This window comes from Triticum aestivum, chromosome 3D (assembly GCF_018294505.1).
Source record: "Triticum aestivum cultivar Chinese Spring chromosome 3D, IWGSC CS RefSeq v2.1, whole genome shotgun sequence".
In the NCBI taxonomy this organism is placed as follows: Eukaryota; Viridiplantae; Streptophyta; class Magnoliopsida; order Poales; family Poaceae; genus Triticum; species Triticum aestivum.
The window spans coordinates 571,072,140-571,144,228 of NC_057802.1; the positions used below are offsets into that span (position 1 = coordinate 571,072,140).

At 46.9% G+C, this 72,089-nt stretch overlaps 1 protein-coding gene and 1 pseudogene across 4 annotated transcripts; both read left to right on the forward strand.

Moving 5' to 3' along the window:
* The first annotated feature begins 24,251 nt into the window (after positions 1-24,251).
* On the forward strand, positions 24,252-34,688 carry LOC123080578 (E3 ubiquitin-protein ligase BRE1-like 2). Of its 4 annotated transcripts, none has more exons than XM_044503504.1 (19): positions 24,252-24,390; positions 25,535-25,696; positions 25,781-25,868; positions 25,947-26,177; positions 26,304-26,471; positions 27,907-28,100; positions 28,200-28,283; positions 28,390-28,509; positions 28,589-28,775; positions 28,875-29,035; positions 30,072-30,143; positions 30,976-31,052; positions 31,596-31,790; positions 32,639-32,711; positions 32,802-32,888; positions 33,357-33,494; positions 33,677-33,879; positions 33,976-34,138; positions 34,340-34,688. In XM_044503504.1, the coding sequence occupies exons 2-19, from the start codon at positions 25,535-25,537 to the stop codon at positions 34,469-34,471; spliced, it is 2,535 nt and encodes an 844-aa protein (XP_044359439.1). In that variant the 5' UTR covers positions 24,252-24,390; the 3' UTR covers positions 34,472-34,688. The 4 variants fall into 4 exon arrangements, with proteins under 4 accessions (XP_044359439.1, XP_044359440.1, XP_044359442.1 ...); XM_044503505.1 differs by having other exon boundaries at positions 24,273-24,525; XM_044503507.1 differs by lacking the exons at positions 24,252-24,390; positions 25,535-25,696; positions 25,781-25,868; positions 25,947-26,177; positions 26,304-26,471 and adding an exon at positions 27,124-27,380.
* A 1,641-nt stretch (positions 34,689-36,329) lies between these two features.
* Positions 36,330-37,144, forward strand: LOC123075522 (protein ASPARTIC PROTEASE IN GUARD CELL 1-like; annotated as a pseudogene).
* The last annotated feature ends 34,945 nt before the right edge of the window (positions 37,145-72,089 follow it).

Consider the following 72,089-nt stretch of genomic DNA (forward strand, 5'->3'; position numbering starts at 1 on the left):
AAACTGTGTGTACACAGCGTACCATGCGTCTCTGCATGCACCATACCCTGATATGTGCCGCCACGCTCTGCAGCCCAAAGTAGGAGAGAGGGTCGCAAGTATCAGACTTCGACCTGCTGGCTGGAGTTTCCCCCGTCAGGCACCCATCTGGTTCAAGCCGTCAGCCAATCTCCACAGCTTAATAAATAGTAACGTCTAACTGAGCCAGTTAGTTAGATGTGTACACTTGGTGTAGTAGGATCTTTATTTAGTTTGATGCATACACTTGTTCTTTTTTGGTAGCCCTTTTACAATGATGGTTGATGTTTGGTTTGGAAGAGAGAGCTGCGTCTTCACTCTTCTGGCCTACTTACTGCTTCTGTTACACCCCCAGCCCTGGTTGTTGCTGCTGTTGTTTTCAATGTACAATCAGTAGTATATTTCGTCTGTTGGTTGAATAAATGTGTTGTTAGAATGACAAACACAATGTTTTGGAAGTCGTTGCACGATTCGATCCTTTAGTGCCCCGTACCGTACGTAGCGCATACTATTTTTCGTACGGAACACATTTTCCACTTGTTGATAACATGCAGCCCACTGATGAAGGCCCAATAGAGAAGCCCATAATTAACTGGAAGGGAGGCTCTCACATGAATCCGGCCCAGGTACATGCTCATGGTCCCCTAAACATAAATAAGTAAATAAATAAATAAAGCTAAATGCTCATGCACCAGTTCTTTGGGAAAATAGGTAGCCCAGTATTTCTTTTTGAAGAATACCCAAGCTAGGCCTATTTGCTTTCTCCGAATCACTGGGCTGCAAATCTTTCAAGAAGAGGAGGGATGCATTCCGGCCTGGCTTAAGAGTATGGTCAATGTCTGTTAAAAGTAATATCAAAAGGTGTTGAAAATTCCAAAAAATTTATAGCAAATGGGATATAAGTTTCTTTTTTTGTTTTTGTTCTTCACTGATATCTTATACGCATTTCATTGGATTTAACATGACATAGTACTAATTTATTTTTAAATTTGTTTTAGTATGGCTATTAATTTTTGGATTAAGAATATTTCATTCCCCAGCAAAAATTTGCAAATTTTCAAAATTTCCCACATATTTAGTTAATTTTTGACCCTGGTACTGACCAGAAAATGGCGAGCAATTCTAAAAATGGAAAACGGGCTGCAATAAATTCCATATGAATTAGAAAATGAGTAAAAATTATAAAAATAATAGCAAATGGGTTGTACACGCCACAGATTTCGAGGCTGACTTGTTTACGCAAGGCTTTGTCAGTGAACACACGACGTGCTTCTTGAATCTCTGATCTTCCTGCTCCAGCCGCCTAAACTAGCGCCAGCGGGACTGCCTGCTCCCTCCTCTTGTGGCCCACTATGATGCCGCGCAGGCTTCCCCGGCCCACCCTACTCCCTCCGCTGGCCTGGCCGCACGCAATCAACTACCTCCTTATTACACGAAAAAAAATGATTCCTCCCACTGACATCTTGGGCGCACCTGTTGGGAGGCTGACCTGTGGGCCTACTAAGTTGACGCGTACGCAGGGCTTGTCAACTTAGTCAACAAACGATTCTAGCAGCAGTAACCGTTGGATTTGAATCGAACGGTCCTGCTGCTTCCTCAATCGCTGCTCTTCTTGCACCAGCCGCCCAAACCAGCACAGGGGAGACCGCCTGCTCCTGCCTCCAGTGGCCGGCTGTGCTGCCGTTGAGGCCTCATCGCCCCCTACAACTCCCACCGCTAGCCAGGCCATGCGGCGACGGCAGCCTCACACTGCAGCCGAACCAGTGAACCCTCGTACTCCTCTCCGCGTGGGCATCCACTGCCGCGTCTTCCCCGGCTCCGCGTCGTCCCCTTCCTAGGCCTCGCCGTCGTCCACCGCCTTGGTGCTCTCGGCACAGCGTGGTCAACGACATTCCATCGGAAGAGTATTGTACATGGAGGGGCTGACAGCTGGGTCCACGGCCACAGCCCAGTTTTTTTGTGATTTGCCAAGTAAGTCGCTTTGTCAGGCCTGTTGGGCTGCAAATCTTTCAAGACGAGGAGAGCTTTCATTCGGCTGGCCGAGAAAATGGCCCATCAGTAATGAGAAATGGGTTGTACATTTTTAAAACACATCAAACCGGCAATTAGTTTCAAATATCTTTTTTTTCATTTTGAGATTTTAAATTACATTAATTTTTATGCGTGGATAATTTGTTGGATTTTATATTGATATACATTTTTTTTAAATCAGTTTGAATGTGAGTCAAAATTTCAGGATTAAAAACAGTTCGGACCGCACCAAAATATGCAAAATTTCGTATAATTTTTTAACCGTGGCCACAATATGGCCTGTAATGCTAACAAAAAGAATATGGGCTCCAAAAAAACCTTAATAATTAGCAAATGGGCTGTAAATTATTAGAAATAATGGCAGATGGGTTGTATGCTGTTTTCCACAGATTTGAGGCTTTCCTAAAAAAAGGTTGACGCACAAGCACTGACTGTTGGATGTCCATCCAACGGCCGTCGTGCTTCTTCAATCTCTGCTCTTCCTGCTCCAGCCGCTCAAACAAGCGCCGGCGGGACTGCCTGCTCCCTCCTCCCCGCGGCCGGCTCTGCTGCCGCGCAGGCCTCACCGCCCCACCGTACTCCCATTACTGGCCTAGCCATCCCTCTACTCACCCACACCTGTTGTTATTCTCCGGCGACGGCAGACGAACCAGTAAACCCTCGTACAGTCGTACTCCCCTCCGCGTGGGAAACAACTGCTGAGTCTTCCCTGCCTCCGTGTCGTTCCCTTCCTAGGCCACGCCGTCATCCACCGCACTGGTGCTCTCGGCGCGGCCTGGTCAACGACCGACACGCATCTGAAGTGGACTGTATGTGGAGAGGCCGACAGCTGGGTCCACGGCCGCACACAAGGAAATGCCTCCTTATTACGCGCAAAATAATGATTCCTCCACCTGACATCAGGGACCCACCGAAAGGGCCTCTATATTTCGCGAAAAAAGTTACCGCCACTGACAGCTCGGACCCACCAGCTATATCTTCGCACGCAAGGAAGTGCCTCCTTATTACGCACAAAAAAAATGAATACTCCCCCTGTTAGCTGGGACCCAGTATAGTGGCAGGCTGACTTGTGGGCCTACTAAGTTGACGGGGACGGAGGGCTTTGTCAACTTAGTCAATATGCACGATTCTAGCTCCAGTGACCGTACGATGTCCATCCAACGGCCGTAGTGCTTCTTCAACCTCTGGTCTTCTTGCTCCAGCCGCCCAAAGCAGCACCGGTCGTGCCGCATGCTCTTGCCTCCCGTGGCCGGCTGTGCTGCCGCGGAGGCCTCACCGCCCCCTACTATTTCCACCGCTGGCCAGGCCCTGCGGCGACAGCAGCCTCACACCATAGCCGAACCAGTGAACCCTCGTACTCCTCTCCGCGCGGGCTTCCACTGCCGCGTCTTCCCCGGCTCCCCGTCGTCCCCTTCCTAGGCCTCGCCGTCGTCCACCGCCCTGGTGCTCTCGGCGCGGCGTGGTCAACGTGGTCAAGGAACGACTTCCAACAGACGTGTACTGTAAGTGGAGAGGCTGACAGCTGGGTCCACGGCCGCAGCAAGGAAGTGCCTCCTTATTACGCGGAAAATAATTATTTCTCCACCTGACAGTTGGGACCCACCTGATTCGCCCCCCTGATTGCTGGGACCCACCAGCTACATCTTCGTAGGCAAGGAAGTGCCTGACAGTCGGGACCCACCTGGTCGAAGCGTACGTAGCGTTGTCATTCTGGTCGCGAACGTGTACGTACATATATACTGGTGGATGTAGAGGCGCGCACGTGTCGTAGTAGAGGCACGTACGTGTCGTAGTAGAGGCGCGCACGTAGCATGTACATGTACGTACAGCGGCCAGGGTGCAAGAAAGAAAATACGGACACGTATGTGTACATACGGGCGGGGTCTCGAACGCCTACTCGCGCATACGTACGGCTAGGGCTCATGTACATGGCTGGGTCGGAACGGAGAAACAGTGTCGTCGTCGTGTTCATGGGGAGCCAACCGGCTGGGTCGAAACGGAATGCGTCGTCGTGTTCGTCGGGAGGGCTTGGACGGAACAGCCGATGGAAACGAGGCCTGGCGTACTACAGAACGGAGGAAACGGCCTTGTGTTCGACCGGCCACGTTTGAAACGGGATCCTGTTCATCGGGAGGGGTCTGGCGTACCGCAAAACGGAGGAAACGGACCTCCTACGGTCGAAACGGGGGTCCTGTTGATCGGGAGGGGTGTGGCGTACCGCAAAACGGAAGAAACGGACTTGTGTTGGAGCGCTACGGTCGAAACGGGGGTCCTGTTCATCAGGAGGGGTGTGGCGTACCGCAAAACGGGACTCCACGGGATACTGTTCATCTCCACCGTCGACCCCCTCCAGCCTCCACGGGCTACTATTCATCCACCGTCGACCTCCTCCAGCCTCCACCTGCGACTGTTCATCCACGGGCTGCTGTTCATCCAGCCTCCACCACGGGCTACTCCACCGGCTACTGTTCAACCAGCCCTCTCCACGGGCTCCTGTTCAACCACCCCTCCACGGGCTACTGTTCATCCAGCCCTCCACCGTCTACTGTTCATTCTGCCCTCCACGGGGTGGTCCTGTTCATCCTGCCCTCCACGGGGTCCTGTTCATCCAGCCCCAACCGGCTCGATCGATCGGGGTCCTGTTCATCCAGAGGCAACACCACGGGGTCCTGTTCATCCACCCCCACCGGGAACTGTTCATCCAAACCCCCCAGCAACGCTCACTGTTCATCCAGAGACAGCATTGATCGGCTTCAGTTAGCAGCAGTAGCGAAGGAATCGCTCGGTCGGGTTCAGTTAACAGCCATCGATCGATCGCTCAGGTTCAGTAATGCGTAGCCTGTAGTGCAATCGCTCGGGTTCAGTTAGAGCCCAACGCCTCGCTCGGGTTCAGTTAGAGCCAATGCCTCGCACACACGCGCGTACGTGTACGAGAGAAACGTGCATCGCTCGGCCCCCGACCTCCCACCATAACCGGGAACTCCCTGAAATTTTCCTCGCCCTCGCTTCTACCACGGTTTTTTCCGTCATGGACGGCCCAAAGAATGTCATGCAGCTGCGTCTCCGGCCCGCCCAGGACAAAAAGCCCATTTTCTGTCATGATTTTTTGTCATAGAAGTAGGAGCCCACCACATCTATGATGATACCGGGTTTTGTCACAATTATCGTCATAGAAGTGTCATACGTATGACAGAAAAAAATTCGTTTGGCCCAAAATGTCACGGATGTGTCTTTTTTTTGTAGTGCGTTAATTGTGCGTTTTGCCACCGCCTTGCGCTTTACTGACCAAAGCGCATGCTTATGCGCAGTTATGCACAGATTATGCGTAGTTATGCGCAATGCGTTTTGCCAACGCCTAGAGCCTAGGCGCGCTTAAGCGCTCGCTTAGGCGCGCCTTTTTTAACTATGATTGCTTTGCTCTTGTATCACTGTATTTACTCATACAAACTTATTTTTAAATTGAAGGATCCAATCAAAACTCCAATGGCATAGCAGGTATGTTCACGCATGTTTCTTTAATAGGTTTGCTCTTATCAATAGCTCTGTTGATTTCAATTTCAATTGTGTATACAATTGACTCTCATATCGTGCACATTACTAGCATCACAACAGAGCCAATAGTGTTGTTGTACATGTAGACCCGTGGTACCCATCTGAAATCTTGTTGTGCCGTGTAGTTTCCTACGCTTTGTATTCTTTCACTGCTGCTTTGTCTTGAACTAATATGATTTGAACCGTGTCTTTATTTTGATTTGGCAAGACAATGCAGTGACCATAGGACATAGATATATGTTTGTTTGATGCTTTTATTATGTACTAGTACTTGGCAATAGAAGACTTGGTAGTTTAATCCTGTCCACCTTACTAATGAACTGGTTCACCGAAATGAGTTTCATATACTAGTACATGCTAAACTTGTTATGTGTCTGCTTGTTTCTTCTTTTAGAATGCTGACAGAATATTGGGGAAGAGTGCCTTATTAAGCAATGGTAAAGGAAGTAATGCAGATAAGGTTCAGGATAGTGACACATCCTTGTTGGTCTCCAAGAAAGCTGATAAAACAGCTAAGGAAGACTATCTTGAAGACAGTGAGACAACCCCAAAGTCCTGTCTTGGTTTAGTGTTCGAGTTACTAGCCACTACCGCTTGCACAAGCTATTCAAACTCACTGTCTGAATCAGTTCGGTTTCTTGAGTCTCAACTACAAGATGAAAGACATCGATCAGCTGTGCTGCGACAAGAAGCAGAAGGACTGCGGAAGTCCCTGGAGCATTCAGATGCATACTTTCTGGTGCAACAGCAAGCGTTGGAGGATTTTAGCGCCAAACAGGACAAAGCTAATCAGCTTGCTAAGCTTATTGCCAGCATGGTGGATACCTAGGATAGCGTTTCTTGGGCTCTTCTGAAGTTGTTTCAGTTATGCTCTTGTTTTGCTGCCGCATTTATTTGCACTGGTGGCCAATTTTGACGGCCAGTGTATGTAATGTGCTGCTTTGTTCCCTATATTTGCACTGGTGGCGAACTTTGATGCCCAGTGGATGTAATATGTGTAATAGCGGTAATAGGCTAGCGTTAATTGCTTGCTTATTTATTTCCTTATTGTCTTGTTTAGTTGTTTGCTTGTAGTCACTGCAGTTCTTTTTCTGTTTTTTTCTAGTGGCCACAATAGACTATTTTTGGTAACTAGGCCAAAATAATCATGGCAACACACGGACTGTTGTAACCATGGGCCTCCTGCCGGCCGTATGATCCATGGGCCTTCGTCCGGCCATAGGATCCATCTGCCTTCTATACAGGCCTTAGGGTCCATGGGCCTTCTACGGGCCGTAGGGTCCATGGGCCTTTTACGGGCCGTACGATCCATGGGCCTTCTACGGGTCGTACTATCCATGGGCCTCATACGGGCCGTAGGATCCATGGGCCTTCTACGGGGCATATCATCATTTCGCTAATCATGGGCCATACTATTCGTGGACCATAATGGGCCGTTAATAGGCTGTATTTGATAACTCTATGAAAACAGCCCAACGGGTTTTTTTGACATGAAAACGTTCCAACGTATTAACGGTCTGCAAACGGGCCGACTGTAACGACGGGCTGAATTTGGCCCACAAGCAGAAAATGACAGTAACGGGCCGTATTTAACCGAATGCTGCAAATGAGCCCAAGAATCAATGGGCCCTGAGAAGGCCGAAAGATAACTTGGGCTGGAAACGGCCCAATGGAATAACGGGTCATTAATGGGTATAAAGTGATACACTGTTCATTACGGGCCAGTTTCACCACGGGCCGTTAATGGGCCAAGAGTTACAAAGGTCCTCATATGGGCAGAAAGAAGTCATGGGCCACACATGGGCCGGAAGTTAAAACGGGCTGAATCATATTGGACAGCCCAGATGACGCTACTGGACCTAATTCGGATAGGGCATAACGGGCCCTGGGTTAGCGGGCTGTAAATGGGCTATATGCGAACAAGCCGTTAACAAACTTTCCGTGGGCCGGCCTGCCACCTTTTGACCAAGTCAAACGGGCCGGCCTTTTCACAGGAATGGGCCTCTGTTGGTCCGTGCCACGTGTCGCCGTATCATAGGCGCCTTCGGTCCAATGAGCGGATGGCATCTGTCCCAACGGTGAGCCGACACGTGTTTCCTCCAGCCAATGATGATTTTACACGTGGAAAATCCCCATTGGTCGGGGCTGTTAACGGGTTATCGGATCCAAAACCTGACCCGATAGCTTAACGGCATTCCGTTACGGTGGATGCCACGTGTTGGTCACCCTTGACGAAAGCACTTCTGTGACGCGCGATTTATCGTCATGGAAGTGGACACTTCCGTGATGATAATTTTGGCAATGTCATGGAACACTTCCACGACAGCACATGTATGACTATCTTGATTCTGTCATAAATTTGTCATGGATGTACATGCATGACAGAAAACGCGACCTACTGTGACAAACACGTATCATCACAGAAGTGTATTTTTTTTCTAATGGTTGCTGCTGCCGATCCGGAAATCATCACCGTTGCGGTCGAAGAGTGGAGCGCCGGTTGCATACCGGCCATGAAGATCGCAACCCGGTTTGGCAGATCAAAGGGGTTCGGAATACTGTCGCCATCGGAACAGCCCCCAATCCGGCCATCTTGTAACTGATATAACGACTCGGTTTCTCCGGTCGATGACTCGTCGCCGGAATAAACAACGGTCTCATCACCAGATTCCGATCTATCCTCAGATTCCCCTCCATGGATAACTCCCACGAAGGCACGCTTCATGACAAGCTTGACCCGGGCAGATCTCGCACGCTGAGCCGTTTCAACAAGGTCGGTGCAGATGTCCGGCTCAGGGCCCGGTTCGCTGATCTTGCCAATGAAAATGTGTATACCACCAAAGGGGATCCGGTACCCGTACTCGATTGAGCCGGCCTCGGGGCCCCAACCTGCATCGTCGATGTAGAGCTTGCCGCGACGACTCTTGGTCATCCGGCCCACATCGTAACCCTTAAGTCCTTCGAAGATGCCCTCCAAGAACATGAAACCATCGTGCGATAGCCCCATGGTGGGCGCCAGCTGTCGTGATTTTGTCATGGCAGATGTCCTAGAGAAAGGACTTACTCATGGAGCCATCGCTACGGGTTAACTTAAAGGGGTTAAAGCGGACAAGGGATGCAAGAGAGTTTTATACTAGTTCGGCCCCTTACGATGAAGGTAAAAGCCTACGTCTAGTTGTGATGGAATTGCTGGGGTTTCGATGACCAAGGAGCGAATACGCTTTGCCTGAGTCTCGAGTTGTTGTCTGTTGTCCTTGAACCGCCGCCGGGTCGTCCCCTTATATACATGGGTTGACGCCCGTCGGTTTACAGAATCCCGAGGCCGGCTCATAATCGTGTCCGGCTCGGTCTCTGCTACTTCTATCTTACAACACAATTTTACATATCAATACCGGTTTATGTCTATAGGCCTTAAACCGGCTTTGGGCCCTGGGCCTTCATAAAGCGTCACCGTCTGTCTTCCTGTACTTCAGATACAGATGAACTACTTATGGGGTTAACCCGGCCTCTCCTGGCCGGTTTACGCCCAGTGGTAATATCCCCAACACTTATGATGAAACTACTTCTATGCTTGATACTACTGTGCCACTTGGTGAATTTCTTGATGAACAACTTGCTAGGGCTAGAGAGCATGAAATTATTGAAACTGATAATATTGATGAAAGTGATGATGAAGATTCTCCCCCTAGATATGAATTGCCTGTTGTGCCTGAGGGCTATGTTATGGATGAAGAAACTGCTAGAGACTTTCTTGCTTGCAATGATAGAAGTGATCTTAAGAAATTATTAGCTAAGTTGAAACAAAAATCTCTGAATGCTAGAATGAAATATGATCCTGCTTATGCTACTTCACCTATCTTTGTTACTGATAAGGATTATGAATTCTCTATTGATCCTGATATAATTACTTTGGTTGAATCTGATCCTTTCTATGGCTATGAATCTGAAACTGTTGTGGCACATCTTACTAAATTAAATGATATAGCCACCCTGTTCACTAATGATGAGAAAACTCGCTACTATTATATCCTTAAAATATTCCCGTTCTCATTAAAGGGTGATGCTAAGATATGGTTTAATTCGCTTGATCCTGGTTGTGTGCGTAGTCCCCAGGATATGATTTATTACTTCTCTGCTAAATATTTCCCTGCTCATAAGAAACAAGCTGCTTTAAGGGAAATATATAGTTTTGTGCAAATTGAAGAAGAGAGTCTCCCACAAGCTTGGGGGAGGCTTCTCCAATTACTTAATGCTTTGCCTGATCATCCTCTCAAGAAAAATGAAATACTTGATATCTTTTATAATGGACTAGCCGATACTTCCAGAGACCACCTGGATAGTTGTGCTGGTTGTATTTTCAGGGAAAGAACTGTCGATCAAGCTAAAATTCTATTGAATAATACGTTGACCAATGAAAGTAATTGGACACTTCCTAAACCAACTCCTAAGCCAACCCCAAAGAAAAGGGGTGTTCTATTTCTTAGTCCTGAAGATATGCAAGAGGCAAAGAAATCTATGAAAGAAAAAGGTATAAAAGCTGAAGATGTTAAGAATTTACCTCCTGTTGAAGAAATACATGGTCTTAATTTACCACCTGTTGAAGAAACACATGGTCTTGATAACCCGACACATGTAGTAAAGGTAAATTCTCTTTATAGATTTGATGAAGGTGATATTCCTCGTTATAAGTCTGCTAGCCAATGCTTAGATGAGTTTGATAATTTATTGTGAAACAAGAAAACTTCAATGCTTATGTTGGTAGATAATTAAAACGCAATGCTTATATGATTGAACACTTGAGTGATTATATGTCTAGAGTTAAAGGTGAACTTAAACTCATTAGTAAACATGCTTTTATGGTTACCACTCAAGTAGAACAAGTACTTAAAGCTCAGAATGATTTGCTCAATGAATTGAATAGTAAGAATAATGAATTTGTTGTTAGAGTTGCAACTAGAGGGGGTAAAGTGACTCAGGAACCTTTATATCCTGAAGGTCACCCTAAGAGAATTGAGCAGGATTCTCAAAGAAATAATGTTGATGCACCTAGTCCTTCTAAGAGGAAGAAAAAGAAAAATGATAGGACTTTGCATGCTCCTAGTGAACCTGTTGTTGACACACATGAGAATCCGAATGATATTTCTATTTCTGATGCTGAAACACAATCTGGTGATGAACATGAACCTAGTGATAATGTTAATGATGATGTTCATGTTGATGCTCAACCTAGTAATGATAATGATGTAGAAATTGAACCTGCTGTTGATCTTGATAACCCACAATCAAAGAATCAACATTATGATAAGAGAAACTTTGTTGCTAGGAAGCACGATAAGGAAAGAGAGCCATGGGTTCAGAAACCCATGCCTTTTCCTCCTAAACCATCCAAGAAAAAGGATGATCAGGATTTTGAGCACTTTGCTGAAATGATTAGACCTATCTTTTTGCGTATGCGATTAACTGATATGCTCAAAATGAATCCTTATGCTAAGTATATGAAAGAAATTGTTACTAATAAAAGAAAGGTACCAGAAGCTGAAATTTCCACCATGCTTGCTAATTATACTTTTAAAGGTGGAATACCAAAGAAACTTGGAGATCCAGGAGTACCTACTATACCATGCTCCATTAAAAGAAATTATGTTAGAACTGCTTTATGTGATCTTGGAGCCGGTGTTAGTGTTATGCCTCTCTCTTTATATCGTAGACTTGATTTGAATAAGTTGACACCTACTGAAATATCTTTGCAAATGGCTAATAAATCAACTGCTATACCTGTCGGTATTTGTGAGGATGTGCCTGTTGTGGTTGCAAACGTTACTATTTTAACGAACTTTGTTATTCTTGATATTCCCGAGGACGATAGTATGTCTATTATTCTTGGAAGACCCTTTTTGAATACTGCAGGGGCTGTTATTGATTGCAACAAAGGCAATGTCACTTTTCATGTTAATGGTAATGAGCATACGGTACACTTTCCGAGGAAACAACCTCAAGTCCACAGTATCAATTCTATTGGAAAAATTCCATCGATTATTTTTGGAGGTTTTGAATTTCCTCTACCTACTGTCAAGAAGAAATATGATATTCTTATTATTGGGGATGTGCATATCCCCGTTGAGGTAACATAGTGTTATTCGAAATTTCTCCGGTTCCATGTTATTCGGAATGAGTTTGTTAACAAGACTTGATCAACCTTGTTAGTGGATTCCTTTTGATGAACATGAGATGGATGAAGTTAGAAAGCACAACTTTCTGTACCCTCCTTTTACTTTCTGTTATTTAGCATAAATAAAGCAAAAATAGTATTTTCTGTCAGTTTTCTGAATTATCCGTGCAACAAAAAAGTACCCCGAAAATAAAAGTTCTCCAAATGCCCTGAAAATGAAATATGATTTTTTCTAGAATATTTGAGAATATTTGGCACTGAGAACACATCAGGGGGAGCAAGCACCTGGCCATGAGGGTCCAGGGCGCGCCCACCCCCCCTGGGCGCGCCCCCTGCCTCATGGGCCCATGGTGGCTCCCCTCCATTTATTCCTGCACCCACACACTCCTTCTTCCTCCCAAAAAAATCACCAACCAGCTCAAGCACGAGTTCTAGCTCATTTTGCTGCGATTTTCGATCTCCTTGCTCAAAGCACCTCTCACAAAACTGCTTTGGGGGATTATTCCTTGGTATGTGACTCCTCCAATGGTACAATTAGTTTTTGTTCTAGTGCTTTATTCATTGCAAATTTGTGCTGCCTAGGTGACCATGTGTCTTGAGCTTGCATGTCAAATTTATATGGTTCCAAGTGGTTCTAATGCATGATATAGTCTCTAGGCACTTGTGGGAGTAGTTGCTATCAATTTTGTTGAGCTTGGTTCACTTTTATTTGAAGTTACTAAAAATTTCAGAAATTTTCAGAAAATGATGAAGAGATTTTTGAGGGGCTCTTCGAGCCGAAGCTCGAAGGATAAGCAAAGTGAAGAAGAAGAGAGGCCCAAATATAATCTGCCTCGCACCGCGGAGGTTCGGCCGTGTGAATGGCTTGTGATGATTTCTTGAGAGCAGACGGGATTTATGATGATTTTTATGAATTGGCTGAGAATGAAGGCCTCACCGACTTCCTCCGCGACCAACGCGAACAGTATCTCTTACTCACTAATACCTTTGTGCAAAATTTTCATTTCCATTCTAGGAGGTCACCACCTACGGTGGATTTTTATTTTATATGATGAGTATAAGGAGATGACCCTTCGTGAATTTTTTGAGGTTTGCAAGTTGCCCTTTTCGGGCATCATAGAGGAACCACATCGTGACGATGTGGATGGGTTTATTGATACCATTGCTGTAGGGGAAACGAGGAAGGTTTCCGACGCACGAATTACTAGCATACACTTTCCTGTTCTACGTTACTTTGCTATATTTGCTAGTAGATGCTTAATTGGTTGAGGAAACTGTGGCAACCTAAGTGCCCTTGACATTGTTATTTTGTTTCATGCCTTGTTTCGTGATGACACATTTAGTATGGGTGCTATTGTTGCAAAGCGGTTAAATCTTAACCGTACTAGGACCCTATCTTGGGAGGCATCTTCGCCTCGCGCCTCGCTGCATACTATAACATACATATTAGGCATTATGAGAAAGAAGAAAAGTTGCTGCCTCATGTTTATCTAGACTATAAGAGTATGGTAGCGAATGATTTTATTGTTAAGAATAGGGAAAAGGCGCTTAAGTACAAACTCTTATTTGATAAAAATCACCCTAAGACTATTACCTTGCCTGCTCCTTCCCTGTTTGACTTATCTGCAGGCAAGTATCTCGTTCCGCTGGCGGCCATCCACGCCTACCGGAACCCTACATCAGCTACAGAGCCAGAGCCGGAACCACAATTTGATCCTCCACGATAGTCTGATTACCAGTGGGATCTGGAGGTGATTGCCAACCAGTGGCAATCCGAGGCTTCTTCACAGTACGACCCCAACTATAGCTTTGGATATCCGCCAGGCCAGCCGTGGCAATAGACCAACTTAGGCCAAAAGCCTAAGCTTGGGGGAGTACGTATCTCTCACCGATATTACATTCATGTTCACACACTCATTGCTAGATGTATGTGCTCATACTTTTTCACTGTAATATCCATGCTAGTTTATTTTCCTTTTTATGCTTTCTTCTTGTGTGTTTGAAAAACCTTAAGAAAACCAAAAAAAATTAGTAGTAGCTTTTAGCTAGTTTACTTTCTTGCTGTAGTAGTAATAATTAAAAGAAAACCCAAAAAAGATTTCTAGTTCTTCTTTTGCTTGTTGGGAGCTTTCCCGTGTAAATAGTTTTACTTCTTTTCTTTTCTTTGGGGGTCGATAGGAGAAGACCATAATAAAATTGTTGAAGTGGCTCTTATATGCATTGTTGTTGATTTAACCAAGAGCCCATATTGCCTTGTCTTCTCCTGTTTATTGAATGCTCGCAGATTCCAGCTTAGTCCAATGCATGTGCACTATTATTATTATTCACATCATTCGGCCGTGCAAGTGAAAGGCAATTATGACGATATATGATGGACTGATTGAGATGAGAGAAGCTGGTATGAACTCGACCTCTCTTGTTTTTGTAAATATGATTAGTTCATCGTTCCTGATTCAGCCTATTATGAATAAACATGTTTGCAATGACAATTAAAGATTATAGTTGCATGCCATGCTTAATTAGCTAGGAGTTTATAATGGTTTACCTTGCATGCCAACATGCTATTAAAATGGTTGTGATGTGGTATAATAGGGTGGTATCCTCCTTTGAATGATTCGAGTGGCTTGACTTGGCACATGTTCATACATGTAGTTGAAACAAATCAACATACCCTTCACGATATTTATGTTCATGGTGGATTATATCCTACTCATGCTTGCACTCAATGTTCGTTCATTTTAATGCATGTTCATGACTGTTGTCGCTCTCTAGTTGGTCGCTTCCCAGTCTCTTTCTAGCCTTCACTTGTACTAAGCAGGAATACTGCTTGTGCATCCAATCCCTTAAAACCCCAAAGTTATTCCATATGAGTCCACCATACCTTCCTATATGCGGTATCTACCTGCCGTTCCAAGTAAATTTGTATGTGCCAAACTCCAAACCTTCAAATGAAATTCTGTTTTGTATGCTCAAATAGCTCATGTATCAACTAGGGTTGTCCGTATCTTCCATGTTAGGCGGGTTATTCTCAAGAGGAGTGGACTCCGCTCCACACTCACGAGAAAATGGCTGGTCACCGGGATGCCCAGTCCCATGCTTTATGCAAATAAAATCAAAATAATTGCAAATAAAACTCCCCCGGGACTGTTGTTAGTTGGAGGCACTCGTTGTTTCGAGCAAGCCATGGATTGATGCTTGTTGGTGAAGGGGAGTAAAAACTTTACCATTCTGTTTGGGAACCACCTATAATGTGCATAGCATGGAAGATATCGCCATCTCTTGGTTGTTATGTTGACAATGGAAGTATGCCGCTCAAAATATTATTTATCTCTATTTCAAAATCGAGCTTTCGCACCTCTACAAATCCCTGCTTCCCTCTGCGAAGGGTCTATCTATTTACTTTTATGTTGAGTCATCACCCTCTTATTAAAAAGCACCACCTGGAGAGCACCGCTGTCATTTGCATTCATTACTGTTAATTTATATTGGGTATGACTATGACTGGATCTCTTTTACCATGAATTACAATGTTTAGTCAGTCCTTGATCTTTAAAGGTGCTCTGCATTTATGTTTTGCGGTCTCAGAAAGGGCTAGCGAGATACCATCTTGTTATATCATATTATGATTGTTGTGAGAAAGTGTTTTCATCCGAGATTTATTATTATTTCTCGCTAGTTGATTATGCCATTGATATGAGTAAACATGAGACCTAAGTGTTATTGTGAATATGGTTAGTTCATAATCTTTCCTGAAAACTTGAATGCTGCCTTACACATTTGAAACAACAAGAGAAAACAGAGTTTGTAAATCAACTGAATTGCTTGAGGACAAGCAAAGGTTTAAGCTTGGGGGAGTTGATACGTCTCTGTCGTATCTACTTTTCCAAACACTTTTGCCCTTGTTTTGGACTCTAACTTGCATGATTTGAATGGAACTAACCCGGACTGACGTTGTTTTCAGCAGAATTGCCATGGTGTTATCTTTGTGCAGAAACAAAAGTTCTCGGAATGAACTGAAACTTCACGGAGATTATTTTTGGAAATAATAAAAAAAATACTGGCAAAAGAATCAAGGCCAGGGGGCCACACCCTTTACACGAGGGTGGGGGGCGCGCCTACCCCCCTGGGCGCGCCCCCTGCCTCGTGGGCCCCCTGGAGCTCCACCGACCTCAACTCCAACTCCATATATTCGTGTTCGGAGAGAAAAAATCAGAGAGAAATATTCATCGCGTTTTACGATACGGAGCCGCCGCCAAGCCCTAAACTCTCTCGGGAGGGCTGATCTGGAGTCCGTTTGGGGCTCCGGAGAGGGGAATCCGTCGCCATCGTCATCATCAACCATCCTCCATCACCAATTTCATGATGTTCACCGCCGTGCGTGAGTAATTCCATCGTAGGCTTGCTGGACGGTGATGGGTTGGATGAGATTTATCATGTAATCGAGTTAGTTTTGTTAGGGTTTGATCCCTAGTATCCACTATGTTCTGAGATTGATGTTGCTATGACTTTGCTATGCTTAATGCTTGTCACTAGGGCCCGAGTGCCATGATTTCAGATCTGAACCTATTATGTATTCATGAATATATGTGAGTTATTGATCCTATCTTGCAAGTCTATAGTCACCTACTATGCGTTATGATCCGGCAACCCCGGAGTGACAATAATCGGGACCACTCCCGGTGATGACCATAGTTTGAGGAGTTCATGTATTCACTATGTGTTAATGCTTTGGTCCGGTACTCTATTAAAAGGAGGCCTTAATATCCCTTAGTTTCCATTAGGACCCCGCTGCCACGGGAGGGTAGGACAAAAGATGTCATGCAAGTTCTTTTCCATAAGCACGTATGACTATATTCGGAATACATGCCTACATTACATTGATGAATTGGAGCTACTTCTATGTCACCCTATGTTATGACTGTTACATGATGAACCGCATCCGGCATAATTCTCCATCACCGATCCAATGCCTACGAGCTTTTCACATATTGTTCTTCGCTTATTTACTTTTCCGTTGCTACTGTTACAATCACTGCAAAACCCAAAAATACTACTTTTGCTACCGTTACCGTTACTTCCATACTACTTTGCTACTAAATACTTTGCTACAGATATTAAGTTATCCAGGTGTGGTTGAATTGACAACTCAATTGCTAATACTTGAGAATATTCTTTGGCTCCCCTTATGTCGAATCAATAAATTTGGGTTGAATACTCTACCCTCGAAAACTGTTGCGATCTCCTATACTTGTGCGTTATCAAAGGTCTACAAAGAACTACTCATGCATCATCGGAGAGGCACCAATGGAGGTGGTGAACCCCATCCGAGATGGTGTCTAGATTGGATCTGTTGGTTCTGGACTCTGCAGTGGCTGCATGAATATTTCGTCAACTCCCCTAGGGTTTCTGGAATATTGGGGTATTTATAGAGCAAAGAGGCGGTCCGGAGGGCACCAGGGGTGGGCACAACCCACCAGGGCGCCCCTGGGCCTCTTGGCGCGCCCTGGTGGGTTGTGCCCCCCTCGGGGCACCCCCCCAGGCGCAGCCATGACCCATTATGTTCCTTCTTGTCCAAAAAGAATCTCCGTGAAGTTTCGTTGCATTTGGACTCCGTCTGATATTGATTTCCTGCGATGTAAAAAACATGCAGAAAACAGCAACTGGCACTTGGCACTATGTCAATAGGTTAGTACCAAAAATGATATAAAATGATTATAAAACATTCAAGATTGATAATATAACAGCATAGAACAATCAAAAATTATAGATACGTTGGAGACGTATCAGGGAGTGTGCTGCTTTGTGTGGCGATGCGAGGTGAAGTGTGGCAGCTGTGGCGTTCACCGGCGGGGGATCGGCTTTTATAGCCGCGGCCGGGCGACGAGAGCCTGCATGGCAGGTGACGCGTGGCGGGAGCAGGCGGGACGCGCGTCGGTGGCGCCTTCACTGCGCCGCCCGTGAGGCATCATTGGAGGCTGAACGGCGCGGCAGCCTTGGCCAACCTTCGTATTGATTCCCACGGGAACCGAGGCGATGAGGACGACGAAGCGGCGTCTCGCTGACGCGGCGGGTCCATCCCCGTTCGCGCCAAAAACGCGCTCCCGGCGCCCCCCAGCACGCCGGGTTCGGCCTGGGTCCATCGGCATCAGTTTCGGCCCAAACCGGTGAAAAACGGGCTCCTGGGGGCGCGACTGGGCCGATTTTCGGCCGCCGGCGACGAAAAAACATCTAGGGAAGGCCTGTTGTGGGCGCGGCTGGAGATGCTCTAAGTTGACAAGAGTCCAAGTCGACCACGTATTCTTTTACCGAATCTAAATTGGACTCGTATTTTTAAATAGAAGCATCTAAATTGGGAGATGCTACGCGTTGGCCGGCGGATCTTTTTAAAAGATCTGTGGCCTCGCGAGCCGTCAGATGTGAGACAATCTAGCGACCGTGTGCCGTCCTTTAATTTTGTAACAAAAGCCTTGTTGCGGAACCTTTTGTAACATAAATCATGTTGCGGACATATTTGTAACAAAGATTGTGTTGCAGAAACGTTTGTAAATTTTCTTTGTAATAGAAATCATATTGCAGAAACATTTGCAATGAAGGTTGTGTTGCAGATTTTTTTTTGCAGCAGAGATCATATTGTAAAAATATTTATAATTTTTTCTGCAATAGAGGCCTTGTTACGGAAAATTTATGCAACAAAGATAATGTTGCAGGAACTGTATTGCGGCGGCACCGGCGGTTGCGACTGAGCTCGAGGAGGAGACAACCATGAACGTTGTGCTCCTCCGGAACACCGCGACATGGAACGATGGGAGACGGCGGACGAGGCTCCAAAGGCGGTGTGCCTCGCGGAGGCGGGCAACGGCGGGGCAGTGTAGTCCGTGCATCGGTGTTGCTCAAGTCAAAGGCGGCGCTGATTAAATTGGTGAGAGAGAGAAAGTATTGATGAGGAAGGAAATGAGGAGGGACACGGATGGCCGAGCACTTAGGGGATGGCATGATTCAGTTGGTTGCGATTTCGCAAGACGCATTAGGGGATGTATTGCTGGATAAATAAATCATGGAGGTGATTGCTTGAGAGGATAAGATAAGCATCAGCGTGTGTATAACGTGAGGAGGTTTTCAGACGTGGCCTGCGTGTGGCCCACGGGATGCGTGGCACGCGTGCAAGGCGGCGGACGTGTTGTTGTTTTCGGCCGGCGGACTCACAGCTTTTCCCATCTAAATTAGACACTGATTGCCCAGTCAATATGCGAATAGAGTTTGGAAAACGTTTAAATTAAGCCGGCTGATTTCCACGCCGCGCAAACCGCCTGAAGCGCACGACACGTGTTCAGCCCCATGCCTCGCTCGCAACCGCCCCAGCCTTATCTTCTCCGTGTCCACACGTTCGCCCCACTCCTTCCCACCCGTTGTTGTCACGCACGGGAGAAAGAGGCATGGTGCTGCAGCACGGAGGGACGCCGGAGCCTGGCGCCGCTGGTCGCCGGTGCTGCAGCGCAACACGGGAAGGGCGGAGGCGGGTGCCGTCCATTGTCGGAGGAAGTCGTGTCCTCGTGGATCTCGCCACGACGGCGGAGCTACAATACAGGGCGGCGCCCCGACCCCGTGAAGCTCGCCGGCGGCCGTACTGCTTGGCTGCAAGGGAGCTCTCGCCGACGGCTCCTAGTGTTGCGTTGCAGCGCTCGCGCCGGCTGCCGAAGCTGCAGTGCTTCAACGCAGCATCCGTGGTGCTGCTCACCGGCGACAGAGCTGCAACGCAGCAACGATGGTGCTTCAACGCAGCATCCATAGCGCTGCTCGCCGGCGGCAGAGCTGCAACGCAGCAGCGATGGTGCTTCAATGCAGCATCCATGGTGCTATTCGCCGGCGACGAAAGCTTCAAAGCAGCATCCATGGTGCCCGGCCAGAGCTGCAATCGAGCTTAGACGGAGCGTCAGTGTTGCGTTGGAGCTCGGCCGGAGTTGCAAGGACGCTCCGTCGGAGCCATTGGAGCTCTATCGGGGCTGCAATGGAGTTCGCCGGAGGGTCGTTGCTGTGCTGGACCTTCGTCGGGTCGCAATGGAGCTCATCGGAGGCCATCAATGCTGCGTTGGAGCTTCCCGCGGGGCTGCAATGGCGCTGCGTTGAAGCTGTTGCTCTCACTCCTGCCTATTGTCATCCAACGACTCCCAACATACTATCCGACGACTGAACAGGCGGATGATTTCTTCATCCGGCTGATTTGTAGCATCGCCCATAGAGTTTTCTGTGCCCAAACTAGTAGCCTGCAGACTAGTAGCGCGGGTTTTCTTTTTTATGTTTTTCCTTTTTATTATTTTTTGTTTTTATTTTCATTTTCCAATTTACCTTCAAGGTTTATGGAAGTTTTGTGTCTTTCTTTTTCTTTTCATGTTCCTTATTAGAAGTTTTTACAAATCCTATAAATCGGGAATGCCCAACAAGAAAGGGTCTATTTATTCTATGCCATTTTGGTAATTTTCTGCTACGGGAAGAAAATAGGGCTCCTCATGTACCATGTGCAACCTCAGGTAAGTTCATTTGCACCCAACTTTGTGCCAAAATCAAATAAATTGACTTCTGGCTACAAACTTTGAAGTACTACTGTGAGAGGGCTGGCACTACGAATTCTCCTAGATTCTACTCTCTTTTTTTTGCGAGGGCTCCTAGATTCTACTTTGAAGTGCCATTTTAAACTGGCGTTTTGGCTCCCGGGAGCATTTGCTCCCGGATAAACAGTAACGCGAAAAAATTATTAAATGTTTTCGAAAAATTCTGAATTTTTTTGTGGATAATTGTATTAGTGTCGCAAACATGCATGACAATTTTCAAGCGAAACGGAGCTGCGGTGTTTCGTCGGCAAAAAAAACAAATTTGGGATGACATTTTGGGGTTACTTTTCGTGCTCAATGTGTTTTTTTTGTACAAGCCAAAATGTTTAATCTTTTTGCCTCAAAATTTGCAGGTAGCATTTGGATGTGACTAAGTACACAAACAAATTTTGTCTTGATTTTTTTTTCACTTCAAGAATTTTTTTTGGCCCCGGGAGTCAAATTGACTTCCCGCATTTTAAAGTACTACATGTGGATGCACTTCTCAACACATGCATTTTAAGTGCATCCACGAGCATGACACTGCGAATTCTCCTAGACTCTACTTCGCATCATTAGGAAAACATGAACTAGTGTGATTTATTTAACTACTACTTAATAAGACTTGAACATTCACAAGTTAGCTACTGAATAGAATGATCAATAATGGTATTGGTACTATCATCTAAACATCCATACAACATTCAACAAAGAGCAAAAAAAAGCAGAAGAAGACCAGTTTGCATCATCATGTTGAACATCACAAGTGAACATATATGCATGACAGTAAACACAAAGCTACTACCTTTGCAACTTAATATAAGACGTTTTTTGACACTAGTCTTATATTAAGTTACAGAGGGAATAATGGTTCGGAAAAAAATTCACACAACGCCTTGCACCTTCAAAAGTGCAATGATCTGAAATAGACTCTGACAGTCCGAGTCAGTATGAGAATACAATTTCCCTTTTTTAGAAAAAAAAAGTGTGCGAAACATACCGTAAAATGACATATATAGCGATACTTTCCTCATGGGCTACAGACTAGTAGTGGCGGTTTTAATTTTCTGTTTTTCCTATTCTTTTTGGTTTATTATTCATTTCTTGGTTCCCCTACTGATTGTTTTGCACATTTTTCTGAATTTTTAGTTTTTATTTTATTTTATTCCCTTTTCTTTTCATGTACCTTCTTTTATAAATTTATTTTAGAACACTACAAAAATATTTATAGATTTTTTGAAAATATATTTTAAAATTACTTCATCTTTCAAAAAATGCGTGAACACGTTTAAATTACACGAACAATTTAATATTCTTATTTTGATAATTTTAAATCTAGAATATACATAAAAATCTGTAAGAAACTTTTTTAGTCACAAGAATGCATGAGATTTAAAAAAATATGAATTTTTTTAAGTAAATAAATGTTTTAAATTCTGTGTATACATTTTTAAATTACATGAATCATTTTTTGAAACACAGGAATATTAATTAAAACACGTGAAGACTTTATAAATACAAATATGTATTAAAGGACATTAACCCCCATTTAAACTATTTAGCAAAAAACCATTTGAAAATACATGGGCATTCTATTATAATTATGGAAAAAAATTCGGGACTACACAAACATTTTATACATACACATTCTTGATAATTTGAGGGAATTTTCAAAAAAAGATTTTTTTATGTGTGTCATGGTTATTACTCCTGCATTCATTCTCAGATGCACAAGTAATAATTAATCACAAGTCTTACTGAGGCCAGACTAGATCTCACCGGCTAGTGTGGCACATTGGCCACCGCCATATTGGCATGGGGGGTCGTCGAGGTGTTTTACACCTAACAATAACCCTAATCATGAATGTCTAAAATTATTTCATTGAGGGGATATAATGATCGAGTACACCATGTGTTCCGAACTCGACGAGACGGGGATGGACGATCTAGACAGTTTACTTAGTATCTAATCAACTAGGTTAATTTGATAGATTTTTAGGCTTCACACACTTCTGGCCCTGTCAAAGATGTCCATGTTTCCATTGAGTGTTCGTTAATCTATTAGGGTCTTGCTCGGTTGCTTTGGCCGTCTTTGTCTCGGTCTCCTTGCTCGCTTTCTTTTTACAATAAGTAGACTTTATTCCTCAAATGATGATCCTATTGTTTTACAATGAGGTGAGAAATAAAGTTAGGGCTTGAGGATTCCCCAAAACTAGAAGATCTAGTGCTAAAAAGGTATTTTGCTAAGCCATCTACAACTTCATTCGCCTCTGGGCAACAATGCTGGTAAGAGACTTTTGCAAATTCCATACTTAGTTGCTTTGTCTGCATGATACTCGCCACATCCGGTCCAATATATACATCATGTTGGATCGCAACATCAACAACAAAGGAACAATCTGACTCCAAAGCCATACTAGTACACTCAATATTTGCTGCCAGGTATAAGCCATTCCTAGTAGCAATAATTTATACTGAACGATAGTACTCACGTTGGGTAGAAACCATGTTGTGGCCACTATAAAGTTACCCCGATCATCGCGAGTAACACCTCCAGTAGCACCTGACAAAGTTTCAGACTGAAACGAGGTATCAACATTGATTTTTACAATTCCATTGTGCGGCTTCTTTCTGACTGGATGTTTAAGGGTTAGAGATCTAATGCCATTTGTTGCTGGTACCTTAATTTATATCGCAGATATCTCAAGTAACTGTATCATTTCTCGTTTCACAAATTGTCAGCGGTGCCACCATAAGTACCATGCCGTTATTACAACTAGCTATGACGTAGGTAGCTCACCCGAGAATGAATTCAATCTTGCCAAAATTTCCATAGTGATTGAGCCTGAACAATTTTCCATCACCTCTTATTGTATAATCTCAAACAAGCCTCAGATCAAACGTCATTCGCTGGTCGACAAGTAAACAGTGTTGGATGTCCACACATCCGATCAAGCAAATTATCATCGGGCTGAGCATGGGATATGGCGTCCCACTAGAGTTCCATAACAGGGGAGGGTACCCCGAAGAACCTTACAGACAAAAACCTTTCCTGAGACTTGCAACCGCCAAATCTCCTTCCAAATCATATGGGTATTTCCTTGCCCATCAGACCTCATCAGACAACCACCAACCGAGCCACTCGCCCTTGACGTGTTTGCTTATAACCTTTTCCTCCTTTTCCACTTTCTTTTCCATTTTTTGCTACAAATGTTTTGTCCAGGTTTTTTATTTTTCTATTTTTTTCATTGTCATTTTTATTTTTTCTTGGAATGTTTTGTTCTTTTTTGCTAAACTTTTTTCAAATACATGAATTTCTTTTCAATCTCGTGCACTTATTTTCAAAATTGATATTTTTTTCAAATTTGCTGAACTTTTTTCAAATTTGATAACATTTTTTTTTAATTCGACGATATTTTTTTCAAATTTGATGAACTTTTTTTTGAAAACCTATGACCTATATTTTTAAATTTGATGGACTTTCTTTAAATTTGATGAATTTTTTAAATCAATGAATTGTTTTGAAGTTTTTAAACTATTTTTCAAAATCACGATGAACATTTATTATGTGATTTTTTTAAAGTGGGTGGTTGACCGGTCAGCTAATCTATCCCAGCCAACCAGCTGGACCAAGCGAGAGATTTGTCAAAAAAAGCTGGATCAAGCGAGCGAATTTCTCGAGCGCCAGAACGCTAAACCGCCGCTCTTAGCTTGAAGCCCCTCTGCTCCAGTAAGGAAGGAAACCAGGGAGTGGCATGTTGTGGAAGTTGGTGCTCTGGATGTGGGACCCTTCTGTCATCTTTTCCTGGGCTATTTTGGGCCTGGCCCGAGCTCCCTCGACGCAGGTCCACCTGGAGATAGAAAAAGGCCCAGCCCGTGTCAGGTCACTCGACCCGGATCGGACCTTCCCAACACACACACACGGGAAAGTAGCTGCTCTCTCTCGCTCCCCTCAAAAAAAAAAAAAAAAAAAAACTGCTCTCTCTCGCGTGCGGCAGCGGCGGCGTCCCGGCGGCCGGCGGCGCTCCAAGCAAGGTGACTTGTGCGCCCAGTTCCCCCTCCCCCCCTGACTCGGGTCTAGCCACCGAGCTCCCCTCCTACAAGTTTCTCTCTACCTCCCCTTCCCCTCCCGACTCCCGACTTAATCGCGGCGGCGGTGGCGACCTTCAGGTAACCTCTCCTCCCCGCCCCCTCGCCCTGCTCCCGTCCCGGGCCACTGCTGTTTCTGCTCGACGCCACCCCCTCCCTGCTGTTCTCCGCTTCTGCTCCCGGACACCCCCCCCCCCCCCCCCCCCCCTTCTGCTTCTCCCCGCTTCTGCTCCGGGGCCTCTCTCCCCCACGCCTGTCCATTCAAGTTTCTCCTCGCCTTTCTCCCCAATTCATGGAAATATATGTTATGTCGCATGTGCGACTAGTTTTTTTATGCTGCCATTCACCATACTGCTGTCCCAGCGGACAATTTTAGGGAACACTTAAATTCAAAGCTTTGTCCATTAATCCATTATATGCAATTAAATGGCTGCTCGGATGGTTCTCTCCAATTACCGGTTCCCTGAATTCAAAGCTTTTTCCATTACTCCAGTATTATGCTATTAAATGTCTGCTCGAATTGTTGTCTCCAATAACCGAGCTTCATACCATGGTCTCAATGATACCATCCACAGTTCCTGAAACTGGAATGGAGCAAAACGTTAGTCAAGATAATACTCCCTCTCCCAAAATAATCCACAGTTCCTGAAATTGGAATGGAGCAAAACGTTAGTCAAGATAATACTCCCTCTCCCAAAATAAAAGCAGTACAAAAGTTAGTACAAAGTGGGGACACTTATTTTGGGATGGAGGGAGTAACATAGTATGCATAGCAAAAGCTTAAGTAAAACTGTGATCAGGCATACTACCTCTATTTCTCTGTGCATTATTAATTTTGACCTGTAGGGGGCTTCCCAGTTTAACATTTTTGTTTTTTTATAACTTTGATACTTTTTTTTTGAAGTTATTTAGTACATTTAGAAGTTAAATTTGTGTTACAACTTACAATCTGGTTTGAAATTTTAGCAAACCGACAAGACTGACTGAATACTTGCCTCTTTAAAGTTTGGTTAGTGCACATTAATCTGGTTGCAAACCTGTTAATTTCTTGGTGCCCTGTTGAAGGCCTAACTTTCTGTTTTTTTTAAAGATGGATGCCACAGCCCTTCATTATGAAAACCAGAAGTTGGTGCAGCAATTGGAAGCACAGAAGTCTGAAATGCATTTGTTGGAAGCTAAGTTCAAGGAGTTGAGGAATGAACAATCTTCTTATGACAATGCTCTGATTTCCCTGGATAAGATGTGGAATCAGGTTCTTTCCTCTGAGTCATGTAAACTCTGTTTTATGGTTCTTTTCCGGTTCGTAATTCTTCTTACTAATATATGTTAATTATAGCTTGTTGATGATTTAATCCTGCTTGGAGTTCGATTTGGTGGCGGTTTGAATAATTTGCCTGCACTTGACCATGAAGAGTTGTCACAAGGTTGCTTTCTGAGATGTGCTTTTTTGTTTCAGTAGCGATGTTGCCTTAGCTGATTGTGTGTTCTTTTTTGTTGCTCAGAATCTATCGAGTCATGTCCTTCTGAGGAAATTTTTCTCTTCATGCTCTTGAAGTCCAACAATTATGGAAAAAAGGACGACAATACCTTGTTGGAATTCGCTGAAGAAGCTCTTGCTTTGCGCCGTTCGGCAACTCTTGCTCTGATGAGGTCCCTTCAAGAGGCTATTGCTGCACAACAGGCTAGAAGTGAACATTTGTCATTAGCTTTAAATGGAGAGAAGTCAAATGAAGGTAAAGACAAAAAGTAATATCTGGCTTTTCCCCTCCATTTTTTTTGCAGTGTACCTTTATTATTTGCTAATTACCCGTCTTCTTGAACTTTAATTATTTAATTTAGATGTTGTTGCTGCCATTTAGATGTTGTTGTTGCCCTTCAAAACCATAATGATCACTTGAAAGAGGTGATTGGCAATGTCCGTGAAGCTATTTCTATCGTCAATGAGAAGCATAAAAGGTATCTGGATGAGATTGAGGCTTTCAAAAGCAGCTACTCAAAAGAATTGCAGGAAATCAAGCATCTTTCAGGTGTTAAAAAGTCACTCCTTTCCTCATTCGATATATTTGTTAAATTTTTGTCTCGTGTGCATATCTGGGCATTCACAGTTATTATCTTCTCCGTAGTTACCTGACTCACTAAACCACCCTCCGAACCCCAAACCCCCAATCTCGATTGGGGTTCGAGTTCGGTGCCAATCGGTAAGGATGCGGTGACCGATCGTTCAGGTGGACCATTAGATTCCAACCAAGGAGATTGAGAGAAAAATGGAAGGAATTGCCATGCAGCTATCTCATGTCGAGTAGATCGAGTTGACACCATTGGGTGCTCTCGAGTAGGTTGGCATGGTATGGGCTGCGGCTGCAGCCATAGCCGTGAACCATGTGTGGATGAGGTGAGAAAGATGGAGTCGATAGAATCCCTAAGGAAAGCTTTATGGAAGCAGATCAAACAAACTGGAGGGGTGGCGCTCCATGCTCGATAGGGTAGGCAGTCACGATGCTTATTAGGGATGGGAGTTGGTAGTTGGGACCCAGGATCGTTTATGGGCTGTGTGGGCTGACTAGGCCCGTTTCTTGCTTTGCCTATTTTCCAATGCTTCTGTGTACAGAACCATGTGCTACTTTAGTGTCTGTGCCTAAGATCTAGTGTTCACGAACCCCAACCTCCGATTTGCCGAACCCTGATCTCTGATTTGCCGAACCCGACCTTCAATTCGCCGAACCCCAATCTCTGATTTGAGATCTGCAAAACCTGACCTTTGATTCGCCAAACCCCGATCTCTGATTTGCCAAACGTGACCTTCGATTCGCCGAACCCTAATCTCTGGTTTGCCGAACCCATTCTCCGATTCGTGAATCAGAGATGTACAGCGCCTATTGAACTCGATACGGGCTGAGGTAGCGAATCGTGAAGCCGAATAGTAAATCGCAAATCAGGTAACAATACGCTAATGCATTTGGCTTAATTTTAAAACATACCATTTCCTTCTGTCATCTGGATGATTAAAAGTTGCCCCCCGCCCCCCTTTTTTTTAGAACAAAGCACTGTTCTGTTGGCAAGGCGTGCAGATGCGCAGCCAGCCCAACCACATTCGAGTCTCGGCTCGCACGCATGGTGCTCAAGGTTGCCTCTTCCATTAAAAAATGCCGCCAAGGACTAGTCCTGGCTGGTCCCTTTTTCTTTAAAGCTGCCCCTTTTCATAACAAACTCGGCTTTGCATTCTTGACAAGATTGACCTTGCATCACAGTTTGCATATTTCATACGGAAATAATTTGTGGCATTAATTGTGCTAAAACTTGCTGCCAATACAATTGGAAGTAATGTACTAAGATATGTTAACAGACCCTTGCCAAATAAAACAAAAAAACCTTATCTTGTTCAGTGCTTCCAAATTTTGAGCTATGAAACTGATCAAGCTTTGATTCTAAAGCAAAGCAATCCATATTCATGTGCTTATGCAGGAGAGCTAGAGGAAACCATGGCGGAGCTTGAGGAAAGTCGACGGAAGTTGGTTATTCTCCAGTTGCAGAGGCATGGAAGTTCGCTAATGAACATGTCTGGTCCAAACGCTGTGAATGGTGCTGTTTCAGCTGATAAATCTTCAGACGAAAACATGGGCTGGGGAGATCTTAAAGATGCTGTTGACGAAGCTAAGGTACTTTTAACCAGACCGAATTCCATTGCATATATGCTTTTTATATGCCTTATCTGCTCAGCATTCATCTTATAGTATAATTTGTCCAATGGAGGGCAGACCCTTGCAGGAAACCGCCTGCTTGAACTCCATGAGACTCAAGAGGATAATCTAATACTGTCTAACCAGTTAGAAGATCTGCAGGTTGGCACCTTCTTTGTAATGGATGGCTGACATATTTGTTGTACTTTCAAGTTGTATCCTGGGTCTTCTTATTCCTATAATTTGCATTCTGGTGCTATGTGCGCAGGCTCAATTAAAAGATGATAACTATGTTTTCACATCAAAACCATATACGATTCTTAGCGATCAGTTACATCATTTGAATGCTGAGATAGAACGATACAAGGGTTTGGTTGAAGTATTACAGGTAATGTGCTTTTCCTCTGTTGTGCTGTTGTTTTGCAAGGTATTTTCTCTTGACCAGCTTTTCCTTTCTTTGACTTTAGAATGATAAGAACCAGTTCTTGCAAAGGGAGAAAGAAATGTGTGCAAAAGGAGAATCCGTTGACAATATTAAACAATCCATTACCGCTTATGAGGCCAAAATCGAAGAACTGGAACATCAGATTCTGAAATCCATGGCTGAGAAGAATGATCTTGAGATCAAAGTTGAGGAATCATTGCAAGATTCAGGTATTGAGGCCTGACTTAGTGGCTTGCTAAATCGAGATCTGTGTTTACCTCCTTCTGCAGTGTAATATATACTTTGTTCTGAATTCCACCACTGTCTAGGTAAAAAAGACTTTAAGGATGAGATTCATGTCATGGCTGCAGCACTCTCTAAAGAGATGGAAATGATGGAGAATCAATTGAATAGATCAAAGGATGCGGCTTCTGAAGCACTTGCATTACGTGAAGAAGCTGAATCGTTGAGAACCTTGTTAGCTAAGAAGGTATGTCTGCATCTGTTGTTTCCAAACTGGATCTCAGTCTGCATCTGCTGCCATGTCTGTGAATGTCACTGAAACTTAACATGATTGTACTTGGTAGTGAGATTGCCACACAGTGTGTAATGAAAAATAAATCATTTATGTTTCTTCATTGTGATTCCTGTACACATTTACTCACTTTGCATTGATTTTATCTGATAGGATATTTTCTGCATTCATATATCTGACATATAGATTAAGTACAAAGAGCAAGCACCACATACCTGAACTAGTCCATTCTTACCGTGTCATGAACTGGGTTGAACAAGGGGTTGGAAATGGAATAAGATGGATTAAGGTAGAATGACATTAGATTGAAGGGGTTACCAGTTGGGGTAGTAACACTAGAATAGCTGGTCAAGGAAAGTTTGTTTACTGATCGCCTTCTACAAAGAAGCAAAGTCATCACTTAAATAGTCGACTGCTAGCACATAACCAACTCAATTTAAACCAACCAAATCTAAAATATAGCATGTTCTTTGAGAAGTTTTCCAGATGCACAAGTATCTAAAACCTAGCTCAAGCAACCACCTCTGTATGTACGTTTACTTTTCCCAATATAGTATGCAGAAGTGTTTATGTTTGTCACTCAAAATATATTTGTCATAAAATTTATTCTATGTCATTTTTCTGAATATTTTATCTCTAAAGTATACGAAAAGTAATAGTTAATTAGGTGTATCAGAGACCGTGTCTGATCTCCAAAATGAGAAGTGAAGAGAAAGGTTATATTATCTTCAGGCTATCTCTGCTTTATTAAAGCTGGGTGATTATTTACAAAAAACAGGATTAACTCAATACTCTAGGGTATACTCATGTGTACTTTGATGCTGTTATATGCTTGCATTGTTACATGTTTTTAGGATCATTGATAGATCTTCAAACAATATTATTCACAAACTATTTCTGTAGAGTTTTATCCTCTGAACTATACCTGAGAAATTGTGGATAGACCTCTAGCATAATCGAAACATCTGACGGAAGTATCTCCAATTTTCAGATAAGTGAGCAGAAGGAAATATCTGATAGATACAACGCACAAGTCTCTGAGATCAAGTCCCTCAAAGAATTGGTATGGTATCATGAAAATCTCTCGTCTTCTAATTGTGCTGACAGCCTGAGATATATTTGCGTTATCTGAAAATGTTGCTTTTCCCTCCACCATGGTTCTCTCAGCTCGGAGAAATTTTCGAGTTATTACAGAAGCAATTATATCTGATTTGTTATTACTTATTAGCGTAGACTCACCCCATAGATGGCCAAAGGAGCAACTTGGAGAGCAAGTAGCTTGGGCCTTAAGCCAATTATATATAAGGAAGTATAAAATTAGTTACGTTAGGGTGAGATATGATCAAATAAGGTTAGATCTGTCAAGATTAGTCTACATGTCCGTTAGGCTACATGCTACCTGTGAAGATTTAGTCCTTGCTCTATAACAAAGCCATTCTTTAAAAAGAGACAGCAGGCGCCATTAGGTTATCTCTACTTGTCATTAAATAAGGTCAGATCTGTTAAGATTAGACCTTGCTTGATACCTGCTTTCTGAAAATATATTATGGATTAACAGTTAGTTCTTAGTCTTTCAAGCATTGGTGTATATTCAGCTTTTGCAACTAGCTACCTGAAATTGTTGTTATTTTCCAACTGTGGGCAAACAAACATCTGGTAGTGAATATGCAACTAACAGTATGTGCCCTTAAATTTTAAACATTTGTGGGCAAACAAACATCTGGTAGTGAATATGCAACTAAGAGAGGTTACATATATGAGCATAAATATAAAAATCTTCCATTTTCTTAAGAAAAACAAGGAAGTATTGCCCTTCAATGGTCCGAAGCCAAGCTCTTGCAATTTTGCACTGTGTCTGGATTGCCATTCATGTTTTCTGAATGAAATTTCAACAGATTGAGACGTTGGAAAAGGAAAATCAGGAGTTGGAATTTATTGTGGATATGTATGGGAAAGAATGTTCTGAGTCGAGGTATGACTTGATTGTTATTGTTATCACTTATCAGTTGTGTTGATTTTTTATGACTGTGACTTATGCTGTTCTCTTAGATGATCACGTAGTCCACCAGATTCTTGAAAGTCTCTGTTAGAAAATGTTTTCTACTTACTTGGGATTTACAGTTTACCACACCTTGGGAACAAGAGATAAAGTTGACACATCCCTTTATGATTCTTAAAGTTCTACTATCATTCAATGCATTTTTTTCTTCTGAATAAACATGTTATACTGTATGCCTAAAAGAAGTCCATCTTTACTCTAATCCTTGATTTCAGCTATATACTTTACATATGAAAATTTGCGGTCAGGTTAAATCTATCAAGTTGTTAAAACATGTGATTGTTAAGCTTCATGCACTAGCCAACGCAAACAGAAGTTCAAACTGATGGAAAGGGCTAAGCAATCCACAGACACTTCAACAGTGATGAGAGTGTTAATTCACAGCTTTCATCAATTTTTCATACTAATATATTTTTGCTTCATTTGTTAGATTCTTATTTTACTCTGTGAATCTAGGACAATTACAGAGATCAAGGAATCAGAAAATCGAGCTCGCAAGCAGGCTGAATATTTGAGAACTAGTCTAGAGGAGCATAGTCTTGAGCTTCGTGTAAAAGCAGCAAATGAAGCCGAAACTGCATGCCAGCGAAGGCTTTGCATTGCTGAAGCAGAACTGGAAGAGTTAAGGACCGATGTAGATGCATCTGAAAGGTCAGTTATCTTCTCCTAGTGACAATTTGATATGTGTTCTCCAGTTTACTGGCACTGAAATAGTTCTCCAGTTTACTTGGATTGCTATTTCAAACGAGTTTTCCATTGAGGGGATCAGGATCTTAATTATTGCAGTTGTTTCATCCTGGTTGCTGCTATTAATGACGTGAAAAATGTTGAGTGTGTTAAATACATACTTTCTCCGTCCGGAATTAGTTGATGTTATTCAAACGGATGTATCTAGCATCAAAATACGTCTCGATACATCCGTTTGAGCGTCAATTAATAGCGTATGGAGTACTATTTAATAACGGTTAACAGTCCTTTATAGGTTTCAAAACCGCCCATTTTGCCGCTCAATGGCCAATACACTCCCTTAACCCCCCATACTTGATCACAACTTCCATTGGAAATCCGAGCATATGCACCTTGTTCCTAAATTCTTAATAAACTCATAGGCTCAAAATGCACAAACAAACTGGACTTTTTTTTTTGCAGCCGTTAATCAGCCCAGGTGAAATCAGAACTGGCTAGGTTCCAGTTTAACTCCTGCAACTGGTTCGTGCACTAGCTAGTAATACATATATTTTGTGCCTTACTGTCCTGTTTGGCCAACTAGGTTAAAACCTAATTCGAACTCAATAATCCTAAAAAGACTTATATTTAGGAACAGAGGGAGTATTATCCAACTAATTCTAGTGATCAGTAGTTTAAACGAGCTTTTATATTTTCCTACAGCTGGCACTATATGTTATGCTTGTGAACCATTAGATATTTTATTGTTTGATGAGGACTTGGTATTCTGTATCATCTCCGCAGCTTCATCCCTTGTATGATCTGTTTTGCAGAGATGTTCTGGAACTCAAGGAGGCAATAAGAATTAAAGAAGCAGAAGGAGATGCTTATATCTCTGAAATTGAGGTTAGCTCATTTTTAGTTTTCTTATCAGCAGTTCTTTTTTCTGTTTGTGTGTGCGAGTGTGTTTGAAAGCAAATGATGCTGTCACTGCAGACAATTGGTCAAGCATATGAAGACATGCAGACACAAAACCAGCATCTTCTTCAACAGGTTGCCGACAGAGATGATTTTAACATAAAGGTGCGTATCTGATACCAGGGCAGCTCTTCGCTGCCAGCTTGCTGGGCTTTATGTGGTGGAATCCGTGCTTCTATCTCACCGGTGTTTCCTCTTTGCTGGCGGCATGGCACCCCCCTCAATATAGCAACACACCACTAGGATCCTGTTACATGCTCCATGCGCACGAGCATGGTGACAGCTGCGGCTGTTGGGCTAGGTGGCCTGGTGTATTTCTCTTTTCCCTTTTTCATCTCTATCTATTAGCTACTTACTCCAGTTTCTGCTACTTGTTGATTCATATAGCGTGTCCTTGCAGCACGTCTCTAGCACTACAGATGCTGGGGCAGTAGTGCAGTGCATCACCTTGCCTTATCACCTTATTAACCAGGCATTTTAACCCCACATCATTTATACTCTGTTGAATTGCCAGAAGAAACACTGTTTGTTTTTCTTATTGGTTCCATCAGTAACTTGTTTCTCATCTAACAGCTAGTATCAGATAGTGTGAAGACAAAGCAAGCCTCTGCTTCCCTTCTCTCTGAAAAGCATTTGTTACAGAAGCAACTCCATCAGGTGAACAGTTCGCTGGAGTCATCTAAACAAAAACTCTCGCGTGGTGAAGAGCAGGTAATCTCTGACTCATGCCCTGTGTGTTATTTATGGTTCAGTTTGCTGTCTGCCAACACCCAACAGTAACTGAAAATCACTTCAAAGCGAATATTTATTGTATTAAAAATATATTGTTTGTGTGTGTCTGTGTTTACCACTGAGCTGGTTTTGAAGTGTCTTTATTTGAATAAACCTTACAGATGAAAGCCTATGTCGCACAAGCTATAAAAGCTTCTTCAGAGAACAGGCATCATGCAATTACCATTGAAAAGACCCTGCTGGAGGTATCTGAAGCAGAGAAGGAGCTCAAGTGGCTTCGGTCCGCCGTTGGATCCTCTGAGAAAGAATATGAGCAAAACCAGAAAAAAATAGCTGAGCTCAGAACGGAGCTGGAGCGTGAGAGGTTAGGCTTGCTGGTGTGGTGTTAATTTTTGGTTCCAAGTTGGTCTTGCTGTAATGCCACCAGGGCTTGTTACATTCTCTTGCTATCTTATTATAGAAGCGAGAAGAGAAAGCTTGAGGAAGAATACGAGGAGGTGAAGAATGAAGTCATGGAGCTGACCTCCGAGAACGAAGAGGCTACTATCCAGAAGCTCCAGGATGAGATAAATGACTGCAAGGCTATTCTGAAGTGTGGCGTGTGCTTTGACCGGCCGAAAGAGGTAAATAATTGTCCGTTGAATCGCACAGCTTAATTTTTAATGATGCGGATTGGTACGCGACGCGATTTTAGAAGCTGAGATCTACGTTTATTTCTATTCCCATATCACCGAAGTTCCAGTTTCTCTGTTATGGTCTTAAACCTACGACCACCTACAGCTGAGTGCTGATTAACCTTCTGTTCCTTGTTTGGTTGTTGTCAGGTTGTGATCACCAAATGCTTCCACCTATTCTGCTCGACATGTATCCAAAGGAACCTTGAGCTACGCCACCGGAAGTGCCCGGGGTGCGGCACCCCTTTCGGCCAAAACGACGTGCGAGAGGTGAAGATCTGAAGTCTCGGCGAGTTTGCCTTTGATGACCTGGTAGTAGGTCGTTGGTGCCTCTGGACATCATCATCCATCTGCTCTCCGTGCTTGTCTCTTGTAGATATGTAATGGTTTCCGTTGTCCTGTGGGGGCACTTAGATCCAGCAAAGAAGTAATAAAACCTAAGTAAGATAAATGAACAAGTAACAAAGAAGTGAAAAAGAAGTTTGTTGTAACTTTACCACCTGTTTGATGTTTGATTGCTCGGTGATCTCTTGCCTCTACTCGAGGCGATTGCAATGGTGGTTTGAAGCGTGTTATTAGGAGTAAATAAGAAATGAATGGATGGTGAAGATTGTTGGCCTGCCTTATGTGTTTTTCTGTAGATCATAAGCAACAGCTGTTTCTGCGGAGCTGCTCTTGCTGGAGTTGAGAGGCTCCTGTCCTGCTGCAGAACAAATATACATCAAGATGAGCAAGCTTGACGGGCAACTTCCTTCATAATTACTCCCTCCGTCCCATAATATAAGAACGTTTTATATACAATAGTGTAGTGTAAAAAACGTTCTTATATTATGGGACGGAGGGAGTATTTGCCAAAATCATAGTTAAGAGTACAGAAGATGCAGATCATTCTCATTGAAAGAAAAATCATAGTTAAGATATTTTGAACATATAAAGATAGCAAACAGTTACATACTCCCTCCGTCCCATAATATAAGAAAGTTTTTGACACTAGAGGGAGTACAAAACATTTTATTTATTGAAATATCTTTGGATTTTTCATGAACATTTTATTTGACACTGATTTTTTTTGTATATGTTAAACATATTGTTTTACAAATACTTTTGAATAAAGTATTTTTTTAAGAACTCTTATAAAATTTGAAAATAATAATCTATAGAACATGATATATATTTTATTCGGCAATATCATTTACGGTTGCTATTTTCTATTGGCGCATCTTGATTGCCCCCTCCCGTCACCCCGGATCATAAATTGCTCGGTAGCTCTAAGTAGGCATGCCATCGTTGTGCTATGCGCTACAGAAAAACAAAAATGCTCCAATCACCTAACCCTTAGATAACAGTCGACCCTTGGTGGGCTAGCGCTAGCCGTGCCTCATAATTTATAGGGAAGGGACGCAAGGTTTCTTGTGTGACCTTATGAATCTATTTCTACAGCGCTTTTGGTAAATTTTGTACCTGTCATTCTAATAATTTTGCCACCGCCTACCGGTTGCGTTAGCCGATGGTGTAGGGTGGGGCGGCAGAATGTGAAGCAACAGACGTGAAGTCGTTTCCGGTGTGGCAGGCATGGGGAGGGAGAGGCGGAGATGTTGCCGCCCATTGTCCATGTGGTGGCTATATATGCACAGTGACACACGTCATTGGGCATGAACTCCGCTTCCATATTGTTTTTTTCTTAAGTATCGGTGAAGATTATGTTCCAAAAGGGACCATGCATACAATATTTTGAGTTGGGTTATTGTAGACATGAATCTCTGCAACGTAGACCGTTAGATCGACATCAACCGATGGGTGATATCAACGTTTCAGCTTAAGGATTCAAATTTCAGAATTGGCAAGATAAGCTTGACAACCCCTTGGTGAGAGGAACTTTTTTTTAAGCATAGAGGTTTTTGGGTAAATTTAGAGTTTGCAAAGGAACCGGAGCCCAGCACAGCCAGTTTCATCTCAACGAGATACGCTAAGGGCGAGTTTGGTTGCCTGCATCGAGGCCAACCAGACCCGCGCGGTGCAGCATCTTTTCGGGCCTCGGTTGTTTGGTTTCCGCATACACTGTTCAGTCCGCATAGCACGGTTCTTAAAGTACCCCTGGACCTGGCCCGTTGGGAACGGCCGAATCGGCAGTTTCCCGAGAGCCAGGCCCGAGCGATGCTTCGAGACGCACTTGGGTGGCTCTCTGAAGACGTGTGTCTCGAGTTAATCCCTTTCTCTCTCCTTAATCCTCAATCCCCTCTCTCTCCCTCCACTCCAGTGCGCGTTGATCCCGTCCGTCGGCGCCCGCGGCGACGGCGACGACTGGTGCAGCCGAGAGCCCACACGTCGGACGCCGGCCCCTGCTCCTCGCCGCGCGCGACCTCCAGCGCCATGAACGCCCGCGTGCCGCCCATCGGGAGCAAGGAGTCCACGGCCCTCGCGCAGCCGAAGTCCGTAGGCCCGGATGGCGGACTCCGGGAGGCAGCCTCCGTTCCTGACGGCCTCGTCGGCGAGCGAGTCGCCGGGCACGACCTCGAGGAAGTGGGAGCCGAGGCAGGGGATGGAGTGCGTCGAGTACCAGCTCTTCCAGGCCAGTCTGCTGGTTGCAGGTTGAGCTCGATGCAGGCAGGGGATGATGTGCGGCGAGCGCGCTCCGCGAGGCGTTCGTGCAGGGCATGCAGTCCCTGCCCTGCGCGTCCGGCATCTCGCTCTTCGACACCTGCTACGACCTCGCCGGTGCCCGCGGTGGCGCTGCGGTTCGAGGGCGGCGGGGAGCTGAAGCTGCCGGCGAAGAACTACCTGATCCCGGTGGACGGGGCCGGGACCTACTGCCTGGCGTTCGCGGGGACGAGCGGGCCCGTGTCCATCATCGGCAACGTGCAGCAGCAGAGCGTGTGCGTCAGCTTCGACACAGCCAAGAACACCGTCAGCTTCACCGCCGACAAGTACTAGTGGGCGCGAGCGAGCGAGCTTGGTCTTCGGTAAGAAATTTCCTCACCACGGCGACATCCATCATTGGTCTTCGGTGTTCCGGTTGGATTGATTTTGAGCTGACTTTGTATGGTTGCCCGCATACAAGCAGAAGGCGTGTTTGATTCCACCTGAGTCAGCTCAAACTCGTCCACGACCGCGGCGAGCCGGGCGCAGCCACGGCCACGGCGTCGAGCTGGGCGCGGCCACGGCCGCCGGGAGCTGGTGGTGGACACGATGGGCAGTGGAAGCTCCGGCGCACTCAAGTGTTTGACGAAATGTCAAGCCCAACCTGATGGCTGCTAAGTTTTGTTGTTAACGCTGGTAATCATATGCATGTATGCAACCAAATGCCGGGTGAAAATTACATCTCGACAAGACCTCCAAATGCAGGCAACCAATTAACTGGTCATCTACGTTTTTGACTCTGTTTTTGCTTATCCAGGCCCTGCTCAGCCTGGCTCGTTTTTCCCCTCTGAGCCAGGCCCGACAGCGAAAGCAACCAAACACGCCCTAAGCCCAGCCTAAATTGATTTCTGTTCGTTTCCACGAGAGAGGAAAACCTACCACTCCACCGCCGCCGCCGTCACTACCTCACACACACACTGTTAGACTTCGTATTGTAGCCCTACTGTGTAAACCATACCTTATTGATATTGGACTTGTATGTTATCATTATATATATGTGATAGGCCATCCCTTTGAGGGTTGAGCCAGTTTCCCCAGAACCTACGTTTTACATGGTATCGAGTCTAACCTAGGTCCTCCACCTCCACCCCACCCGCCGCCGCCGCCGCACCAAAACCCCAAACCCTAGGGCTGCCGCCGCCGGCGCCATGACCGCTTCCGCTTCGCGCGCCGCCAGCTCCGGTTCTATCCCCGCATCGCTTGCCGCCCTCCTCAACCTCCCACCTCGCCCTGGCTCCGTCAGTGCCTCAGTTCTTCGGCACCACCGCCGTCGGCTCCCTGTTTTCAGCGCCGATCCCACCGTCACCGCCTGCGACGGCCTTAGCACCAGTCGCGCCGCTGCGGCCCGCGATGGCCTCCTCTGGATCCTCCTCGACACTCGTCGTCATCCCGGCGACCTCGGGGGAGACGCTGCCCGCGGAGCCACCCGCGGCCTCGCTCACGGCACCACCCGCGGCCGTGATCCCGATCGTCCCCGCGCCGCCACCCGCGGCATCGGTCGCGGTCGTGGATCCTGTCGCGGCTCCTGCTACTGGCGCAATCACGCCCACCGGGCCGTTCCACTTCGACAACTTGATCGCCATCCTACTCACGCCGGACAACTACTTATTCTGGCGCGCCAAGGTCCTACCGCTGCTACGCAGCCGGTCTCTCCTCGGGTTTGTTGATGGTTCGCTACCGTGTCCTCCGCAGGTCATCCCTACCGTCCACGGCCCGGCCATCAACCCGGAACACCGTATGTGGGTGCAGCAGGACCAGGCGATCCTCTCTGCCATCCAGGGTTCCCTCGGCGACGGGGTCGCTGGCCTTTGTCTCTTCGCCGCCACCTCCATGGACGCCTGGACGACCCTGGAGCACGCCTTTGCCCAGGTCTCTACCTCCCGCTCGATGGCCCTTCGCAGCGAACTCGCCGACATCAAGAAGCTGGACTCCTCCGCTACGACCTACTTCAACAAGATGAAGGTGCTGGCGGACACGCTCACCTCTATTGGTCGGCCGCTTAGCGACGAGGAGTTCGCCGGCTTCGTCATCAAAGGCCTCGACGCCGACGACGACAATCTCGCCGAGGCCGTCCACAACGCCAAGCCAGCGATGCCTTCTCACGAGCTCTACTGACACCTCCTCTTCACCGAGCAACGCGTTGAGGCTCGTCGCTCCTCCGCCATCATCACCGCCCAGCCGGCGGCCTTCTGGGCCTCTCGTGGCCAGCGCCCACCTGCCCCGTCACCTGGCAAGGCAGCCCCGCCCCCTGCATCGACCCTGGGTGGGGGCCCTAACACTAGGGTGGTGTGCCAGCTATGTGGACGTGAACGCCATGTCTCCTCCAAGTGTCACCGCCACTTTCAGAGGAGCTTCCTTGGCATCGGCAACGACGGCAAGGGCAACGAGCGCCAGTTTGCCATGGCAGACTTTGTTCCTCCCGCCGCCGCCCCGGCTGCCCACATCGCTGCTGCCCCGTCTGCCCAAATAGCCGCCAAGGGCAAGGACCCGCGCGTCGAGCAGGGATACACACCTTCCTACCCTGTTGATCCAGCCTGGTACATGGACACCGGCCCACGGATCACATGACGAAGGAGCTCTGTTGGAAATATGCCCTAGAGGCAATAATAAAATGGTTATTATTATATTTCCTTGTTCATGATAATTGTCTATTGTTCATGCTATAATTGTATTAACTGGAAACCGTAATACATGTGTGAATACATAGACCACAACATGTCCCTAGTAAGCCTCTAGTTGACTAGCTCGTTGATCAATAGATGGTTATGGTTTCCTGACCATGGACATTGGATGTCATTGGTAACGAGATCACATCATTAGGAGAATGATGTGATGGACAAGACCCAATCCTAAGCATAGCACAAGATCGTGTAGTTCGTTTGCTAGAGCTTTTCTAATGTCAAGTATCATTTCCTTAGACCATGAGATTGTGCAACTCCCGGATACCGTAGGAATGCTTTGGGTGTACCAAACGTCACAACGTAACTGGGTGACTATAAAGGTGCACTACAGGTATCTCCGAAAGTGTCTGTTGGGTTGGCACGAATCGAGACTGGGATTTTTCACTCCGTATGACGGAGAGGTATCTCTGGGCCCACTCGGTAATGCATCATCATAATGAGCTCAATGTGACTAAGGAGTTAGCCACGGGATCATGCATTACGGTACGAGTAAAGTGACTTGTCGGTAACGAGATTGAATGAGGTATTGGGATACCGACGATCGAATCTCAGGCAAGTAACATACCGCTTGACAAAGGGAATTGTATACGGGATTGATTGAATCCTCGACATCGTGGTTCATCCGATGAGATCATCGTGGAACATGTGGGAGCCAACATGGGTATCCAGATCCCGCTGTTGGTTATTGACTGGAGAGTCGTCTCGGCCATGTCTGCATGACTCCCGAACCCGTAGGGTCTACACACTTAAGGTTCGGTGACGCTAGGGTTGTAGAGATATTAGTATGCGGTAACCCGGAAGTTGTTCGGAGTCCCGGATGAGATCCCGGACGTGACGAGGAGTTCCGGAATGGTCCGGAGGTAAAGATTTATATATGTGAAGTCTTGTTTTGGTCGCCGGAAAAGTTTCGCGCATTATCGGTATTGTACCGGGAGTGCCGAAAGGGGTCCGGGGGTCCACCAAGGGGGTCCACCTGCCCCGGGGGGGCACATGGGCTGTAGGGGTGTGCGCCTTGGCCTATATGGGCCAAGGGCATCAGCCCCAAGAGGCCCATGCGCACCAGCCCCAAGAGGCCCATGCGCACCAGCCCCAAGAGGCCCATGCGCCAAGAGATAAGGGAAAGGGAGAGTCCTAAAAGGGGAAGGCACCTCCTAGGTGCCTTGGGGAGGATGGACTCCTCCCTGGCCGCACCCTTCCTTGGAGGAAGGGCCAAGGCTGCGCCCCCCCTCTCCCTTGGCCCTATATATAGTGGGGGGAAGGGAGGGCAGCCGCACCCAAGCCCTGGAGCCTCCCTCTCCCTCCCGTGACACATCTCCCTCCTCCCGCAGCGCTTGGCGAAGCCCTGTTGGTATCCCGCTACTTCCACCACCACGCCGTCGTGCTGCTGGATCTCCATCAACCTCTCCTCCCCCCTTGCTGGATCAAGAAGGAGGAGACGTCGCTGCTCCGTACGTGTGTTGAACGCGGAGGTGTCGTCCGTTCGGCGCTAGGATCATCGGTGATTTGGATCACGACGAGTACGACTCCATCAACCCCGTTCTCTTGAACGCTTCCGCTCGCGATCTACAAGGGTATGTAGATGCACTCCTCTCTCTCGTTGCTAGCATCTCCTAGATTGATCTTGGTGACACGTAGGAAAATTTTGAATTATTGCTACGTTCCCCAACAAGCTCAACAAACTCTCCACCTACCAGCCCTACTACGGGCACGATCGGGTTCACACCGCCAATGGTGTAGGTATGCCCATCTCTCATATTGGCCAAGCATCTCTTTTAACTAGTCATCCCTCTAGGCAGCTCCATCTTCGTAATGTTTTACGGGTACCCTCGGTAACTCGTAATCTTTTATCTGTCCCTAAGCTCACCCTTGATAATCATGTCCTATGTGAATTTCACCCTTTTAATCTTTTTGTTAAGGATCGAGCAACCCGGGACGTTCTGCTTAGTGGCCGGTTGAGCCAAGGCTTGTACCGTTTGGAGGATCCATCCGCCCCGTGCGTCTTCAGCGGTGTTCGTGTGTCACCATGATTAGGAGATTATATTGTAAGAGATAATTATTGTATATATGTAGCCGGTAGTGTCAGATAGATATACAAGAACTTGTTGTTCGACCAATCTCTCGGAGAAGGAGAGGTGGTCGATATCACTTCTCTCTGTATGCATATGTTCATGACGATCTTCTGTTTCCTTCATTTGCTTACTAGCTAGCGTGTCTAGTCCTCTCCATACGTATATAGTACGTAGCATCGACCAAGCACGGAGATAAGAGAGGACACTTCTCTCTATTAATTAGCTAGCTAACACAATATATGAAACGCCTAAATTAACCCCCAACCCCCCCCCTTTCAAAAAAAAACAAAAACCCCAGCCCCTGAAATGCTGACGCGTGGATGCCTATTGGTCCCGGTTGGTGACACCAACCGGGACAAAAGGCCCTGCCTATTGGTCCCGGTTGGTGGCACCAACCGGGACCAAAGGCCCCCCTGCCTGGGCTGGCAGCAGCGGCCACGTGGAGGACCTTCTGTCCCGGTTCGTGTAAGAACCGGGACTAAAGGGTTAGGGCTTTAGTAACGACCCTTTAGTCCCGGTTCGAAAACCGGGACAAAAGGCCCTTACCAACCGGGGTAAAAGCCCCTTTTCCTACTAGTGTGGCACTCTCGCTTTGGTCACCCCGCCACACCCATCGTTTGCCACATAATCCACCGTCATGAGCTGCCATTAGTGTCTAGCAATAAACATATGTCTGTGTGTGATGCCTGTCAGCAAGGCAAGAGTCATCAGCTTCCTTTTGTTTCATCTACTAGAGAAGTAAAGAACCCTCTTGAAATTGTGTTTTCTGATGTGTGGGGTCCGGCACAAACATCTGTTAGTGGTCACAACTATTATGTCAGTTTTGTTGATGCCTATAGTCGCTTCACTTGGCTTTATCTTCTTAAGCGCAAATCTGATGTGTTTGATATATTCATACAGTTTCAATTGCATGTTGAACGTCTACTCAAGCATAAAATTATCCATGTTCAATCAGATTGGGGGGGGGGGGCGAATATCGCAACCTCAAAACCTTCTTTAATAAGCTTGGGATCTCTCATCGTTTATCATGCCCGCATACACATCAGCAGAATGGCGCTGTTGAGCGCAAACATCGCCATATAGTTGAGACCGGCCTCACACTTCTTGCTCATGGTTCTGTACCCTTTCGTTTTTGGAGTGATGCTTTTGCTACCGCGTGTTTTCTCATTAACAGATTACCTACGCGTGTTCTTAATATGAAAACTCCGATTGAGCTTCTCTTAGGTGAAACTCCTCACTATACCTTTTTTAAGGTGTTCGGGTGTGCCTGCTGGCCTCATGTTCGTCCTTATAATGATCGCAAACTTGAGTTTCGCTCCAAAAAGTGTGTGTTCTTAGGGTATAGTTCTCTTCATAAAGGCTACAAGTGTCTCCATGTCCCAACCAATCGAGTCTACGTATCTCGGGATGTTGTTTTTGATGAGACCATCTTCCCCTTTTCTGCCATGCCTCAGTCATCCACCACAACACCTTCTATGCATTCATCTCCTCTTATGCCTGGCCAATTTGAAAATGTTGCATATTCGCTTGTGTTGTTACCTAATCATGGTGCAGGAATTGAACGTGGAGCTCGCCTGGAACTCCTCTCTGACGGACCCGCTACGTCGCCTGTGGTGCACGTCGATCGGCCGGTGCATGCACCGCCTCCCGCCCTCGACCCCGCATCGGGCGCCCCGTCTCCAACCGCGCCTGGGCCGGAGCCCATGCTGGCTACTGCGACCGGGCCAGAGCCTGCGACGGCCTCCTCTGAGCAGTCTCCGTCGCCACCTCCTCGCCCGGACTCCCCTCCATCGTCGCCCTCGCCATCCGCGTGGGCGTCCTTGGTGCCTACATCGCCCGGGTCTGCAGCGGCTCACACGCCGCCGGGGCCTACGTCGCCTGGTCCGCCGTTGCCCGGCCCGACGTCACACGGTCCTTCTTTGCCGGAGTCCCCTGGACCAGCCTCACCTGCTCCGGACATCCCATCGGCCCCGGTGTTTGCTCCCCCGCGGCGTCCACACACTCGCAGCCGCAGTGGCATTGTTTGTCCCAAGGAGCGCACCGATGGCACGGTCACCTATCTTGCTGCTTGCCTGGCTCATGCTGTGGATGATCCAACCGCCGAACCACACAGTTATCAAGCCGCTATGAGTATTCCACACTGGAGGGCTGCTATGGAACAAGAATATCATGCTCTTATGAAGAATAAGACCTGGACACTTGTTCCCCCTCCGTCTTGCGTCAACATCATTGATTCGAAGTGGGTGTTCAAGGTGAAGAAACATGCAGATGGTTCCATTGAGTGCTACAAAGCGCGTCTCGTGGCTAAGGGCTTTAAACAGCGTCAGGGCCTGGACTATGAGGATACATTCAGCCCAGTTGTCAAGCCTACCACTATTCGATTTCTTCTGTCTCTGGCAGTTTCTCGCGGATGGTCTCTCCGCCAGCTTGATGTGCAGAACGCTTTTCTTCATGGATTGCTTGAAGAAGAGGTTTACATGCGGCAGCCACCTTGATTTGTTGATCACACTCAGCCTCATCATCTCTGTCATCTGACGAAGGCCATATATGGACTGAAGCAGGCTCCCCGTGCCTGGCATGCTCGCCTGGCTTCAGCTCTACGTACTCATGGGTTCATTCCTTCGACGGCTGATACTTCACTGTTCTTGTTTCAGCGACCGAGTGTGACCATGTACCTCCTTGTGTATGTGGATGATATTGTCCTGGTGAGCTCATCTCCGACGGCTGCTGATGCTCTTGTGACTGCACTTGGTCGTGATTTTGCAGTTAAGGATTTGGGACAACTTCATTTCTTCCTGGGTATTGAGGTCGCTCATCAGTCTCGTGGCAGTTTGGCTCTCACCCAGAAGAAGTACTCTCTTGATCTCTTGCGCCGTGCTGGTATGCTCAAGTGCAAGCCATCGCGTACGCCCATGTCCTCCACTGACACCCTTTCTGCTGCTGATGGTGCTCTTCTCTCTCCTGAGGATGCTACTGAGTACAGGAGTATTGTTGGTGGCCTGCAGTATCTGACGATCACGCGCCCCGATCTCTTCTTTGCAGTTAACAGGGTGTGCCAGTATCTTCATGCTCCCACTGATGTACACTGGTATGCTGTGAAGCGCATACTGCGTTATGTGCGTCTCACTGTCTCCTTTGGTCTTCACCTGCGCCCCAGTTCCTCCGGAGTTCTTTCTGCATTCTCTGATGCTGATTGGGCTGGGTGTCCAGATGACAGGCGATCCACGGGGGGACATGCTGGAAACCTACAACTACTAGAATTTTCCTATATGCCGGGTGTCGGGGTCTTCGCCGAGGGCCAAAACATGGGCACTCGGCAAAGTAACGAATGCCGAGGGCCGCACTCGGCAAAGGGAATAACTCGTCAAACACATGGTAATGCCGACAGGAGGCCTCGGCAAATAGGCTATACTCGGTAAAGACACTATTAATCGGTTTTCTTTGCTTTTCTCTTTTTTTGTTCTCTCGGGTTCATTCTTTTGCATTGGTTTCTTTCTTTTTCATTATTTTGCTTTTTTTCATTGGTTTACTTCATTTTCTTTGTTTTTATGTCAATTTTCATCGCTTTCTTTTTTAGTCAACACGTGTTAACTATTTTAGTATACATTCAACACTTTTCTTATACATCAGAAAACATATTTTATGTATGATTAACATTTTTCAAATACAAGACTTACATGTTTTTAAGACATAGTCAACACTTTTCTATACACATTTAGCATTTTCCAAATGCTTGATTAATATTTTTTAAATACTTGTTTATTCTAAAATGCTTGATTTTAAATTTTTAAATACATGATAGTTTTTTTCCATACCAATTATATTTTTTGTATACATGAAAAACATTCTCTATACGCATTTAATATTTTTTAAATGTTTGGTCGACATTTTTTTCAATGTTTGATGTAAAGTGCTTTTTCTGATATACTCCTTCCGCCCTAAAATTAGTTATGCTAAAGTTGAGACACCTATGTTGGGACAGAGGGAGTATTTATTTAAAATATTTGGAAGTATAAACAAAAATATAAAGCAAAAAACAAAACCAAAAAAACATGAAAAAAAAGACGGGGCTGTGGCCTCCGCGCGCCTGGACCTGCCAATTCACTCTCGCCTTCAGCGAGACCTTCTCTATGTTTCGCTGTAAGCAAGACATAGGGGCGCCCGATTGACAGAAATAAAAAGGAAAAGACACCGAGCTGTTCCTATTGGGCCGAAAGAAAATAATAATGGAGGCCTTGGGAAGCTGCGCCTGCAACTGAATGACTCTGGCCCAACATAAGAAACAATTTCTGATTACTTACGGCTGGAGAAAAAAATTCAAAAGAGGAGAACGTTTTTTATTAGAGAAAAAGAAAATTTTATTTGTTGAGAGTGGGATTTGAACCCACGCCCTTTCGGAATGCACTATTTTTTTGAGGGAATGCCATCATGGCTAATTTTATTAAAATTAAATCACGCTTACATCGTCAATCAACAGCGGCAAAATAAAACTAGGTGGATCATCAGCCCACACACAACTATCTAGCCTACATTCATGTGCAAGTGTATGCGCTACCCGATTTGCTTCCCTTGGACAGTGCATAAATAAGATTCTGTCAAAAGAGCTCGCCTGAATACGAATGTCTTCGAATATTGGAGCAGCAACTGTCGCAGAGAAACCGCCTTCCAGAAGAGTATCAATAACTCCTGCACAATCAGACTGAATAACTAATTTCTGATAGCCTATTTGATTTGCAAGATGAATACCATCTAGAACTGCTTGAGCTTCAGCTGTTGCCACGTCAAGCGCAAAAGGAATGAGCTTGGATCCCGCGCCTACAAATCTTCCTTTATCATCTCTGATTACCACACCTGTAGCTCCTGACCTCATATTAATATCGTACTTCGCATCAACATTTACAGAGACAAAGCCCTCAGACGCCCGATGCCAAGTACTTGATCTTGGCTGAATCTCTTTCCCTTGTGCTTTCGAGAAACTAGATGCCAAGACTTGAATTGACATCGCCGCTTGTGATAAAGATTGCATAGTTTCTGCATGGACTGTCTGTCTTCGTCTCCACCAAATATACCAAGCGGCCGTTATGATTGTTTCTCTCAAAAACTTTACTGATGCATCAACTGGGACCCTGAACTTTCCAGCCATCAGATAATCAAGCACTGCACTACCTGACCGATCTATCTGACATGCTTCAGTAACCACCTCTATCAGGCCAATTTTCTGCCAAATACCTTTTGCTTCCTCACACTGAAAAATAACATGTTTTATGTCTTCACAATATCTCTTACAGACCGGACACGTACTGTTATTCATTATGTGGCGGTTAACCAGAACATCATAACAGGGAAGAATCCCATGCAAACATTTCCAAGTAAAATTTTTCACTTTTGCTGGAACAGCGCACTTCCAAAGATCTCTCCAAATCGTGTTTAAACCTGAAGATCCCGTTCCATCAGATCTTTGCAAGGAGACACCAAAAGTAGATTCCCACTCCATGTGGTAAGCAGAACGAACTGAAAATAAACCATTCTTACTGAATTTCCATGCCACAAAATCACCCATTCCATTCTGACTCAACGGACTTGCTAGGATTTGTCTTGCATCAATATCCCAAAAAATGGATCGAATTAAGTCAGCATCCCATACTCCTGAACTAGGATCAATCAGTTCATGGACATGTTTTAGCAAACAGTGACCTTTGGGCGTCAAAATCCTTCCGTTATTACTATACGGTCGCCATGCATCCTCCCAAATATCAATTTGCTGACCATCTCCGACACGCCAGATCGCTCCCTTATTAAATGTATTAAGCCCTGACAATATTCTCTTAATGTGCCGCCTTAGACTACTTGGCCATCTCAACAATTTTTAACAATACAATATTCTATTTAATAAATAATTTAGCTTAAGACGCTGCGTAGATCTTTGTCAACAGAAACAAGTGTCTGCATCACAATTGGCGAACGTCCCCCTACTAGAAATGAAAATACTGAAGCAAGGCTGTTGATTAGTGTCGGAGCCTCATCATTGAAAGCTTCGCTCAAGCACCAATGGTACCATTACCTTTGCTGCCAACAATAACACCATTCCTCAAGCGCCCACAATATCAGCAGGACTTTGCTTCTCATCTCCACTGCACAGGATTTCTGAATCCCTCTCAACTCTTAAAGCAGGGCCTGAATTTCTGAATCCCTCTCAACTCTTAAGGCAGAACTCCAGGGTACAGCATATAGTAGCATGGATGGTGGGCGTCTTATTGCGCAACACGCCAACCCGAGATTTTCAAGTGTTTTCTCGTTCCTTCTTTTCTTGAGCGTAAACATGCCTGCTCTTAACAATACTTATTTTGAGCATCAGCATGCTTGCTCATAGAAAGTACTTCCTCTGTAAACTAATAATATAAGAGCATTTAGATTACTAAATTAGTGATCTAAACGCTTTTATATTAGTTTACGGAGGGAGTACAAGAAAAAAGGGTGGCATCATGCTCTGTTTCACCAAGGGAGGTGAAATAACAAGACCACCGACTACACGTGTCACCAGTTCCTTACAGCCGTAGGAATCAGGCAACCAGTTGGGCACTTGGGCTGCACACACATCTCCGCAAACAAAATGTCGACGACCACAGCAATAGATGAACTCACTCACACACAAAGACTCGAGTAACTATTTTTCCTTAGCATACCTGACAGTGAACTATTCTTATAAACTAGCAATACATGTCCTGACAGTGAACATAAGAGACCCTGTGAAGTGCTCTTTGGCCTATCATCTGCAAATGTTGTAGAGAAAAGGTCATCTGGAACTAGAGAGGCTTCGGCTCACATCTGCATCACAACTGTGTTATACCTGCTCAGTGAACGATCCAGCTCCTTCCAATCCATGGCCTCACACCTTCTGAGCTGTCGCATTGGCATCTGTTTCCAGAACAATCCCGCAATGCCTTCTATGAACAATCAAGTATATCCAACAATTTATTTGCAGGTCAACAGCTCATCAGACAATTAACAATCTGCCTGACCAGAAACTGAAAGTCTGTATTATCATGCCTCAATTTCAAATGTTAACTTTGAGATCATTTTGCAACTGTCTTCCAAATAACAATCTGCCTGACCAGAAACTGAAAGTCTGTATTATCATGTCCTTCAAATTGTTAAGTTGTATATTTTGTATACTTGTAACGTGTATTGTCACGCTTTGTACCGATCCTAGAATCTAGGATCTGAGCACTCCCGCATGGCCTGCGTGCCTAATCTCTCGGGACTCTCTCTCCCTCTCTATGTATACTCTCGGTTGTAACAGAGACAATCAAGGCAATTGCAATACACTTTCCAACTTGGTATCAGTCGCCAGGGTTCTCTCCATGGCTGCGGACGACACCTCTTCTTCCTCCTCCGCCGCCACGAGCTCCGCCACGTCGCCGGGCTCCCTCTTCTCCTCCTCCTCGCCGCCTGCCGTCGGCACCGTTCCGGCCACCGCACCAACCACCCCCCCTTCGTCTTCGGCACCTCCCCAACCCTCTTCAGCGGTTCCTTGCCCGACACGGGCTCAGTTTGCCCCCCTCTTCACCACCGCCGGCTCTTCTCCCGCGCCGCCACCGGCACCCGCCGCACCTCATCCTATTTTCCGCGACCACATCACAAACCACATCAAGTTTCTCCTCCATCCCGCGGATCACAATTACCATAAGTGGAAAACCTTCTTTCTGATGGTCCTCGTTCGCTACGGCGTCTCCTACCTCCTCGACTATCCTCCACCTCCCAACGCTCCGGCGCAGTACCTTGAGCTCTACGTCCATGTCGTTCTGTGGATCTATGCCACCCTCTCGGACACCATGTGTGATCACGTTGTCGACGCCACCACCACATACGCTCTCTGGCACAAGATCAAAGACTTCTTCCTCGCCAATCGCGACGCCCGCTTCATGATCCTCAACCGCCAATACCGCAACCTTAAGCAGGGTGACCTCTCGGTGTCCGAGTACGCCCATCGTCTCAAACTCCTCACCGACGCTCTCGCTGACATAGATCATGCCGTTTCCGAGGTGGATCTCACCACCCAGTTCCTTCATGGCCTTGACAAGCGGCTCGACACCATCCGCGTCGTCCTCGGTGACCAGGGCCTTCCCTTCGACACCGTCCTCTCCCGCGTCGTCCTCGCGGAGGAGTCGTAGGCGCAGCGCGCGGCTGCGGAAGGCGCATCCGCGTTCGCCATGGCGGGCGGCAGCTCTTCGGGCGGTGGCTCCTCGGCCGGCTCATCTGGTGGTTGCGGCCAAGGCGATCGCCCGACCGACCGCCCCTCTGATCGCGCCCCGGACGCCCCTCATCCGCCGTCCCACTCCTCTAGTCGCGGGCGTGGTGACCGCTCCGGTGACGGCTGTGACCGTGGACGCGGGCGCGGGCGCGGTCGTGGCCGTGGCCGCGGCGACCACTCCGGGCGCGGTCCCCAGGCGGCCGCCTTCTCTCCCTTCACGGGGTACTTCGCCCCATACGGGGTGGCCCTCCCGTCGCCCCGCTCTGGATGGATCCCGCCGAACGCCGCTGGTGTCCTTGGACCCCGCCCCGGCTCTCATGCTCAGGCGTACCCTGCCTTCACGCCCTCTTCGGTGCCGTCTACTCCGTACTATCAGCCACCGCAGCCGTCGTGGGACCACCTCGCCATGCTCAACGCCGCCTTCAGCAACGGCGGCTACGCCACGCCCCCGGCACCCGAGTGGTACCTCGACAGCGGTGCGTTTTCGCACGTGACGGGCACCCAAGGTAACCTGGCCTCGTTAAGTTCTTCATTTTCGCATTTACCTTCTAGCCTTGTTGTCGGTAATGGGCATTCTCTTCCTGACACTGCCACCGGCTCTACAACCTCTCTCCTCACGTTTTTCGCCTTACGGACATTCTTGTCTCTCCCAACGTAGTCACTAGTCTCATATCAGTTCGTAAATTCACTAAAGACAATTCTTGCTCTATTGAATTTTACCCGCGTGGTTTTCTTGTGAAGGATCTTCGCACTCGACTAGTTCTCATGATCTCCGTTAGCCATGGCGATCTCTACCCCTTTGTTGGCAATAAACCGGCGCCGGCGTCCGCTCTCCTCGCCGCCACCTCCTCGGACTTGTGGCGTCGTCGCCTTGGGCATCCCGGAGCACACACATTTTCTTCATGATTGTAATAAGGCTCCTCACTCCCCTTGTAATGCATGTCAACTTGGACGCCAGCCCCGTTTACCTTTTCCATCTTCCTTCAGCAAAATATATGCTCCTTTAGATTTAATACATTGTGACTTGTGGACATCACCCGTTGTTAGCTTCTCTGGTTTCCAATACTATCTTGTGGTGCTTGATGATTTTACGCATTTCTCGTGGACATTTCCTCTACGCAACAAATCTGACACGTCCACTGTCCTACAACGCTCTTTTACATTTGTGCATACCCAATTCAACATGATCATCAAGAGCATGCAATGTGACAACGGTGGTGAATTCATCAACTCATCCCTCCGCACCTTCTTCTCCTCCAACTGCATTGCCTATCGCTTCTCGTGCCCCCATACCTCCCCTCAAAATGGTAACGCGGAACGTATGATTCGTACCACCAATGACGTCATGCGCACACTTCTTCTTCAAGCTAACCTCACGCCCCCTTTTTGGGTCGAAGATCTTCACACGGCCACCTACCTCCTCAACCGGCATCCCTCCGGTGTCATTGCGCCGCATACACCACATTATCTTCTCTACGGCATTCCACCCACATACGACCACCTTCGTGTCTTCGGTTGCCTCTGTTTTCCCAACCAGTATGCAACCATGGCTAACAAACTCGCCCCTCGCTCTTCCCGCTGCATCTTCCTTGGTTATGCCCTCGAACACAAGGGGTACAGGTGCTTTGACCTCGCCACACGCCGTGCGATCGTCTCACGCCATGTTATTTTCGACGAAACCATTTTTCCCTACACTAGCCACACACAAGACCACACCCCCTCCATGTCCACAACCAATCCCCATGCAATCCTGCTGCCCAGCCCAGCCTTCCCACCGGGATCGCCACCACCTACCCCGCTCGGGCCCCGCCCTCCACCAGATTCCGCCCCCACCAACCCTTCCCTCCCACGTCGTCCGCTGCCCCCCGCAACAGCCGCCCCAACCCGCTGCTGCGTCCCCCATGCGCGGATCCACCTCGGATCACGCGCCCACCAGCGCGCCTGCCTCGCCCGGGCCCGCCGCATCGCCCTCGCAACGCTCGCCCACCCCTGCGCCCGATTCGCCTGGTTCCGCCGCGTCGCTCTCGGATCGCGCGCCCGCCCGCGCGCCCACCTCGTCTGGTCCCGCCGCATCCACCTCGGGCTCCTCGCCCACCCACGCGCCCAATCCACCGCCTACTGGCTCGCCCGGCCCCACCGAATCCGCCTCGGATCGCTCCCCGCCTCGTACGCCCACGCCACCTCTTCCACCCCATGCAGTCCCGATACAGCCACCCAAGAACTCACACAAAATGACCACACGTGCTAAAACTGGCTACTTAACGCCCAAACGGCTCTTCTTCGCCGACGCCTCCTCACCGATCTCACCCATTCCTCCCACGTATAAATCCGCCCTTAAGGATCCCCATTGGCGTCAAGCAATGTTAGATGAGTAGAATGCATTAATGAACAACTTCACTGGGTCTTTGGTGCCTAAGCCTGCAGGTGCAAATGTGGTTACGGGCAAGTGGATTTTTCGGCACAAGTTCAACACGGACGGGTCTTTGGCACGGTACAAGGCTCGGTGGGTCGTTCGTGGCTTCACACAACAAGAGGGTGTGGACTATGACGAGACGTTCAGTCCAGTGGTCAAGCCAGCAACCATTCGGGTGGTATTGAGCCTTGCCACCTCTCATTCATGGCCCATTCATCAACTTGACGTCAAGAATGCATTTCTCCATGGTGAGCTCAATGAAACAGTGTATTGCTCGCAACCGGACGGTTTTGTGGACTCCTCCAAGCCGGATCATGTGTGTCTTCTCAACAAGTCACTCTATGGACTCAAACAGGCTCCTCGGACGTGGTTCTTGCGCTTTCAAGCCTTTCTCTTATCTCTTGGTTTTCGGGCATCCAAGAGTGACACCTCCCTGTTTATCTTCCATCATGGTAACTCTCTTGCATATCTCCTAGTTTATGTGGATGACATCATTCTCACCGCAAGCTCTCCTCACACTCTCACCCACATCATCTCCTCTCTCAAGCGAGAGTTTGCCATGACTGACCTTGGTGCGTTGCATCATTTCTTAGGCATCAATGTCACCACCAACCACTCCGGTCTCTTCCTATGCCAACAGCAACACACCCTCGAGCTTCTCGCGCGCGCCAACATGCTTACATGCACCCTCACGCGCCCGGACATTACATATGCTGTCCAACAAGCTTGCCTGTTCATGCATGCTCCCCGCGACATCCATTGGCAGCTCGTGAAGCGCATTCTACGATACTTACAGGGTACCTCGCATTACGGCCTGCAGCTCTCTCGGTCTCCCTCCAAAGACCTCATCGCATACACTGATGCCGATTGGGCCGGGTGTCCGGACACGCGCAAGTCCACCTCCGGTTTTTGTGTGTTCCTTGGAGCCAATCTCATTTCATGGTCATCCAAGCGGCAACCCACCATCTCCCGATCCAGTGCCAAGGCTGAATATCGTGGTGTTGCTAATTGTGTGGCTGAAACTTGTTGGTTGCCGCAACTTCTACATGAGCTCAAGGTACCACCCACCCGTGCCACCGTGGTGTATTGCGACAGCATCAGTGCATCCTATCTTGCGAGCAATCCGGTTTAGCATCAATGGACCAAGCACATTGAGATTGACTTGCACTTTGTTTGGGATCGAGTGGCTCTTGGCGATGTACGCGTTCTGCATGTACCATCCAGCTCGCAATATGCCGACGTCTTCACCAAGGGCCTGCCCTCGCCAGTCTTCACCGAGTTTCGATCCAGCCTGAACATCCTGCCCAACGGAGTTCCGGCTGAGGGGGGGGGGGGGGGGGTGTTAAGTTGTATATTTTGTACACTTGTAACGTTGTATTGTCACGCTTTGTACCGATCCTAGAATGTAGGATCTGAGCACTCCCGCATGGCCTGCGTGCCTAATCTCTCGGGACTCTCTCCCCCTCTCTATGTATACTCTCGGTTGTAACAGAGACAATCAAGGCAATTGCAATACACTTTCCAACTCAAATAACAAACACCCGCCCTAATTAGTCCATTTCTTATCTTTGCTATCAAATCTACATAGGTGATCGTAATTGTCAAGGGAATAGTGCCGGCATAGTATCAATTCATTAAAATGGTTAGCAGCCAAAGTGAAATGAGAATTCCAAATGATGCAACAAGAACCTGGAATCATAATAGAATATTTGGAATGATGCAATGGATTCATGAAGAATGAATTGCAGCACAACATTCCAAATGATGCAATTCATTCACGAAGAAAGAATGAATTGCAGCAGAGCATTTCTAAAAAGCTGACTATAATTTAATCACTTAATTCATCAAGAATAGTGTTCCAAGCTCTTCTGAAAATGAGGTGCAACATGCCAGTCAGCAAGCGGATAATCGGCTAGAGCCAAAAAAAAAAAAAAAAACAGAAACAAGACACACATCTATATTCAAGTTTCAGTGTTAAGATGACCACCAGATAAACTCTACAATGGAAGACATCAATAAAAGGACAAGTCAGTTCTTCAGTTCAATAAACAGACAAGAGGCAGCTACATTGCTAACTATCGAGTACTGAGATGACCACTATATAGGAGGAGGGAAGAGGGAGGGGAGAAGGGAGTCCAATCTTCAGATCAAGAAACAGAGACACGAGTCAGAATAATTGGCAACATTTCAAACACTGACCCAAACGAATTGTAATTTTGCATCAACACTCTCGGCAAGCACTCCAGCCCAAACACTCACAGTAGTCACTTCAACCCAAAAGGATATTCAACAAAATATAACACCACCATGTAATAGTTAGAGCTTCTTGATCATAAATTTTAATACATCAACAAAGAAGGTAGCGGGCTTATAGTGGATCTGCTTAATGCACACTGCAGCTATGTGGTACGGAGTGCTAGGCCCATAAGAAGCACCACCACACTCAACAGCCCTGAGATGAAAGGCTAAGTGTTCACAACAAAATCTTCTGGCCAGATGAAAGGCGAAGCATTGACAAGATCACCCTCTAGTGTCGGAAAGAAGGTATGCTGAACAATAGTTTTCTTGAGCCGGTTTTGAGTAGGAACGAGCCCTCTGCGATGGAAACTGGCAACCAACTTGCCATCCCCGTCAACCTGAAGTAACCACTCACCAAATTGGACTAGCACGAGCACATCACTCCAAGAAGCCACTCACCAAATATTTTGGACAGTATCCTATTGGGGCCAGAGTCTTGATTGGGGCAGAACTGATTCGTGCTGGAGCTGCTGGACTATGCCCAAAACAAAGGACCTATGTGTCATCAACAAAATAGGGAGAAAGGGTTAAAATTTGAGGTTCCAATGCTATCTGCAATGGGCAGATCCCAGAGAATGCAGTCAGTCCGTCAGTCAGCTCTGCCAGAAGAACTGCAACCTTGCAACGAAAAGAAGAGAACACAGTTTAAGATCAAGATACTTTTCGCCGGTTTCAGATTGATCAAACACGCAAACACACTGACATATATTAATCTGGGTGTTCAGCTTGTATATTGCATCGACATGGTAAACTGTAGCCACACACAAGATATTTGTCCCCAGTATGTGGGTGGGTGCCCTTCAAGTGATCCTGCAACAGCACGTACCACACCCATAGTAACAAATGATCAGAGTGAATTTGAGGCACACAATCCGCTTGAGACCAATGGTACTGAAGATGATCTTGCGCCAGTCACACAGAGAGAATGAACATGGATGGTAGTTACAGAATCTAAAGGAGAACACAATCTGGGACCTAAGCCCGACCATGATAAACCTAATCCCAAACAATACAACAAGGACAACATAGCATTTGAACACCTAACCAAATGCAATGGATACATGAAGAAGAATGAACGAACATTTCACGGAGAAGTTGACGATAATGCATTCATGCACTTTAATGAGCAGTGCTTCAAGCTCTCTAAAAGATGGTATATTGTTTTCAAGTCAATTTTCATATTCACATGGATCCAATGGGATTGAATATGTGCCAAAATTTGTTCGCCAAAGGAATTCAAAATAATCTATCAAAAAGTTTGAGTAAATAAACAACTTATTATTATTAAATGGTATATATGGCACAATACTTAACAAGTATTCCTACTAATCAAAGGATTCACATAAAAAATTCATTCGGATCCTCTCCTCCAAATTTAATTCAAAATCCTTCAAATCAAATATGCCCTTAAAGTGAAAACCTGTCCATACTACGTCATCCCTATCGATGTTATTGTTGACATTATTATCCTCATCCAAAAGGACAAGGAAGGTTGGTGCCTTGAGGATGACGAGCATTCAAACCATCGAAGGTCGTCCGGGTTATTGGTCCCAGTAAACTATTGCAGAGACCCACATGATCCATTTATAACCACGAAGCAAGCAAGCAAGCTCATGCCACCTGACCCGTTGGCAACCCGGCCTGACTTCATGGCCAGTAGAACATCATGGGCTATATATGCTCGGAGCACATACACACGTTTCTCAATGATTCCGCCACTAACCTCACATGAATGATAGCTACCTCAAAAAAAGAGAAGGCTATCTATGTGTGTGTAGGATTGTGGGGTACTGGGAATGAGCACACATTAGCGTCGCTAGGTAACGATGTCACATCCTGCATTTGGGATGACAAAGACCAACATGACCTAAGGAATGGGATCAACCGTACTACATCGCGCCACAAGGAGATGCTCAGCATGCATTTCATCGCGCCACAACAGAATGGAAACGCTACTGAGTGAACTCTTGTTCCTATACCACAGGATCAGCATGCATTTCCTCTATTCTCATGACCTTTTATTTGGATATTTTCAGCATCAGCTCCTCACAACATGATCTGTAACAAATTAACAATATTAGCACCATCATCTACACCGACTAGTTGGATTAGTTTTTCAGAGCCCATGAACCTACAGGCCCCTATTCCATAACTAGAATGATACACCATATTCAACATGTACATTACCATATCCCAGCAGAGGGAACTGCTAATGCAGTACCGAAAATGATTGCACACCATCAGCAGACAATACTAACATCCATATCAGACAAGCCCTGGCTAACAACTAACAAGATCCATGGTTTAAATTCTTTATTATTTTCCTACTGTTATGACCGGTTTGGTCTATACCAGAAAGAGGCCCACCGGGCATTAGTATTAGGGGCTTGACCCACAAGTTATCTTAGGCAAGTTATATTAGGCGAGTTATCTTAGGCTAAAGTTATAAATACTAGTTGTAAGACACCGTTTGAGGCAAGCAATAAAGATATTATAATCTTCTGTTGCCCGGCTCCCCCAGGAGCCGGAACCCTAGCCGCTGCACCCAACCCTAGCCGCGACGGTGCCTCATCGCCGGTGCGCCCACTCCAGCCCTCGTCCTCCTCCTCCTTGTCTGTACAATCTACGCCGGAGGCCCGGTAGGAACCCTACTCCTACCAATTTGGTATCCAGAGACACCAGGCCGATCATGTCGCTTCCTCCATCACCGCCGCCGCTGCCATCCACCTTCGCCCCGCCACCGCTGCCGCTAGCGCCGGCGATCACGTCCGGGACCATCACCACCACCGCGCCAGCGACGACCACCACCACGGCGAATCCGCCCCCGCTCCTGACGCCCGAGGAGGTGTCGGGCACCCTGCGAGAGCTCGTCCACGCCGTCCGGGGCATCTCCCTCTACCTCGGCGGGCACCAGCCCCCGCCGCCGAGCGCCGCCACCACCGCCTATGGGCCGCCGCCGCTACAGTGGCCCGCCCTGGCCTTCCAGGCGCCCTACGGAGGGGCGCCTCCGCCGCCGCTCCTGCTGCCGCACTACCCGGCCGCGGGAACGCCTTGGCCAGCATGGCCGACCGCCACCGCATCGCTGGGGGGCCCGCCTCAGCAATTCCTCCCAGCGCCACCGCCGGCCCCCACGACGCAGGCGACGGTGCAACAGCACCACCAGGCGCCGCCGCCATCGACAGCACCACCACCCGCGTCCCGACCTACTGGCCGGCCCCTTCACCAGGTGCAATTCCCGCCCTCGCCATCGCCGATTCCCGCGTGGGCGGCCGGCTCGTCTCCGGACCCGGTGTATACTACGGCGCCGGAACACCCAATGCCCTCCCTCCGATTTGATCGTCCCTCCAGCTCGGCGAACTACGCCCCAGAGATCCCCGACCCGGCACATGCACTGCCGTTGATTGCAGCTCCCGGGCACGGTGGCCCGACACCCCCTCGCTTCGCCAAACTGGACTTCGCCACTTACGACGGCACGGAGGACCCCCTTAACTGGCTCAACCAGTGCGAGCAGTTCTTTCAAGGGCAGCGGACGCTCGCTTCGGATCGTACCTGGCTCGCGTCCTATCATCTCCGAGGCGCGGCGCAGACTTGGTACTACGCCCTTGAGCAGGACGAGGGCGGCATGCCACCATGGGAGCGCTTCCGGGAGCTTTGTCTCCTCCGGTTCGGGCCTCCTATCCGCGGGAGCCGACTGGCGGCCCTCGGCCGCTTGCCTTTCACATCCATGGTGCAGGACTATGCCGACCGCTTCCAGGCCCTGGCATGCCATGCGCCGGGTGTCTCCGCGACTCAGCGCGCCGAGTTATTTGTGGGCGGATTACCGGACCATATTGGCGTGGACGTCGAGCTCCGGGATCCCCCCGACCTCCAGACAGCCATGTACTACGCCCGGGCCTTCGAACAGCGGGCTCAGGCGCTGCAGCAACCGGCCGGCCGGGGCGGCTGCCATCCCAGTCGACCAGCGCCGACTCCACCATCGCCGGGCCGGCTTCCTCCAGCCACGATGACCGCACCTCCGGCCACCACCCGGCCCTTCCGTCGGTTGTCACCGGCCGAGCAGCAGGAGCGTCGCCGTCAGGGCCTCTGCTTCAACTGTGATGAGCCCTACACGCCGACCCATGTCTGCCCCCGCCTATTCTACTTGGAGACGGTCGACTACACCGAGGCGGACGACTCGACCGACGAGCCACCACCCGCGGCGGCCGTGGACACACCCGTGGATTCCACGGCGACGGCGTGCGTCGTCTCCCTCCACGCTCTCGCCGACATCCGTGGCGAGCGGACCATGTTGTTACTAGTGACGGTCCATGGCGAGCGGCTGGTGGCCCTGCTGGATACTGGCTCCACCCATAACTTCCTGCCCGCGGCGACCATGCGTCGGCTAGCACTGCCGACCACGGGCGGGGAGCGCCTGCGGATCACGGTGGCAAACGGCGATCGCCTCCGGTGCCATGGGCTCGCCCGCGACGTTCCCATTGTTGGGGAACGTAGCAGAAATTCAAAATTTTCTACGCATCACCAAGATCAATCTATGGAGTTTACTAGCAACGAGAGGGAAGGAGTGCATCTACATACCCTTGTAGATCGCGAGCGGAAGCGTTCAAGAGAACGGGGTTGATGGAGTCGTACTCGTCGTGATCCAAATCACCGATGATCCTAGCGCCGAACGGACGGCAGCTCCGCGTTCAACACACGTACGGAGCAGCGACGTCTCCTCCTTCTTGATCCAGCAAGGGGGAAGGAGAGGTTGATGGAGATCCAGCAGCACGACGGCGTGGTGGTGGAAGTAGCGGGATTCCAACAGGGCTTCGCCAAGCGCTGCGGGAGGAGGGAGATGTGTCACGGGAGGGAGAGGGAGGCGCCAGGGCTTAGGTATTGCTGCCCTCCTTTTCCCCCACTATATATAGGGCCAAGGGAGAGGGGGGGGGGCGCAGCCTTGGCCCTTCCTCCAAGGAAGGGTGCGGCCAGGGAGGAGTCCTTCCCCCCCAAGGCACCTCGGAGGTGCCTTCCCCCTTTAGGACTCTCCCTTTTCCTTATCTCTTGGCCCATGGGCCTCTTGGGGCTGGTGCCCTTGGCCCATATAGGCCAAGGCGCACCCCCTACAGCCCATGTGCCCCCCCGGGGATGGTGGACCCCCTTGGTGGACCCCCGAACCCCTTTCGGCACTCCCGGTACAATACCGATAAAGTGTGAAACTTTTCCGGCGACCAAAATAAGACTTCCCATATATAAATCTTTACCTCCGGACCATTCCGGAACTCCTCGTGACGTCCGGGATCTCATCCGGGACTTCGAACAACTTTCGGGTTACCGCATACTAATATCTCTATAACCCTAGCGTCACCGAACCTTAAGTGTATAGACCCTACGGGTTCGGGAGACATGCAGACATGACCGAGACGACTCTCCGGTCAATAACCAACATCGGGATCTGGATACCCATGTTGGCTCCCACATGCTCCTCGATGATCTCATCGGATGAACCACGATGTCGAGGATTCAATCAATCCCGTATACAATTCCCTTTGTCAATCGGTATGTTACTTGCCCGAGATTCGATCGTCGGTATCCCGATACCTTGTTCAATCTCGTTACCGGCAAGTCTCTTTACTCGTTCCATAACACATCATCCCGCGATCAACTCCTTGGTCACATTGTGCACATTATGATGATGTCCTACCGAGTGGGCCCAGAGATACCTCTCCGTTTACACGGAGTGACAAATCCCAGTCTCGATTCGTGCCAACCCAACAGACACTTTCGGAGATACCTGTAGTGCACCTTTATAGTCACCCAGTTACGTTGTGACGTTTGGTACACCCAAAGCATTCCTACGGTATCCGGGAGTTGCACAATCTCATGGTCTAAGGAAATGATACTTGACATTACAAAAGCTCTTAGCAAACGAACTACACGATCTTGTGCTAGGCTTAGGATTGGGTCTTGTCCATCACATCATTCTCCTAATGATGTGATCCCGTTATCAACGACATCCAATGTCGATGGTCAGGAAACCGTAACCATCTATTGATCAACGAGCTAGTCAACTAGAGGCTTACTAGGGACATGGTGTTGTCTATGTATCCACACATGTATCTGAGTTTCCTATCAATACAATTCTAGCATGGATAGTAAACGATTATCATGAACAAGGAAATATAATAATAACCAATTTATTATTGCCTCTAGGGCATATTTCCAACAGTCTCCCACTTGCACTAGAGTCAATAATCTAGTTCACATCACCATGTGATTGACACTCACAGGTCACATCACCATGTGACCAACATCCAAAGAGTTTACTAGAGTCAACAATCTATTTCACATCACTATGTGATTAACACTCAATGAGTTCTGGTTTGATCATGTTATGCTTGTGAGAGAGGTTATTAGTCAACGGGTCTGAACCTTTCAGATCCGTGTGTGCTTTACGAATATCTATGTCATCTTGTGGATGCTACCACGCGCTACTTGGAGCCATTTCAAATAACTGTTCTACTATACGAATCCGGTTTACTACTCAGGGCCATCCGGATTAGTGTCAAAGTTCGCATCGACGTAACCCTTTACGACGAACTCCTTTTCACCTCCATAATCGAGAAAATTCCTTAGTCCACTAGATACTAAGGATAAGTTCCACCGCTGTCATGTGATCCATTCCCGGATCACTATGTTACCCCTTGACCAACTCATGGCAAGGCACACTTCATGTGCGATACACAGCATAGCATACTGTAGAGCCTACGTCTAAAGCATAGGGGACGACCTTCGTCCTTTCTCTCTCTTCTGCTGTGGTCAGGTCTTGAGTCTTACTCAATACTCATACCTTGTAACACAGCCAAGAACTCCTTCTTTGCTGATCTATTTTGAACTCTTTCAAAATCATGTCAAGGTGTGTGTTCTTTGAAAGTATCATCAGGCGTCTTGATCTATCTCTATAGATCTTGATGCCCAATATGTAAGCGGCTTTATCCAGGTCTTCCTTTGAAAAACTCCTTTCAAACAACCCTTTATGCTTTCCAGAAATTTTACATCATTTCGGATCAACAATATGTCATTCACATATACTTATCAGAAATGTTGTAGCGCTCCCACTCACTTTATTGTAAATACAAGTTTCTAACAAACTTTGTATAAACCCAAAAACTTTGATCACTCCATCAAAGCGTATATTCTGACTCTGAGATGCTTGCTCTAATCCATGGAAGGATCGCTGGAGCTAGCATACCTTTTAGCATCCTTAGGATGGACAAAACCTTTCTGATTGTATCACATACAACCTTTCCTTACGAAAACTGGTAAGGAAACTTGTTTTGACATCCATCTGCCAGATTTCATAAATGCTAACATGATTCCGATGGACTTAAGCATCGCTACGGATGAGAAAATCTCATCGTAGTCAACTCCTTGAACTTGTGAAAATACTCTTTGCCACAAGTCGAGCTTCATAGACGGTAACATTACCGTCCATGTCCATCTTCTTCTTAAAGATCCATTTATCTCAATGGCTTGCCGATCATCGGGCAAGTTCACCAAAGTCCATGCTTTGTTCTGATACATGGATCCTATCTCGGATTTCATGGCTTCTAACCATTTGTCGGAATATGGGCCCACCATTGCTTCTCCATAGCTCGTAGGTTCAGTATTGTCCAACAACATGATATCTCAGACAGGATCACGTACCACTCTGAAGTAGCACGCATCCTCGTCGTCCTACGAGGTTTGGTAGTGACTTGATCCGAAGTTTCATGATCACTATCATAAGCTTCCACTTCAATTGGTGTAGGTGCCACAGGAACAACTTCCTGTGCCCTGCTACACACTAGTTGAAGTGACGGTTCAATAACCTTATCAAGTCTCCACCATCCTCCCACTCAATTCTTTCGAGAGAAACTTTTCCTCGAGAAAGGACTCGTTTCTAGAAGCAATTACTTTTGCTTCCAGATCTGAAATAGGAGGTATACCCAACTATTTTGGGTTTTCTATGAAGATGCATTTATCCGCTTTGGGTTCGAGCTTATCAGCCTGAAACTTTTTCACATAAGCATCGCAGCCCCAAATTTTTAAGAAACGACAACTTAGGTTTCTCTAAACGGTGTCGTCTCAACGGAATTGCGTGGTGCCCCTTTTAAAGTGAATGCGGTTGTCTCTAATGCCTAACCCATAAACAATAGTGGTAATTCGATAAGAGACATCATGGTATGCACCATATCCAATAGGGTGCAGTTATGATGTTCGGACACACCATCACACTATGGTGTTCTAGGCGGTATTAATTGTGAAACACTTTCCACAATGTCTTAATTGTGTGCCAAACTCGTAACTCAGATACTCATCTCTATGATCATATCACAGACATTTTATCCTTTTGTCACGACGATCTTCAACTTCACTCTGAAATTACTTGAACCTTTCAATAATTCAGATTTGTGTTTCATCAAGTAAATACACTCGGCATCTACTCAAATCATCTGTGAAGTAAGAACATAACGATATCCACTGCATGCCTCAGCACTCATTGGACTGCATACATCAAAATGTATTACTTCCAATAAGTTGCTCTCTTGTTCCATCTTACTGAAAACGAGGCCTTTCAGTCATCTTGCCCATGTGGTATGATTTGCATGTCTCAAGTGATTCAAAATCAAGTGAGTCCAAACGATCCATCTGCATGGAGTTTCTTCATGCATATATACCAATAGACATGGTTCGCATGTCTCAATCTTTTCAAAAACGACTGAGTCCAAAGATCCATCTACATGGAGCTTCTTCATGCGTTCTATACCAATATGACTCAAATGGCAGTGCCACAAGTATGTGGTACTATCATTACTATTTTATATCTTTTGGCACGAACATGTGTATCACTGCGATCGAGATTCATTTTAGGTGCAAGACCATTGAAGGTATTATTCAAATAAACAGAGTAACCATTATTCTCCTTAAATGAATAACCGTATTGCGATAAACATAATCCAATCATGTTTACGCTCAACGCAAACACCAATCTCGATGGTAGGGGGAGCATGCGATGCTTGATCACATCAACCTTGGAAACACTTCCAACACACATCATCATCTCACCTTTAGCCAGTCTCCATTTATTCCGCAGCTTATATTTCGAGTTACTAACACTTATCAACCGAACCGGTATCTAATACCCTGGTGCTGCTAAGAGTATTAGTAAAGTACACATTCATATAACGTATATCCAATATACTTCTGTCGACCTTGCCTGCCTTCTCATCTACCAAGTATCTAGGGTAGTACTGCTTCAGTGACCGTTCCCCTCATTACAGAAGCACTTAGTCTCGGGTTTGGGTTCAACCTTGGGATTCTTCACTAGAGCAGCAAATGATTTGCTGTTTCATGAAGTATCCCTTTTGCCCTTGCCCTTCTAGAAACTAGTGGTTTTACTAACCATCAACAATTGATGCTCCTTCTTGATTTCTACTTTCGCGGTGTCAAACATCGCGAGTTGCTCAAGGATCATCATCTATCCTTGATATGTTATAGTTCATCACGAAGCTCTAATAGCTTGGTGGCAGTGACTATGGAGAACCATCACTATCTCATCTGGAAGATTAACTCCCACTCGATTCAAGCGATTGTGGCACTCAGACAATCTGAGCACATGCTCAATGATTGAGCTTTTCTCCCTTAGTCTGCAAGGCTTAAGAAACTTGTCAGAGGTCTCATACCTCTTGACGTGGGCACTAGTCTGAAATCCCAATTTCAGTCTTCGGAACATCTCATATGTTCTGCGACGTTTCAAAAACGTCTTTGGTGCCACAATTCTAAACCGTTAGCATTATGCACTGAACTATCACGTAGTCATCAAAACGTGTATGTCAGATGTCTCGCAACATCTACAGACGACGCTGAGGTTCAGCACACCGAGCGGTGCATTAAGGACATAAGCCTTCTGTGCAGCAATGAGGACAATCCTCAATTTACGGACCCAGTCCGCATAATTGCTACTACCAACTTTCAACTAAATTTTCTCTAGGAACATATCTTAAACAGTAGAACTAAAGCGTATGACATAATTTTCAAAGACCTTTTGACTATGTTCATGATAATGAAGTTCATCTGATTACTGAACTCCCACTCAGATAGACATCCCTCTAGTCATCTAAGTGATACATGATCCGAGTCAAACTAGGCCATGTCCGATCATCACGTGAGACGGACTAGTCATCATCGGTGAACATCTCCATGTTGATCGTATCTACTATACGACTCATGTTCGACCTTTCGGTCTCTTGTGTTCCGAGGCCATGTCTGTACATGCTAGGCTCGTCAAGTCAACCTAAGTGTTTCGCATGTGTTCCGAGGCCATGTCTGTACATGCTAGGCTCGTCAACACCCGTTGTATTCGAACGTTAGAATCTATCACACCCGATCATCACGTGGTGCTTCGAAACAACGAACCTTCGCAACGGTGCACAGTTAGGGGGAACACGTCTCTTGAAATTTTAGTGAGGGATCATCTTACTTACTACCGTCGTTCTAAGCAAATAAGATGCATAATATGATAAACATCACATGCAATCAAATAGTGACATGATATGGCCAATATCATTTTGCTCCTTTGATCTCCATCTTCGGGGCACCATGATCATCTTTGTCACCGGCATGACACCATGATCTCCATCATTGTGTCTTCATGAAGTTGTCACGCCAACGATTACTTCTACTTCTATGGCTAACGCGCTTAGCAATAAAGTAAAGTAATTTACATGGCGTTATTCAATGACACGCAGGTCATACAAAAAATAAAGACAACTCCTATGGCTCCTGCCGGTTGTCATACTCATCGACATGCAAGTCGTGATTCCTATTACAAGAATATGATCAATCTCATACATCACATATATCATTCATCACATCTTCTGGCCATATCACATCACATAGCACATGCTGCAAAAACAAGTTAGACGTCCTCTAATTGTTGTTGCAAGTTTTTACGTGGCTTGTATAGGTTTCTAGCAAGAACGTTTCTTACCTACGTAAAACCACAACGTGATATGCCAATTTCTATTTACCCTTCATAAGGACCCTTTTCATCGAATCCGTTCCGACTAAAGTGGGAGAGACAGACACCCGCTAGCCACCTTATGCAACTAGTGCATGTCAGTCGGTGGAACCTGTCTCACGTAAGCGTACGTGTAAGGTCGGTTCGGGCCGCTTCATCCCACAATGCCGCCGAAACAAGATAAGACTAGTAGCGGCAAGAAGAATTGGCAACATCTACGCCCACAACTACTTTGTGTTCTACTCGTGCATAGAAACTACGCATAAACCTGGCTCTGATACCACTGTTGGGGAACGTAGCAGAAATTCAAAATTTTCTACGCATCACCAAGATCAATCTATGGAGTTTACTAGCAACGAGAGGGAAGGAGTGCATCTACATACCCTTGTAGATCGCGAGCGGAAGCGTTCAAGAGAACGGGGTTGATGGAGTCGTACTCGTCGTGATCCAAATCACCGATGATCCTAGCGCCGAACGGACGGCAGCTCCGCGTTCAACACACGTACGGAGCAGCGACGTCTCCTCCTTCTTGATCCAGCAAGGGGGAAGGAGAGGTTGATGGAGATCCAGCAGCACGACGGCGTGGTGGTGGAAGTAGCGGGATTCCAACAGGGCTTCGCCAAGCGCTGCGGGAGGAGGGAGATGTGTCACGGGAGGGAGAGGGAGGCGCCAGGGCTTAGGTATTGCTGCCCTCCCTTTCCCCCACTATATATAGGGCCAATGGAGAGGGGGGGGGGGCGCAGCCTTGGCCCTTCCTCCAAGGAAGGGTGCGGCCAGGGAGGAGTCCTTCCCCCCCAAGGCACCTCGGAGGTGCCTTCCCCCTTTAGGACTCTCCCTTTTCCTTATCTCTTGGCGCATGGGCCTCTTGGGGCTGGTGCCCTTGGCCCATATAGGCCAAGGCGCACCCCCTACAGCCCATGTGGCCCCCCGGGGCTGGTGGACCCCCTTGGTGGACCCCCGAACCCCTTTCGGCACTCCCGGTACAATACCGATAAAGTGTGAAACTTTTCCGGCGACCAAAATAAGACTTCCCATATATAAATCTTTACCTCCGGACCATTCCGGAACTCCTCGTGATGTCCGGGATCTCATCCGGGACTCCGAACAACTTTCGGGTTACCGCATACTAATATCTCTATAACCCTAGCGTCATCGAACCTTAAGTGTGTAGACCCTACGGGTTCGGGAGACATGCAGACATGACCGAGACGACTCTCCAGTCAATAACCAACATCGGGATCTGGATACCCATGTTGGCTCCCACATGCTCCTCGATGATCTCATCGGATGAACCACGATGTCGAGGATTCAATCAATCCCGTATACAATTCCCTTTGTCAATCGGTATGTTACTTGCCCGAGATTCGATCGTCGGTATCCCGATACCTTGTTCAATCTCGTTACCGACAAGTCTCTTTACTCGTTCCATAACACATCATCCCGTGATAAACTCCTTGGTCACATTGTGCACATTATGATGATGTCCTACCGAGTGGGCCCGGAGATACCTCTCCATTTACACGGAGTGACAAATCCCAGTCTCGATTCGTGCCAACCCAACAGACACTTTCGGAGATACCTGTAGTGCACCTTTATAGTCACCCAGTTACGTTGTGATGTTTGGTACACCCAAAGCATTCCTACGGTATCCGGGAGTTGCACAATCTCATGGTCTAAGGAAATGATACTTGACATTAGAAAAGCTCTTAGCAAACGAACTACACGATCTTGTGCTAGGCTTAGGATTGGGTTTGTCCATCACATCATTCTCCTAATGATGTGATCCCATTATCAACGACATCCAATGTCCATGGTCAGGAAACCGTAACCATCTATTGATCAACGAGCTAGTCAACTAGAGGCTTACTAGGGACATGGTGTTGTCTATGTATCCACACATGTATCTGAGTTTCCTATCAATACAATTCTAGCATGGATAGTAAACGATTATCATGAACAAGGAAATATAATAATAACCAATTTATTATTGCCTCTAGGGCATATTTCCAACACCCATCTCCATCGGTGGCGAGCACTTCTCCATTACATGTGCAGGCATCGACCTCGGCTGCTTCGACTTCATCCTCGGGGTGGATTTTCTCCGGACCCTCGGGCCCATCCTGTGGGACTTTGACGCACTCTCGATGACGTTCTGGCGGCTGGGCCGCCACATCCGGTAGGACGGCCTTGGGAGCGCCGCGCCAGCTGTGCCACACCTCCAGCTGGCCGCCGCGTCCCAGGAGGCCGAGCACCCCCTCCTGGATCCCTTTCTACAGCAGCACAGCGACCTCTTCGACGAGCCACGGGGTCTTCCACCCGCCCGGGTGTACGACCATCATATTCACCTCGTACCGGGCTCCACCCCCGTGGCGGTTCGGCCCTACCGCTACCCTCAGCTGCAGAAGGATGAGTTGGAGCGACAGTGTGCCCTTATGCTCACGGCAGGCATCATCCGGATCTCCACGTCGCCCTTCTCCGCGCTGGTGCTTCTCGTCCGTAAATCGGACGGCACGTGGCGTTTCTGCATCGACTATCGCGCCCTCAACGCGCTCACGCTCAAGGACAAGTTCCCTATACCGGTGGTCGACGAGCTTTTGGATGAGCTCCATGGGGCGCGCTTCTTCACCAAGCTCGATCTCCGGTCGGGCTATCATCAGGTGCGCATGCATCCAGACGACATCGCCAAGACGGCGTTTCGCACCCACCATGGACACTTCGAGTTCTTGGTGATGCCCTTCGGCCTCGCCAACGCCCCGGCGACTTTCCAGGCCCTGATGAACGACGTCCTTCGACCCTACTTACGGCGGTTTGTGCTTGTTTTCTTTGATGACATTCTTATCTACAGCGCCACCTGGGCCGAGCACCTCTAGCACGTCGCCATCGTCTTCAACGAGCTTCGGGCGCACCACCTCCACCTTAAGCGCTCGAAGTGCTCGTTCGGGACACCTACCGTCGCCTACCTCGGCCATGTCATCTCGGCCGACGGGGTGGCTATGGACGCCGACAAGGTGGCGGCCGTCTCTGCATGGCCGACGCCTCACTCGCTGCAGGCTCTCCGCGGGTTCCTCGGCCTCGCCGGCTACTACCGGAAATTTATCCAGGAGTTCGGGCTCATCGCGGCGCCCCTCACGCGGTTGCTTCGCCGCGACGCTTTCGCCTGGGACGACGAGGCGACGACGGCGTTCGAGGCCCTCAAGGGGGCCCTTACGACGGGCCCCGTCCTCCAGATGCCCGACTTCGACCGCCCGTTCGTGGTGGACTGTGACGCCTCGGGCGCCGGGTTCGGCGCCGTGCTTCATCAGGGCGATGGGCCCCTCGCTTTCTTCAGCCGGCCTTTCGCTCCACGCCATCTTAAGCTGGTAGCATATGAGAGGATGACCTACGCACACGCAAGATCATGGTGATGCATAGCAACGAGAGGGGAGAGTGTTGTCCATGTACCCTCGTAGACCGACAGCGGAAGCGTTATCACAACGCGGTTGATGTAGTCGTACGTCTTCACGATCCGACTGATCAAGTACCGAACGTACGGCACCTCCGAGTTCTACACACGTTCAGCTCGATGACGTCCCTCGAACTCCGATCCAGCCGAGTGTTGAGGGAGAGTTTCGTCAGCACGACGGCGTGGTGACGACGATGATGTTCCACCGACGCAGGGCTTCGCCTAAGCTCCGCAACGGTATTATCGAGGTGTAATATGGTGGAGGGGGGCACCGCACACGGCTAAGAGATCTCAAGGATCAATTGTTGTGTCTCTGGGGTGCCCCCCTGCCCCCGTATATAAAGGAGCAAGGGGGAGGGAGCCGGCCAAGGGGAGAGGCGCGCCATAGGGGGGAGTCCTACTCCCACCGGGAGTAGGACTCCTCCTTTCCTTGTGGGAGTAGGAGAAGGGAAGGGGGAAGGAGAAACAAGGAAGGGTGCGCCCCCCTTCCCTAGTCCAATTCGGACCAGACCATGGGGAGGGGTGCGGCCACCTTTTGAGGCCTTTCTCTCCTTTCCCGTATGGCCCATTAAGGCCCAATACGAATTCCCGTAACTCTCCGGTACTCCGAAAAATACCCGAATCACTCGGAACCTTTCCGAAGTCCGAATATAGTCGTCCAATATATCGATTTTTACGTCTCGACCATTTCGAGACTCCTCGTCATATCCCCGATCTCATCCGGGACTCCGAACTCCTTCGGTACATCAAAACTCAATAAAACTGTCATCGTAACGTTAAGCGTGCGGACCCTACGGGTTCGAGAACTATGTAGACATGACCGAGACACGTCTCCGGTCAATAACCAATAGCGGGACCTGGATGCCCATATTGGCTCCCACATATTCTACGAAGATCTTTATCGGTCAGACCGCATAACAACATACGTTGTTCCCTTTGTCATTGGTATGTTACTTGCCCAAGATTCGATCGTCGGTATCTCGATACCTAGTTCAATCTCGTTACCGGCAAGTCTCTTTACTCGTTCCGTAACACATCATCCCGCAACTAACTTATTAGTCACAATGCTTGCAAGGCTTATAGTGATGTGCATTACCGAGTGGGCCCAGAGATACCTCTCCGACAATCGGAGTGACAAATCCTAATCTCGAAATACGCCAACCCAACAAGTACCTTTGGAGACACCTGTAGAGCACCTTTATAATCACCCATTTACGTTGTGACGTTTGGTAGCACACAAAGTGTTCCTCCGGTAAACGGGAGTTGCATAATCTCATAGTCATAGGAACATGTATAAGTCATGAAGAAAGCAATAGCAACATACTAAACGATCGGGTGCTAAGCTAACGGAATGGGTCAAGTCAATCACGTCATTCTCCTAATGAGGTGATCCCGTTAATCAAATGACAACTCATGTCTATGGCTAGGAAACATAACCATCTTTGATTAACGAGCTAGTCAAGTAGAGGCATACTAGTGACACTCTGTTTGTCTATGTATTCACACATGTATTATGTTTCCGGTTAATACAATTCTAGCATGAATAATAAACATTTATCATGATATAAGGAAATATATAATACTTTATTATTGCCTCTAGGGCATATTTCCTTCAGTCTCCCACTTGCACTAGAGTCAATAATCTAGTTCACATCGCCATGTGATTTAACATCAATAATTCACATCACCATGTGATTAACACCCATAGTTCACATCTCTATGTGACCAACACTCAAAGGGTTTACTAGAGTCAATAATCTAGTTCACATCGCTATGTGATTAACACCCAAAGAGTACTAAGGTGTGATCATGTTTTGATTGTGAGATAATTTTAGTCAACGGGTCTGTCACATTCAGATCCGTAAGTATTTTGCAAATTTCTATGTCTACAATGCTCTGCACGGAGCTACTCTAGCTAATTGCTCCCACTTTCAATATGTATCTAGACCGAGACTTAGAGTCATCTAGATTTAGTGTCAAAACTTGCATCGACGTAACCCTTTACGACGAACCTTTTGTCACTTCCATAATCGAGAAACATATCCTTATTCCACTAAGGATAATTTTGACCGCTGTCCAGTGATCTACTCCTAGATCACTATTGTACTCCCTTGCCAAAATCAGTGTAGGGTATACAATAGATCTGGTACACAGCATGGCATACTTTATAGAACCTATGGCCAAGGCATAGGGAATGACTTTCATTCTCTTTCTATCTTCTGCCGTGGTCGGGCTTTGAGTCTTACTCAATTTCACACCTTGTAACACAGGCAAGAACTCTTTCTTTGACTGTTCTATTTTGAACTACTTCAAATATTGTTAAGGTATGTACTCATTGAAAAAACTTATCAAGCGTCTTGATCTATCTCTATAGATCTTGATGCTCAATATGTAAGCAGCTTCACCGAGGTCTATCTTTGAAAAACTCCTTTCAAACACTCCTTTATGCTTTGCAGAATAATTCTACATTATTTCCGATCAACAATATGTCATTCACATATACTTATCAGAAATGTTGTAGTGCTCCCACTCACTTTCTTGTAAATACAGGCTTCACCGCAAGTCTGTATAAAACTATATCCTTTGATCAACTTATCAAAGCGTATATTCCAACTCCGAGATGCTTGCACCAGTCCATAGATGGATCGCTGGAGCTTGCATATTTTGTTAGCACTTTTAGGATTGACAAAACCTCCTGGTTGCATCATATACAACTCTTCTTTAATAAATCCATTAAGGAATGCAGTTTTGTTTATCCATTTGCCATATTTCATAAAATGCGGCAATTGCTAACATGATTCAGACAGACTTAAGCATAGATACGAGTGAGAAACTCTCATCGTAGTCAACACCTTGAACTTGTCGAAAACCTTTTTGCGACAATTCTAGCTTTGTAGATAGTAACACTACTATCAGCGTCGTCTTCCTCTTGAAGATCCATTTAATCTCAATGGCTCGCCGATCATTGGGCAAGTCAATCAAAGTCCATACTTTGTTCTCATACATGGATCTCATCTCAGATTTCATGGCCTCAAGCCATTTTGCGGAATCTGGGCTCACCATCGCTTCTT

Bases quoted from the DNA above. Each gene is read 5' to 3' on its own strand.
- LOC123080578 (XM_044503504.1), top strand. From the start codon at position 25,535: ATGGATGCCACAGCCCTTCATTATGAAAACCAGAAGTTGGTGCAGCAA. The intron at 28,510-28,588 runs GTAATGTGCTTT...CTTTGACTTTAG, and splicing joins GTTTGGTTGAAGTATTACAG to AATGATAAGAACCAGTTCTT. The intron at 34,139-34,339 runs GTAAATAATTGT...GGTTGTTGTCAG, and splicing joins GCTTTGACCGGCCGAAAGAG to GTTGTGATCACCAAATGCTT.